The 72,089-nt window shown below is 39.3% G+C and overlaps 3 protein-coding genes across 3 annotated transcripts; all 3 read left to right on the top strand.

The window, feature by feature from the left end:
* Window positions 1–20,214: 20,214 nt before the first annotated feature.
* On the top strand, window positions 20,215–25,701 carry LOC306871260 (arrestin domain-containing protein 3-like). The gene is made up of 8 exons (XM_079419059.1): window positions 20,215–20,499; window positions 20,633–20,981; window positions 21,083–21,124; window positions 21,310–21,370; window positions 21,716–21,863; window positions 22,824–22,920; window positions 23,414–23,670; window positions 23,769–25,701. Exons 2-8 carry the CDS (start codon window positions 20,720–20,722, stop codon window positions 24,111–24,113), a joined length of 1,212 nt encoding a protein of 403 aa, XP_079275185.1. The 5' UTR covers window positions 20,215–20,499; window positions 20,633–20,719; the 3' UTR covers window positions 24,114–25,701.
* Window positions 25,702–34,970: 9,269 nt separating this feature from the next.
* LOC306870737 (arrestin domain-containing protein 3-like) lies at window positions 34,971–43,903 on the top strand (the record flags this gene model as incomplete). The annotated part of the gene is made up of 7 exons (XM_079418163.1): window positions 34,971–35,232; window positions 35,491–35,532; window positions 35,706–35,766; window positions 41,623–41,770; window positions 42,334–42,430; window positions 43,002–43,258; window positions 43,559–43,903. 7 exons carry the CDS (start codon window positions 34,971–34,973, stop codon window positions 43,901–43,903), a joined length of 1,212 nt encoding a protein of 403 aa, XP_079274289.1.
* A 2,823-nt stretch (window positions 43,904–46,726) lies between these two features.
* Window positions 46,727–53,964, top strand: LOC306871733 (arrestin domain-containing protein 3-like). Its single transcript, XM_079419856.1, has 8 exons — window positions 46,727–47,246; window positions 49,541–49,622; window positions 49,719–49,866; window positions 49,984–50,086; window positions 50,738–50,994; window positions 52,265–52,427; window positions 52,664–52,806; window positions 52,908–53,964. Exons 1-8 carry the CDS (start codon window positions 46,967–46,969, stop codon window positions 52,974–52,976), a joined length of 1,245 nt encoding a protein of 414 aa, XP_079275982.1. The 5' UTR covers window positions 46,727–46,966; the 3' UTR covers window positions 52,977–53,964.
* Window positions 53,965–72,089: the final 18,125 nt, after the last annotated feature.

The following is a 72,089-nucleotide window of genomic DNA, read 5'->3' on the forward strand; positions in this document are numbered from 1 at the left end:
TGCTTTTACTGTATTTTTGATCAAATAAATGCAGCCTTGGAAGACATTAGATTTATTTAAAAAACTTTTAGAAACCTTACCAAGCCCAGAATGGTAGTGTGTATCTCTCTCTCTCTCTCTCTCTCTCTCTCTCTCGCTCTAAATAAATAATTTTGTCTAAATAATTCTGGACTGGTGAGCAAGAGCTGCACTAGAAAAAAAATACTATACAATACAATAAAAAATAGAAAAAAATATATATTTCCACGGTAAATAAATAAGTCTGTATTCATAAAATGCCACACAAAAATATGAAAACAGTATAATTAAAGCTTAATTTGGCATTAATGTGACTCTGCACAAACCACATAACAAGCACTTTCAGTGAAAGAAAACAAATCAAGTGAGTGTGGGTGAAACTGAGACAATGGAATTAATGTGCGCCCTTATCACAGATGAGCCATTACGTACAGCCTCTCTATTCTGAACACACATCCACATCAATAGCCCAAACAATAAATAATCAGACCAATAGAATACACTCCCTCAACTTCCACTGGAAATCTCCCTATCATTATCAGAGGGTGGGAACTGAAAACAATTAATAATCCCACAATCAGCCTTTCAGACTGCATCTTATTTTTCATTAGGCTCCCCCTCTCCCTCTTTCATTCTCACTCTCTCTCCCTCTCATGTGGAATTGAAATCCTAACTTTGCATCTGATCAGTAGTCTTCTCTGCAGCTTCTTGGTTTTAAAGGCCTATAACAAGCAACTGTTTTCTGGCACTACATTTACGTTTCATTTGGCAGATTCTTTTTACAGTGCATTCATGGTGTAGGTTTTATCAGTGTGGAGGGAATCAATCCCACAGTCTTCAAGTTACAGGTGGAGGCTCTTCCTCCATTAAAAAGTCTGGTTCATATTTGTATTTTTGTGTTATGACGTTTATAACGCAAACTAGCATTGCCATTCTCTGGGCATCAAAGTTAAGGATGGCCCAAAATCTCATGATTTGTCATCCAGAGAAAAAAGTAAAATCCTACCAACATAAAAATCTTATCCCACTTTCTGTGATAACATGTGGTTCAGAGTTTCCACACCTGGCTTTAGAGCAATGAATTTCAATGACTTTTCATGTCATTTTTGTTTATGGGTCAGGGTTTATGGGTTTTATTTGAAAACATATTTTATAGAGGTTTCACTCATGGAGATTAAAAATCTCTATACTGTACATTTTCATGACATTTTCAGGCCTAAAACTAATTTCTTTCAAGATACAGGTGTGCCATGACCATCAGATCCCAGGAGGTTTCCCTGTAAGGATAGAGAACTATTGTGATTGCAGAGATGTGTTCTTTACATATTAAATGAGCAAAATATAATAAGATCTAATGATTCAAGTGTACTAGTACATAATTGATCTTGAGTGTGAATAAAGATGCCTTTTCTTTACACACGCCATAGTGTATCAGTCTCGTGTCAGAATGAATGCTGATGGCTGTTAAGGCTTCTTACATGTTTTTTATCTCTTGCAAATACACATATTCATAACACAGTATTGCATTTTAAAGGTATGCTGTAAGTTTTTTTGTTGATTAAAAAGTTTTACCTATGAAGAAATCAGTAGCACTTCTAAAAGAAATATGTTTAAAATGATGCACACTCACATGATAGTGAGCAAAAGCTGTTTTATTTTACATGGAGCAGGTCGTGGGTTAAGACATGTTGGGATCACATGACCAGTCGAAACCTATCAAACACTGTGAATTGTGAAACCTATCAAACACTGTGACTGCGAATGCTACATTTGTACAATTCCATTCGTAAGATTAAATCTTAAATGCATGACGTTACATCCATGCCACTAGGTGTTAGTATAAATCCAAGTGCACTTTTAAGATTCAGTTTTACAAATGAGGGAAATGAAAAACCTGTAACTGTTGTTCTCATTCTTTTTAATGAAAGTCAAAGGGGTCAATTGTTGTTTTAAAAGTTTGTATTTGACAAAAACTTTGGAAACATTCTTCAAAATACCTTCTTTTGTGTTCCACAGAAGAACTGAAGTTCTTCTTCAACAAGAAGGTGAATAAACAGTGACAGAATTGTCCTTTTTGGGTGAACTATCCCTTTAAGACTCCATTTCATCTAGCAGATTGATTAAAAGAGATTTTCAAGACTGGACCATCCAATAAACACAACCTTTATGAGAAACCAGCACACCACTGTCCGACCACTGAGGTTCAAATCCACAAAACCAGATTTAACGAGATCACATACATTACCCTGGTCATGAGCTAGTTTAAGCTGGTCATGTGCTGGTCGTAAGCTGGTCCTGAGCAGGAGCTAGTTGCTTAGGACCAGCAAAGGACCAGCTTAAACCAGCTCATGACCAGCTAAGGACCATCTTAAACCAGCAGCCATGCTTCAAATCATACCTAACCAGCATATGCTGTTTATTTCAACAGGGTAAACAGCATTAATATCCTAGCCAAGCACTTAATGGATCAACTCTTTCTGTTTGCATAGAGCTGAGTGAAAGGAGGAACAGAAGAGGAGCAGGAATGAAAGCGAGAGAGGATGCTCTCCAGTTGTAAAGCGAATGTACATGACAGTACGCTTGTCCATCATGTGCAAAAATACCCATTCTTGTGTGCTCACTAACGTACACACTAACATCGGTTGCCTCCACCCCCTTCTGATCTCTGCCTTTAGAAGCGTCTCATTCAGACCTGGCACAGGCTTCTCATTCGGCCCGGCTCCCGCACTATTAAATTAAAGCACTGGAGCCCATTTAATAAGCGCTGTAGCGGATCATTTGAATAAGGACAGTATTAGTATTCCAGCGGAGCTGCAGCTAAAAGCTGCTGACCTTTTCCTCCACACAGGAGATCCTTGAACACATCCCGTCAAATCACAGCGCCTGGTAATAAGCCATCAATGCCAAAGAGTGTTAGCGCATAGGGGATTTTCTTTTTTTCACGCCACCAAACAGAACAGCAAGGCCGGCGTATTGCGATCTATCAGCGGGCCGGGATCTAAGAGGTGGAGGAGGGGGCAGAAAATGGCGAGTACGGGATTTATCACGTCACCCTGCTCTCGTCTTGTACAGTGGGAGGGCTTTTCTTGATACAGCATTGATTTATGTGCGTGTCAAGGGGTGTGGAATTGATCAGCGCGCATCAGAATTCCCCACGAGTGCTCTCATAACAAATCATAGCCTGACCTTTGCTAAGACATATTTAGCCCTTGTTGTACACTCGAGGAAAATGCTGTTAGGTGCCACCGCAGCAAGTGCATGTATTTGTTTGTTTTGTTGTCATGCTTGACTAACATCCAAATATTCAAATTACAGAAGATGTCATGTAGATGTAAGACTGCAACCTGAGAACAGCATTTTACAAAACAAATATGCTTTCAATTTTAGCTCAGAGACATGCAGTGATCATAATAGCCTATTCCCAGCTCTGATACGAAATACAGTTGATTAATCTACAAATTCATCATGAGAAATACATATGGAGGATGACGAGATGGCTTTGTCTGTTCTATCCCACATTGCTGGTGATTTTTTATTGACTTGAAATCGTTTCATGACACAAATTTCTGCTATGGGCTCGTCGATTAATAGACTTTTTATTAATAGACAGGGGAAGTCGTGGCCTAATGGTTAGAGAGTCGGACTCGTAATCCAAAGGTTGTGGGTTCGAGTCTCGGGCCGGCAGGGATTGGGGGAGTGAATCTCCAGCGCTCTCTCCACCCTCAATACCACGACTGAGGTGCCCTTGAGCAAGGCACCGAACCCCCAACTGCTCCCTGGGCGCCGCAGCATAAATGGCTGCCCACTGCTCCGGGTGTGTGTTCACGGTGTGTGTGTGTTCACTGCTGTGTGTGTGTGCACGTTGGATGGGTTAAATGCAGAGCATGAATTCCGAGTATGGGTCACCATACTTGGCAGTATGTCACTTTACTCACTCACTCACTTTTAGGCCTTGTTACCAGGATCAGTTAACGTAATGGGATGTTTGATCGAATGCCATGAATCTGTGTTTTCTATGTTTTATAAAACCTCAGAAATAAAGATGGAGAGGGAGAGGGGGAGCACATGAGTAAAATGCGTTTTTCAAGGGTTGGTAAACATAAAAAAAGTAAATAAATGAAATAATAATAAAATCAGAATGGAACATTTAATGCCTCAAAAATGCAAAGGCTGCATTAGTTTTAACTGTAATCATTAACAAATTAGGAAATCAAACTAAATACATTTGATAGCATTAAAATGAATAAGAAATTAAGCTGAACTAAACTTTTTTGTGTTTGGCCCTCAAAAAGGTCCAATCGATGATGCAACGATTATTTTATTTCCCAAGGGTTCAGTTTAGTTATATAATTTAGACCACAGACTACAAATTGATCCTTAAACAACATAAATTGCTTCACAAAACACAACTGCAACATTCAAGCCCACAATGGCAGTTTACCATAATCCCGTAGCCCTTAAAACTGTGCATTTGTGAAACTATGCAATGAAACAAATAGTTAAAAAGAGCCAAACAGATGTTCTGCCTCACAATAACAGGGTTCAAGTGGAGCAGGGTGCCCCTAACCGGCTAATAAACGGCCCCAAATGAGCCTGCAATTAAATTTATACACTTGATTGCACTGCTGTCATGTCCACTACAGGCTTATCGAACACCTGGGATCCATTTCCTAATAAAACCTCGGAAAAAAGAAGGAGAGGGAGAGGAGGGAACAGAGCACATGAGTAAAATGCGCTTTTCAAGAGTTTGTACTCTTGATTGGTTCATCTTATGAATCAGATGAGGAATACATTTTTAACAAAAACAGATGGTACAGTATCAGATATAATTTGATTACGAAAATATAACTTTTTTTCTAGATGAATCGTTTCATGTCAAAATGGAAGAAAACAAATCATTAAAATTCATTAAAATACATTTCTTTCTGACATACGTTCACTCTTTGTTAAATGTTAGCTTATTTTATCCATAATGCAAGCATTTAAAAAAGGATAAAAATGGTTGTGGTACTGGGGGAAAAAAAAAAAACAGATGACTGACAAAGACAACATTTAAAGACACTGCTAGCAGACACAGTACAAATAATAACTGAACATTTTTTTTTACAGTATGAAGATGCATATGCAAGCACACAAGGAAAACTGTGCAGACTGACATTACAAAGATGTTATTTGAACATATTTCTATCTCCCTCTTTCTCTCTGTTCTTAGTTTCTTCTCTCTTTCCTTCCCTAATGAGGACTTCAGCTAAGAGGACAGTCTCTCTCGCTCAAAAATAGCCACTTATAGATAGTGCTCTTTGAAAAGCTGTCAGACTGATCCACTGTAAATATAGCTTTCTCTTATCAAGTCCCCTTAAGTTATAAAAACACTTTTAACCTCCCAAAAGCTTCAGACTCCATTACAGCTAAGATGATGTGTGTTGTGATGGGCCATGCTAACTGAGTGTTTACTTGTGGAAACAATTAGCAGAGTTAGCCGCTCAAAAAGGCAACAAAATCAAGTTTATTTCAATTTGTCAGTAAAGTAAACACTGTATTAGTGAAAATCCTCTCTCTTGCTCCTTAAAGAAGTTTGTTAATTAAGAAGCTTCATGATATGTTTCATAAAATCAGGTTAGCATGAAGACATGGCTAATTCTACACAGCTAAACTATTGTGGGTTCAGAATATCTCTTGTTCTATCAATATTACACCAAATGAGGTACCTTGTCACAGGCCAGCATAAATTCAGTTTCAAGTTCATTTGTTGTTCAGAAAGGAAACTAAAGCAGTGAATTGACTGGGACAAAATGTAGACTTCCGGGCTAAAATGAAAAACATTCTTCGTGCACATTATTGTGTGTGATATTCTATAAAGATTTGAGAAAATCTCTTAAAAAAAAAAAAAAGAAAAAAGTGAATTAAGGTACTTCTTCGTATTTCTTACATGAAACATGACTGAAAACCAACAGCATGTAAACACCTGCATCAGAGGAGATGGCATAAATTACAAATGTCACTTCACTTATTTGATTATGTTTGCAAATTTTGTGACCGTGTCCAACAATTACCTGGCAATATTACCTTTTTCTTGAGTTACCTGGTTCACTGAGTAAGTAATGGCAATTTAACTTGGTTAAATTAAGTATTTTTCTCAAGTAGCTGACAACCAATTGATTCAATATGTGGCCAAGTAGAAACAGTGAAACAGAAGAAACTACAAACATAGTAGTAGAAAAATGAAACAAAACACTATATAACCCCACCTGATCCAGTTATTTGATCACAGAAAAATGGTGAAAACTGCAACAAGATTTTATTTGGTCTATATTCATTCGCTTCAACAAATTTTCTTCAAAATTTTTATCCTTTTTTTTTCTTCTCTCGAATGACTAACAATCATCATTACTGCCAAATAGGTTACCTGTGAGTGTGGCCATAAATCTTATTAACAAACTAAAAATGTCTCTCTGCTTTTTTCCTCTCTGAAGCAACCTGTCTCGAGTGCAGGCCATCTGTACATAGTTATCGCTGTGCTCACACAGATGGCCGCCAAACGCTTTCAAAGTTGCTCCGTCCGCACATCTAACCTTACAAAGCAAACTAATTAGCAGTAAACGCATTGCGAGGAAGAAGTCGTTTGAACGTGTTTTTTCTCTTTTTTGTTTGACTGGGGTCTAATGAGGAAAGAGAGCGTGCGGGTGCTCTGGGTGCCGGAGGTTGTTCCTGGAGCTCAAGGTTTACAGTCTTCTTTAAGATTCAAATAAAAAGTAGAGGCTACCTTGAGCCACAGCTTCTGTCCCTGCACATAAGCTTTTTATGAGCAGTTTTGGAGGGCACAAGGTGGAGTGGGTAAGATCCTAAAGTGGGAGTGTTAAGAGCGTGCAGGGGGGAGGTTAAAGGCCTGAATGCTGTTTTAGCAACTGCTAGGTCAATGAGAATCCTAAAATATAAGCAGAAGCTGATGACGACTGGCTTATACAGTCTTCTTTTAACATTATTAACAGGGAATATTCTCACAATTTTGGCTAATATTCTTCCAGTAACGTTAATAGAATGTTCAATGAAAGTTATCAGGTCTTGTCTCCTCAAAATGTTAATAAAACTTTTATATATGCATCTTTGATGGATTTTTTTTCTGAAGCTTTTGACATGAACACGAGCTGAACACGAGTGACGTTCTTATAATGTTTTCACAATGGCAAAATGCAATGTTTCCTTAGCTTGAATTTTTATGGATGTTTCAAACATTTAGAAAACATTCAGTAATGTTCTCATAACTTAATGGGAACTTTAGCAAAACATTCTTAGAACATTCTGTGATGAGTTATTCTTAAGAAATACAACATTTTCAGTAGCCTTTTCTGAGACTTGTGCACGTCTTCAAGTATTTCTTTTGTGTTTCATGATGTTTTTTGTCGTTCATCAGAAAACAGCTTTTGGAGAGCCTCTTTCACTCAGGAACTCAATTTAGAGAAAGGAGGACAACTCCTTAGAAAGCTAATTAGCTGGCGCGGTACGTGGGATAAGAGAAAATGTGAAACAAGCCTGCTTCCAAGCGTAATATTATTTTCATTATTTTGTTCATTATTTATTTATGGATGTGTTCAGACAGAATTAATGCTAGGAAACCTGGTGCAAGACGCTGGCAGCTCTGGCGGGTCCGGTGGCGCTGTTAGTTAGCATGCACACACGCACAGTTTCCCGACACCAAATAAAATTACAGTGTGTGTTTCCTGTCCAGTTCAATTCAGCTCCATCTTTATAGTTTCAGGGGTAAACAAACCTGTCTACAGCTATTGTGGTTCAAAGAAGTGCAGTCGCCACCCTTTGTGTTAGCATATGACGTATACAGTAGCAAACAAAACACTTGACGTTAATGCTAATACTGGTTCCTAAATGATGTAGCATCATGTTACAGAATACTGCAGACAAGATTCTCTTGTCTAGCCCAACATGTGGCCATTTTAACAGCTAGCAAAAATCACCCCAGGTTTTAGTGGAGACACATTACAAAAACATATTTCTTTTCCCATTTTCAGCCAGACATTTCTGATAAAAGTATCTCAGAGGCTACAAGGAGTACTGGTTATTCTCTTGACATATTATTTTTCAGTTATTATATGTATTTCCCCCCTTTCACCACATTGAGAAAATTGAGAACGTATGGTGTTCAACTTTGTTCCTTGTTCTTTGAGGATCCATTTTGGGAGAGGGGGTGAAGGGTTGGGCGCTGTAGCTGGATAGATAAACACAGAAATGGTCTCAGCATGTCAGTGTGGTGTTTTTACATTGACCATAAGTGAGGCGTTCCTTCCTGCTCACATCTTAAAGAGCGAGCCCTGCAGCCATGTGTAGGCAATCATGACAGATATGTTCTCTTGCCACATTTCCCTTGTCGCGCTGTGCAGGGCTACGGTGAGGGGCGCGGTAAATGCTAACACGTTGCAGAGTTGGAAATCCTCATGAGCTTGTCTCATTAGCGGCTAATTGGAACGACTTTCCTCTGTCTTTTGTTCAACGTCACATTTGTCTTTCTTCTTTTTTTCCTTCACTGAACAGGGGGCAGATGGGGGTGGAGGATGCATATTTCTGAGCCTACAAGATTTAGCAGGGGAGTTGGGCCTGTATTACTGCAACATAAACACTGCTGTCCCACGATTAACCTTAGAAAGCGACTGAGTGCAAAATTAAGCACTCAAACAGCACAACCAAATTAGCTCTAGAGATGGAAGAGAGGACCTCTCCACTCTGCCATTGACTTTTCCCAACTGGGTAATACTAAAGAAAACAATAACATAGCCAAATGGTGAACCACTATTACAGTTTCCATTTGAGCTTGACTGCAGGCTGCAATGGCCCATTGAATCTGTTGCATAAATTGGCTTGGTTACCACTCAAAGCAGCCTTAGGAGACATTTCAAAATGGGTAAACCTTGAATAAAGTCTCGGCATGGGATCAGAATCAAAAATAAGAACGTTCATGTGTTGTGGTAAGTCTAGTATGTTCATCTTATAATCTGAAATTTATATTTTGCCTTCAAAACAAATTTGATTATCCCAAAATTTTCATGGTTACATTTAAACTGAAAAAAAAATCTTTGTAATATTTGGCTATTCTCTGTTTTCAAAGTTACACAGATCTTGAATTCTGATGGATATTTTGATGATATTTAAAAACAACAATAAAAATAATAGGGTAATTTGTTATTCCAATAGAACTCTTAAAAAGATCTTATTGGCATGGATTGTTACAAGAAGAAATCCATGGAAATGGGAAACCATGGTTCTTCTGTTGCATCATTGTGAAAATCCCATTTCTTACCTTTATTTCTAACAGCGTATAAATGTATGGAAAGTTCGTCACACCTTGTGCTGTTCTTGCCTGTGTGTAGCACCTATAGCTCTGCACAGCAAAGAAGATGTTTTAAAAGGAAGCTGTAAAGTGTAAAGATTTGAATTTAATCAAATGACAATGGTCATGAAAAACTTAAATCAGGCTGTACAAAATTTGACTATAAGTGGACCTCAAAACAAAATCAACATATGCCTGTTAATACAAATAATTGTAGAAGAACTAAAACATCTAATTCATTTTAATCAGCAGCTGAATTCCAACGTAGACTTAAATCATGTTTTGCATGGGTGCTATACAAATGAATTGAGCAGATTTTAACGATAACAGCAGGGCAATTATTTTTGAGCTGAAGCCTGAAAACAAGGAACCATGGTTATAATTACCTGCATGCCGTGAAAACTGAGGTCAGGAACTTTAACTTTGTGGTCTTTACTGATTTCCAACATTAGAAAAAAGAGAAAACTTAAGCCTCAGGATGAAGAAAAAGAAATAAAAACCAAAGAAAAAAATTAAGCCAAAGGACAAAAAATAAGCCCTGTTGCCCTCTTCAATTAAAAAGGACAAGCTGTGACCAGAACCATATTTATGACACATCCATATGCTTTTTAAGCTCTGGAGAGGGAGCGAGGTGAACTGGAGGGACTCTTAGTGATGATGGGAATGTGGAAGTTGCACATGTCTAAATCTCTGCCCCTCTACATCACAGGTTTTTGCTAAAGTGGTACTGACATTGACCTTTCTAAGACCCAGCCATCGCAAAAGCCCTAACAAGGTATTAACATGGTAATGCTTCCCTCAAAGGAGGTGCAGCTGCAAAAGGCAGCTCAAAGACCTGTCTACATTGACTATAAGGCCACAAACCATGAACATATTTACACATGTAGTGTTTACTACAGAATCAAGCTCAAAGCATAGCTGATCGTAAATTGCCTCGCCACTTACGTGGGCCATATGGAAGCATAAATGATCATAATGTGAAGTATATTAATAAAGTTTGCCTCAGGCTCCAGACATGCATTTGCGCTGTGCATCTTTACTCTATTAATGCAAAGCTACACAACAAATCATACCGTACCTTGAGGCACCACATGCTTTCTTCAAACAGTTCATCTGTGGCTACACCAATGAAGAACAGGATAAATCATCACAGGTTGCACTGATAGTAGTGTTTTGTAGAAATGGCATATATCCATCTAGATAAAACAATAAATATGTCTATATTATCACTACATCATGATTTTACATATCCTCCACTCCTTTTTACGTCTCACATCCTTTTTACCCACATTCATATGGCTCAAGCACCCCACCACACTGTTTCCATTATATATTCATTTAGTAGAGGAGTGCTAATATAGTAATACAAAGCTTCGTATATATATATATATATATATATATATATATATATATATATATATATATATATATATATATATATATATATACACACATATACATATACATACATACATATACTGGAAAGTCTATTTGCAATAACAGATTTTTTTTTTTTTTTTTTAATCAGGTTTTTTATTATCTTATTATGTTTGTATTGTGTTCTATTGTGTTAGTTAGTTTGTTAGTTTATTTTTTTACCTAATTAAAATAACCTGACTGTAGTTTGATTGAGATTAATTGGAATGCACAATGAAAGAACATGATTTTTGAAAATTATCAGTTTTTGCAAATGAACTCTTCGTATATCATAATTATATATATATATATATATATATATATATATAGTATTATCACTAAAATAGAGATACTTTAGTGATAGAAATAGAAATCATGGAGACATTCTCTCAGAGAAAGACCTTTTTAACCTCAAATTTGTCTATGAAAACCAGAATGGGTTTATATCTAAATATATAATAACTTAATTCAAAGCTCAACAAATATGACATATCACCAGGTGAACCAAGTAACACAAACTACACTTTAAAAAAGAAAATGAAAGTCACTGATAAAATAAAATAATTTGTTATTATAATATTTTGACATAATAATAGCCCTATTATAATATTAATGAATGTCAAAACAAAATGAAATCTTTCCAAAGATTTGAAAACTCCTGGTTGGGAACCACTGGTTTACACAATTGTGTTTTAGTCAACTTTGTTGATGAAGGCAGAATATTCAGTGTAGAGTTTAGGAGAAGCGTAGGGTGTGTGTGTGTGGGTGGGTGGGAGTGTTTGTGCTGATTGTGTTGAGCTTGCACGGTGCCCATGAGGAAGCTCATCTGTTACGGCGCGTCTGCATGGCTTGTGCCACTGAGGGCGGATGACAGGGTGTCACAGCAGCAGACAATGATGGATGCACCACATTCAGTAGGCAACTTGGGCAATTGGACACATTAACAAGAGGCACCTGCTTTTCTCTCAGTACAAATCTATTAAAAGATAACAGCAATGGCAGATCCCACTCAACTAGTAAATGATAACTCTGTCTGCACTGCGAGGAGAGAGAGGAGTTCCTCGAAAAACACTGGCCTAAACCATAGCATTGCTGGTCAAACAGTGCCATCTAGTGTTTACAGTGAAAAAATGTTGTTGCATGACATAAGAGACCGACATTCTACATTGGCTAGTGTGACTAGTTGGCACTTTTTAGTCTACTGAATATTTTACTGATTAAACTACTAATTATTTTTTCAAAGTATACTTGTGCATGGCGACATATACAGCATACACTGTAAATAAAAAAATAAATAAAGAGAGAGGTAAATAAAGAGAGAGAGAGATAATCTTTTTAAATAAATAAAGATTATTGAAGTACATTTTACAAGAAAATACTATTTTAGTATTTCTACTTGACAGTTTCAAATTCAATTGAATGTGTTGCTTGCTTTTTCTTTGTAACTAATTGTGAAATTTACTAGCAATTTCTGAGTGAAAATTGTTTCTACTATTTAGTTCAGTGGTTGATTTTTTTAATCATTGCAAAAATGTAAACTATATTAGCTCTAATCTGTTTAATGTGACTATAAGACATTAAGATATTCTAAACATTAACATCATGATTTTCTGTAAACCTGTTTGGAAACATTATGTATTGTGAAAAGCACTTTAATTTAACTCAAAAACTGATCATTTCCACCGTTATTTTAAAAGGTAGAGTTAATTTAACGTACACTGACCTTTTATACCAATAGTCGTGAGTGTGATCCATTTTACAAATTTTAATAAAGTCATACATACATCAATCAAAATTGCTGATTATACAGATTCAGGACTACACACACACACACTTTTATGTGTAAAGCGTATGACTGTGGTTTAGTGGGTAAACAATAATGTGTCAAGCAAGACTCAACATGCCTCAAGAGACAAGTGTGCGACAAAAGCCCTCAGGCAAATTTTAATGATGGATTGAGAATCATTATCCTTCTGATGGTGATGTGAGTGGCAAAAGACATTTCTTGTGGACATGTGTGGTCTGTGCTTGATGATTGGCTTGATTTTTTTTCCACTATGAATCTGAGAAACTAGGCTAATGGGTTTTCTGTAAGTGTACTCAATCCTCTGTGCTCCTGTGAATATGGGGATTTGCTTGCTACACAATCAGACGCAGTTGTTGCTCGCACTCAATCAAAAGAATGAATAAGAATCAAAGAATGATAACAAAAGCTGTGCTACAATACAGCAATGGTGGTTTCATCTGTGAAATATTTAGTAATTTCATAAATAAATGAAGTAAAGTAATAATATTGAATTAATTATGAAACTGCAGAAGCTTAAGTAAATAATAATCATAATAATAAAATAAGATTAAAGTAAAAATATACACACCACATTGTTACAATATTGAATAGCTAAACAGATTCAAATTTAAGTTAATTATCCATTGACAAAATATACTACATGCATATGTTTGCTAGCAAAGGTGACTGGCATTCAACAATATTTTAAACACAATATTAATTCGGTGTATTCAGTGCAATAATAATAATAATAATTATTATTATTACAGCTTGAGTGCCTTGCTAAACTATTATCAAATGTAAAATAAAATTGAAAAAACATACAATAACAAATAAAAATATAACATACGCAAGTTTTCATTTTCATTCCATGACCTGAAGTTTTTTATTATTTTAGCAGTCTTGATCAATAGGGAGGATTTGATTTGGCCGCTGCTGGTTGTGGATCACTCTTTATTTTGGTGGTAATAAACAGAAGATAAAGTCAATGTATTCCATATTAACATATGGAAAAATCTAGTGCATCTTTTAACTGCGCAGAGCATAAACATTTAAGTGACCGTGTCAGACATGAGGGCCTGAGCTAACTAGCATGGTACCTTTACGATTGGCAGTTTGTCAAGCTGCTTAAGTATCCCCTTAACAGAATTTACAGTCATTTGAAAAGTGACAATGCACAAAAACGACTACTTTTCTCTCGGTACTCCTTCACAGCCCACTAAAGCCCTGTCATAAATCTAGCCTCATATCCAGGCAGATGGCTTGTGTTGTCAGATATCACACGCCAACAACGCTTTTTACCATCATTGTCTTGACAGAAATATGACGCGGAAACTGCAGTGTCACATCACTTAGCGTGGTTTAGCTGAAGTCGCCTGGTGCCATTTTAATCAATCAAATTTGTCACTTTTTTCCTATGATGATCTTATGGTAGGGACCCAGCATTAAGAGGATGTGGAGAGACTTATCTGTTGCTTGATTTACGACAATCCGTAGATTTTGTACTGGGGACTCAGTCTTCCAGAGGAACAGCATTTCATCAAATGGACCAGTAAGTTATGGAGTAATTCCTTTAGGCCAAATGGAAATGTCATTCCTTACCTCCATCTCAGACTCAGGCCTAGTTGTCTGAATAAAAGTAGTTTTTATTTTTTTTCTCATTTGGAAAATCCTTCTGAAAACAAACTGTCAGGTATAAACATGAGTCACTAACAAATAAAAGGAAAAATCTTTCAGCAAAAATTTTAAAACACATGAACCAAGTTCGTAGAATCTATAGAATTATAGAAAGACATTTTCAGTTTAATGAATCTAAAAATATCATGGGATGTAACCATCAAAGACAAAATAAATAACATATTTATGTATGCATTTATTTATTTTTAAGATGTGTTACGAGTCTGTCTGTCCTTCCCTCTCTCCTATCACAATGCACGCCCTCACCTGGAATCACCTGTGTATTAATTAAAGCCTCCTGCACCTAATCAGCCCAGCACTACTTAAGCACACACCCCACTCCAGTCAGTTGTCGGATCTCACTTACACAAGACTCTCCTAGCTCTTCGCGGCTTCTTACCAAAGACTTACCTGAAAGACTACTTCCCTTTTACTCCTCTCCATCGTTGGTTCTCTGTGTCTCCATCGTCTGTCTTCCTCCATCCGTCATTGTCCTTCGTCTCCACCGTCATCCTGGGGTGTGTGCTGCTTCCACAAGTTCCTGGCAAGATACAACATCTCTCAGTATATCCTTTCTGCATTTCATTCAAGTCTCAACTCACCTTCATCTGCCTTCTTTACTCTGCTAATTCAATAAACATCCTGCATTGTTCACTAATCCTCTGTGTCCCGACTACTACCGTAACAAGATGATGATAAAGATTTTGCCCAAAAATATTGAATTTGGTTTTCTTTTTGAGGAATTAGTTCTTTAAACCTGACAGTTTTAACAATGCAGCACCAAAAACAATCAAAATGTTGTTAAATTTGAGCATTTAAATTATGCTTATTGTAGAAAGTGTATCCAGGTCATTGTATGTTATTTTTTTTATGCATTTCCTAATCAACTAAGATCCAGACAAAAAAAAAAAAAATGGTTACATTGACTCAATCAGTCAATCTCTGAAATGTTGTGACAACTATAAGTTTGTATATATGTGTATGTCATATATTCCTACAGTTAAATGTCACAATCTGTACTTTATTAAATCTCATTACAATATATTTTTGACTTCTACATCACAGACACGGGAGAGAAAATGTTGAGTTTTACAAGCGAGAATCCAATGTAGATCATATTCATGGAAAAGCCAATACAGAAGTACCATTCCCTCACAGCTCTTAATGAACTTTGCTTCTGATGCCAAGTTCATCATTATTTTTTAGCACCCTGTTTATTTCCAGTTTGACCTTTATACTAATTAGAGTTTGACCCTGAAAAGCCGACTCACTTCTGCCTTCACACTCTCAGTCAAGGCTAGACAAAGTTATTATGCCTTTATTCCCAGGGAGAGGAATATTGGGATTTTCTAAAAGAGCAAACCCATAGGTAACCTATTACAAAACTATACACAATCAATAGCTAATTTCTTCGCATTGATTACTGCTTGGACATTTAACGCGCACCCTCTAGCAAATCATAGTGTGTGTGTGTGTGTGTGTGTGTGTGTGTCTGTTTGCTCCCCATTGGCTCAGTGAGTATTACATTCATTGATTCCATGAAGAGGACTAAAAATGCCAAACTGTTCATTAATCTTAATAAAGACTGCTCAGAACCAGAGCTGTCTCTCTTTGCTTTGGGCAAGGATGCAATTCATGTAGAAGTCACTTTTAACAAACGTTATACACAACAGTTTCCTGGGATCCAGGAGCAAAACTATTATGACCTGTAGCTTGGTCATAGAATATAAGAATATCTGATCAGATATACAGTAAAAAAAAAAAAAAAAGTATATATATATATATATATATATATATATATATATATATATCAAAAATATAATAATATTGTGAATCATTATTGTTTGTTATTATTATTTCAAGAGTCATTACTTCCAGTGTCACATGGTATAAAGAACATTGTAATATTTGGTTTGGTCTGATTTGTTGCTCAAGAATGGGTGTCTACTGTTACAGTTAACATGAAATTTCAAAATTAGTTAGGGAAAATATATATTGTGTCATATATTGTTACTTTTTATATTCTTCAACTTTAAGCACAACTGAAAACCACACAAACTCCATGTTTCGATGTCAACAGATGACATAAACATTGATAAGCATGCATGTCCGTAAATGGAGACCTCTGGTGACAAAAAGCAGAAATTACTCTCAAATGCAATCAGCAACAGCATAACAAGGCTTGAACTCTGATGGCAAATGTTCTAGTAGACCTCAAATCATCAGACCCAAATTCATATGCTCAAGATGTTATAAATTTTTATGACAAAATCAATTAAAATAGTATGCTAAGGAAAAAAATTACACTGGACTAAATTAAACAAAGTAATGTCCAAAAAAGCACAAATGGCGCCATCTAGTGGCTGCTAGTTCAAGCTCAATTTTTCCTACAACCGCAGCTCATAAGACTCTTCTTGGTTGCATTGAAAGAATGCAACCGGAGGCCCAACTGCACGAACGGCACACTCAGACCTGCACGCTCAGACCAGCACTCCCAGAACTATCGTTTTTTTTTAGACAGTGCCTGCTGCTGTTTGGATGAACATTTGTTTTGTAGCGGTGTGTACCGTAATCATTTCCAAAATTATAAAACTGCTAGCAAGTAGCAACATCAGACACGTGAGTAAGGTTATTAATTTTATTAAAGCAATTCCTGAAAATACCAGGTTTTATGGCATAAATCAATGTGAAGTGACATTCAGCCAAGTATGGTGACCCATACTCGGAATTCATGCTCTGCATTTAACCCATCCAACGTGCACACACACAGCAGTGAACACACACACACCGTGAACATACACCCGGAGCAGTGGGCAGCCATATATGCTGCAGCGCCCGGGGAGCAGTTGGGGGTTCGGTGCCTTGCTCAAGGGCACCTCAGTCGTGGTATTGAGGGTGGAGCGAGCGCTGGACATTCACTCCCCCCACCTACAATTCCTGCCGGCCGGGGACTCGAACCCACAACCTTTGGATTACAAGTCCGACTCTCTAACCATTAGGCCACGACTTCCCCGATGTGACATCTTATTACACCAACAAACGAATAGCCTATTTTAGTATTAAATGTAGTATTTTTTTTTCCCCAGTTATTTTCAAACTCGTAACCTATTATTGCTAGCTTAGTCAGTGTTTGATTTTATAAAAATTAGTGTCGAAAGATAGCATTATTTTATAATATTTACAGCTTGTTTTATTTTCTGTGTTATTGTACCATTCTGGGATACTTAATATGTTTTCTAACAAAATAAAAAACGTTAAAGTAAAAATGTTAAAATAAAATGTATAATAAAATGATTATTTGTAACATATTTTAGTACTATGTAGGTCTACTGTACGTATTACTGTATTAACTACTATTTCATACTATTAGTAGTAGTAATATGTGTAAGAAAAATAATATTGCACATTCTTTTTATTGTACTTTACAAATCTCAAGTGCTACCACAGACAATAATAGTAACACATTAACAGTATAACAATTAGAAATAAGTTCTGTAATAATTACAAATAAGATCTTTGGAATAAAATGCGGCCTTGAGTTTATTTTCATCAAAATATCAAGTAATCTGCATAGAATTGACAGTATGAGCTCTGTTGGGTTGTCTAAATAATTTGCGTGTGACTTGTGTATTTTTTCCCAGATGGTTTATTTGTACAGGCCATCATTCATGGCCTTTGCGAGCTGTGGGGCTTGTCTTCTGGCTGAAGAGGTGTTCCTCCAGGGCCCCATTTATTACTGAAGGTATGTTTTCAATTTTTGTTTGTACAAAAACTGTTGCATTTTTGTGTTACACAACATTTCTGACAACAGCATTTATATTTTATTTTAGTGAAGTTGAGGAATTTGACAGAAGAATTGCTCGAGAAATGAAAAATCTCCCCAACAAGAATGTAAAGCGTGTATTTTATTTGATGTTGTTTATTTTTATTTTAACCTGTGGTGATCAGCTGGCCCCCATCTTCACACAGATCTTTAACAGATCACTGGAGCTGTCCGAAGTCCCCTCATGCTTCAAACGCTCCACCATCATCCCCATCCCAAAGAAACCAAAAATTACTGGACTTAATGACTACAGACCTGTGGCTCTAACGTCTGTGGTCATGAAATCATTTGAAAGACTGGTTTTGGCTCATCTGAAGGACATCACTGGACCCTTACTGGACTCCCTGCAGTTTGCCTACAGAGCAAACAGGTCTGTGGATGATGCAGTCAACATGGGACTGCACTTCATCCTGCAGCATCTGGACAGACCAAGGACTTATGTGAGGATCCTGTTTGTGGACTTCAGCTCCGCTTTTAACACCATCATCACGGACACCCTTCAGAATAAACTAACTCAGCTCTTCGTCCCCACCTCTGTCTGTCAGTGGATCACCAGCTTCCTGACAGACAGGCAGCAGTTAGTAAAGCTTGGTAAATCCACATCCAGCACCCATACGATCAGCACTGGAGCTCCTCAGGGCTACGTTCTCTCCCCACTGCTCTTCTCCCTCTACACCAACGACTGCACATCTAAAGACCCCTCTGTCAAGCTCCTGAAGTTTGCAGACGACACCACACTGATCGGCCTCATTCAGGACGGTGACAAGTCTGCTTACAGACAGGAGGTGAAGGAGCTGGCTGTATGGTGCAGTCTTAACAACCTGGAGCTGAACATGCTCAAAACTGTGGAGATGATAGTGGACTTCAGGAGAAACCCCCCTGCTCTCCCCCCACTCACCATCAAGAACAGCACTGTGACTGCAGTGGAGTCATTCAGATTCCTGGGCACCACCATCTCTCAGGGCCTGAAGTAGGACAATCACATTGACTCTATTGTGAAAAAAGCCCAGCAGAGGTTGTAGTTTCTTTGCCAGCTGAGGAAGTTCAACCTGCCACAGGACTTGCTGAAACGGTTCTACTCTGCCATCATTGAATCCATCCTCTGCACTTCAATAACTGTCTGGTTCAGCTCAGCTACCAAATCTGACCTCAGAAGACTACGGAGGGTAGTCCGGACTGCTGAGCGAATCATTGGTACAACCCTCCCCACTCTCCAAGAACTGCACTCATCCAGAGTGAGCAAAAGGGCCGGTAAAATCACTCTGGACCCCTCACATCCAGCACACTCCCTCTTTGAACTGTTATCGTCTGGTCGACGCTACAGAGCTCTGAGAACCAGAACGACCAGACACAGAAACAGTTTCTTCCCTCAGGCAATCCATCTCATGAACATTTGACAATAAAGCGCGGAACACACAACTAAATTATTACTTTTTTAATCTAATTTTTTCATTTCAAAATTGCACATATCAGACCTGTACACAGACGCTGTTTTGTACATTTCCTATGGATATTTGTATTATTCTTTTATTATCTGTGTCCTGTGCTGTTGCTGTCTTTCTGTTGCACTGTGGAGCTTCTGTCACTACAACAAATTCCTCGTACTTGTAAACATACTTGGCCAATAAAGCTCATTCTGATTCTGATGTTATTTAATATGTAATATATACATTATTAACCCAATTATTTTTTTCACCATTTTTCTCTGCATTGTTTACAAGTCAATGACTTGTAGGACCTCATGAAAAAGAATACAAAAATAAAGTTTGGTGTGAGGAAATAACTATGACTGAGCACTATCATTTATTGTATGTAAATATAGAATGAATGTTCATCCCATAACTCAATACTAAAGAATGTGATAAATCCTTAATAATTAGGAAAATAATAAATGACTGAAGATATTTAAGTAACTGAACAATTTCTATTTACAAATACAATTAATAAAAATAAACCAGACTTTATTTGCATTAAATCATAACCTAGTATGTGTAATATTTTATATAATAATGCATTCAGTCATAGAGTAATATTTCATAGTAGAAAAAAGTTATTCAGGTTAGGTAATCTTATCTAATCAGGTTAGATAATCTTCCAAACAGCAGGAGGCACTGTCTGAAAAAAAAGATAGTTCTGGGAGTGCTGGTCTGAGCGTGCAGGTCTTGCGCAGTCTTCTGCAGCTTCATAATGTTGACAGTGTTTGATAATTGAATACATAGCACAGACACATTTTTTTATAACTGTTATTAATTATTATAATTAATTGTATTGTTCTTCTTTTTAATAATAATGATAATAAGAAAAACAACAACGTGTAAACATAATTAGAACAGTGCAGAGCGAATGTGTTAACCGTGCATTCACTTGTTGGTTTTCTTTTTTATTTATGAAAGAAAGAAAGAAACCCGGAAGTGATGTCGCAATGCACGACCGAGGGCAACGGTATTAGAGTTTTTAAAATTATATTATATGTATATATAAACTTTCGAACAGCTGATGTTAAGCAATGTCCAGAGATTGCTAACCAGGCAAGTTAGGAAGCGTCACGCCCTTCAACCCGTGTTTTGTTTGACAGCAAGGACAACCCTGCTTTAGCCAGATCAACGAGAGGAGCCTCCCAGCTGCCCTGGATTTGAATCTCAGGAATACAGACGTAAAAACGATGTCAAAATCCATCAAAGAGCTCAGTCTTCACTACGACCCGATTAATGAAAGCAACACTTTTACTAGCGGGGATACTGTGGAGGGACGAGTTGTTTTGGAGGTAACCAAAGAAATAAAGGTGGACAGTTTTTTTGTGAAGCTGACTGGGGACGCACATGTGAGCTGGACTGAAGGATCAGGTGATGACGAAAGCACCTATAGCGACCATGAGAGATATTTCAAACAAAAGCAATACTTCATTCAAGAGAGCTCGAAGAAAGGTGAGGTTGCACATTAGAAAACTACAAATATATAAGACTGTCACATTTTTATTCCATATTGTGTAACTTATTACTTGTATTCCTTGCTGTGGCGTCTATAGGAGAAAGTGAAAAGAATACAACTCTTGTAGATGGAGAGACTTGTAAGTAAATGGGTTTCATAATATACCTTGCACTAAAATTGCAAAAAAAAACAATAAAAAAAAAAAAACCTTTTTTTCATAATTTACATGAAACATAAACTGATTGTTTGCTGATAGTAAACTAAATGCTTGTTGAAAAACTAATGTTATATAGGCTAACCCGTATTAACTTTATTGTCCATCAGATGGGCCGGTGATTAGGCCAGGAAGTCATGTTTTTCCATTCAGATTTCAGCTGCCTCAACAGTGAGTAATACTATTGATGTGCCTTTCAAAATACATCTTCAATTGTTGTTCTTCCTTATTGTGTAAATATCTGCACAGTGAAATAATATCCAACAGGCCCATGAACACAATATACAGAGCAAATGAGTGAATCAGCAAGAGCATAAGAGTGTGCCGCATTTTACTTCCTTCCAGTTCTGTTACAATATTAACACACAAATTATCATCCTCTAAAAAACACAATCATATTAATATATAAATAATTTTTGCTAACGCATAATGCACATTTATGCACAAGACAAGATATACATTATGCACTGTAATGCTTGTCAGAAACTAAAGAGGTTTATTTTTCCCTAATTTCAGAAATATGCCTCCATCTTTTAAAGGAGTTCATGGCTGGGTTAAGTATGTCTTGACGGTAAAGCTGAGCAGGCCTTGGAAGTCAACAACATCTGCATATACGGAATTAAACTTTGTGCTGAGAAATGATGGGACTAATGATCATTTTCTGGTATGAATTATAATATCATATTTCGCTTTTTAGCACTCATCTATCAATTCAATTCACATAGAGAGATGATGTAACCTCTTATTGAAGCATTAAGCCCCAAGAAGCGATGCATTTACAGTGCATTTAGAACAGCTAATGGGTGTTGTTAATGTTTATTTTATTCCTAATCTAAACCAGCAGCAATTATTATAACAAAGTCCCTTTTAAGGAAAGTCTGTTCACTCGGCCACCATATTTGCAACGCCTCCGGGGAGCTTAAACAAGACCAAGTCCTATCTAAATGAAGGGGGGAATCCTGAAATCTCAAAAACTGTTCGCTGAACTTGCGATTAAATTACATATTTCAAATCAGCAACAAAATCTGAAATGAACAGCTTATGAATGTTGTTTCTTATACTCAAATAGTGATTAAAAAGCTTATTTTTCAGGCTAGACCAGCCAATGCGTATGCGTAGCTCCAACATGCTTATGACTGCGTACGCGCATCGCTTCGAACGGCCACTGCAGTGACACCATGACTTTACCAATCAACGATTGGCTCTTTCATTTAGAAGGTGGGACTATCCCACCATATTGCGTCTTGCAGTTTCTCCCATTCATAAGTACAGGAGTGAATCATATTTGTATTTCTACAGTCTTTGACACATAGTAAATATTGTTCATCATCCTCCAAGTAATGTAATTCTGATAGTAGAATGTTTTCCAAGCAACGCATAGACACGGTGGCGTAGTAATACTGATTTAATGAGGTGACCGGTATGTGTTTCTAGAGTAATTTACAATGGCTTTGAACACAGCTCAGCTAATCATTATCAAATAATGGAACTATCCATTTTATAAACCGTCATCAGAACTCCAGTAATGTGATTTTAAACCAATTGTTTGGGATTTAGAGCTTAGATGAAATGTACTGTGATTTTAGTTCACTCGATTTAGAATGTTGTATTTGTTTTCATACAGCAACCACAATCTGGCACACAAGACAAGAAGATGAAACTTTTTGGCTCAGGAAAAATGTCAATGACTGTAACAGCTGAAAAAACTGGCTATATGCAAGGTGATCATGTCACAGCTCTCAAGCATCTCTGTCAAAGCTGCCTAAACTGAAGACACTAGCCTGCAATGTCAATTGTCGGGTTTCCATCTACATATTTTTATGCACTTTGTAAGGTATCGCATAAAAATTCAGAACATGTGAATAAAATTTCCCAAATTCACATAAAAGAACATATGCGCTCACTTGAGGTAAATACATTTGCTGAGTAGACTGATTAATCTGCATTTGAAAAAGTCTTAGGACTAAATTTGCTTAGAGAAGAAAATAGCAACAGAGCTTCGTATAACATCTCAAGTCAAAACATCAAAATTATTTCACTTCAATTTCTCCACATAACTACATGTGTCCTAAACACACTGAATGGAAATGCTGCTTTATCTGTAAATAGTTTTTATACAAATTAAATTTGCAACTTGGATGGAAATCCGGATATAGTCAGTTTGTTTCTGTAGTTAATGATGCATTTTGTCTCTAATTCTTATATTTTTTGCAGGTGAAACAATCAGAGTTTTTGTTGACATTGACAACTCTTCATCTCGTGACATCAAGCTAAAGTACAGCCTCAAGCAGCAACAGACATTCATCGCTGGCAGCAGCACTAATAGATCATATAAGGATATAGTCAAAGAGACTAGAGATCACATCCCTTCTGGAGAAAAGTCAAAATTCATAGTGGACATGACCCTTCCACGTGACCTCACTGTCACCATTGAAAACTGCAGAATTCTAAAAGTGCAATATGAACTCAAGGTGCTATTTTGTCTTCTGTAGTATTGCCATATTTAAAGCAATAGTTCAGCTTAAGACTTTCTATCGAAGAGTAAAGCAAAAACATATTTGTCTTTCAGGTGTACCTGGATGTGTCTTTTGCATCAGATCCAGAAGTCAAATTTCCTGTGGTTATTCTTCCACCTGATCAACAGTGTCCTCCCTGGCAAGGCCCACCTGGAGGATTCCAGCCATATCCACCACCTCAGCCTAACCTTGTGCCTTATCCTGGTGAACTACCTCCTCCACCTGCAGGACTTTACCCCAGTCTATACGACCCTACAGTGCTGCCCTATCCAGGAGCTGCTTCAGGGGTCTTTCCAAATCCACATGCCATCCAGCCTGGTTTCCATCCGGCTACTTCTGCACCAGTTTATGATCCAAATCAAATCACTAAAGAATCATCTCCTAATGTGCCTTATTAGTCTCCTTCACCAGCCAAACAACTTTGTCTGCATGCCTTCTATCTGCAAGCTCAGTGCCTATTATTGTGCCTTTTAAGCTTAGCACTTTTTTCAGTATACAGGAAATGTACAAACCTTATGTAGCCCCGCCCCTTTTTAGTACTTCACTCATTGTCTTTTGTCTTCAGTTTTTATTTATGTAACACGAAGGTAAGATGTTACGGATTTTTGTATGAACCACTCATTTTAAAATCTTCCCGGTCTACTTACATTTCGTTTTAACATCCATTTCAAAGATTTTAGTGCTCATGATAACTTTTGTTAACTCTACAGTAAGCAAACTTCCACTTCACCTGCTAAAACTCTTTAGCCCTATTCACATGGGATTAGTATTATCTGGGACCATGTTTGATTTTGAAATTACTCCCCCACATCTGAATTTCGTGTGGTGCATTCGCTCGGGATAAGCGAAGCCTGTGATTTTACTCGAAATTACTGACTTATCTCTCGGATACCCAGATGTCAAGGCTTTGAGAGTCCTGTTCTATGGTCCAATTAGATGGATTAAAAAAAAAAAAATTAAGTAATATAGTTTTGTGCCTCGTGTCATTTACATTTCACCAGGTTAAAATAATATCTCAAGCTTTATGCTTGATTTATTTGTAACATTAAACCTATTCAGCTTTCTCTTTCTGCAAATTGTATGGTGTAACGATATGACAGCACCCAAAATACTATCAAACACGCCAACGTAGCTCCATTCTTTGCGAAAGATGGATAAAAAGGCGCACAGGAAACAAAAACCTTGAAAAATGATATAGGACTCGCCAAATCACAGAGATGCCGATTCGCACGGGACTAATATTATCACAGGACCTCGGTGTTCGGTGCGAATAGGGCTTTTGACAGCAATGCTATAGAAATATATAGCGGTACTGCAAAATGGAAGTTCAAAACAACATTCTAAAGATGGCTGCTTGCTTGTTTCTCAGGAGCATAAATTCTAAAAGCAGCAGTTCTTCATAGTAAAAAAAAATAAAAATAACTATCTCTAACCACTCCTAGTGAAATATATTTTTGCTGATAGTGCTGCAGTTGTATTGATACTGTACTGCATTTGCACTTTTGACCTCCATCCATGATGAAATGATCTATAGACCGTTATCTTTTACTGCAAAAATGTTTACATGCTTGTACGAGTTATGATTATTTCATAACATGTTGGTTAGTCGAGAATCAAATGTGACAAAATAACAACATACCCTATGAAATTATGCTAAATTAATTGTGGTGACATGAAGAATTAAAACATCTCAGTCTTGCTTTCAGGCTTGATTATTTTACAAAATATTGTTTTTTATTAAAGCTACAAAAGTAATTTATTGAAGATGGTTGTCAGGTTCATTGTGTTGGGTGACTATAGAATGATGAGTTATTTTGGATGAAAACAATGTGGTTGGGGTTTGTTTATTGTGGATTTGTTAATTTGGGAGGAATATATAAAAATAATATAGGGATTGATGTAATATTAAAAGATATACTGGAACATTATGGAATTGTATAGGGGTGGTAAAAATAATAAGCTTTTGCTTCATCCCACTCCTTTTCGGACACGTTATGTATAACGTCTTTGGGACGTGTTTTTTTTTTTTTTAAATTTGGTAATAATTTGTTGTTATATGGATATATGTGCATGTATGTGTGTGTGTGTATACAATGTATATATATATATATATATATATATATTTTTTTTTTTTTATTATATATATTGTGTTTTGTTCGAAATAAATATAAAAAATAAATAAAGATCAATGAGTGATAATCTCTTTCTTTTGATTGATTAATATTAGGCAGCTGCAACTTTAGGTCTTAATGTATAGATCCAGTATATTAACACGCATACTATTTCTTTCCAAATGTTTAAATTCACTTGTTTATGAAAATAATCATGATTGGTAGACAACGGCTGGGTCTGAGCAGCCGTTGTGGGGGTTTCCTGGTATGTTTGTGGTTATTTAGGCCATCAAAAATGGTGTTATGCTCTGATGAGTGTTCTGGGAAACCCTGGGTCCTGGCATTCATGTGGATTCTACTTTGACACGTGCCACCTACCTACAGATTGCTGCAGACTGTACACCCCCAAAAATATAGAAGTCAGGAATATTTAAATCATGAAGACATCCTTATTGGTTATATATGAAAAAACTTAAGCATACAGATAAAAATTGGTGTGATGTTCAGTTGTCCAGGATGACATACTTAATGCTGCACTTCATGGTGATATAGTGTATCTGTAAACACTTTGTTTGAATGTATGATTTTACTTTTTTGTATAAATCTTTTGCTCATCTCATGCTTCTGCATTAAAGAGTCATCTTCTGTTGTGGTAAGCGAGCAGGTCCCCGGCCAATCGGGACTCCATCTATCACAGTGAACTCTGAACTGAAAGATCAGTGCTGACCAGGCAGGTGTAAGAAGTGCCATGCCCTCAAAAAAAAAAAGTTTTTGTTTGTTTTCTCCAAAGGCATGAACCTTTGTCCCTCCTGCTTCGCCCACAAGAACAGGAAGAACCAGCATGCAGTTGCCTTTGAATATGTAGTATAGTGTACATAAAAAAAATAAAATAAAAATTCAGGGTCCATCAAAGAGTTCAGTTTTTTTATGACCGGATTAATAAAAGCAATACTTTAGTGGTGATATTGTGAAGGGGTGAGTTGTTTTGGAAGTAACCAAAGAAATACAGGTGGATGTTTTTTTTTTTTAAATGGTTTAAAAGCAGCACGATTTTAGATTTTTTTTCTAAACTAAATTTAAACAGTTATATTTGTATATTAAATTGTATTTCTATATAATATAAATTATGTAAATATAAATATATACATGAAGAGTTCAGATGCAAAAGCCTCAAAGTGCCATCTGAAATTTTCTTCTAAAATTAGTATTTTTGTTAGGCTCCTATATTTATGGTCAATTATCTCACATTAATTGCATAGAAAAGGACCTATACATTGCCATTATAGTGAAATGACCAAACTTAAACATAAGAGCCTGATAAAAATGCTTATTTTAGATGAAAATTTCAGACGGCACAAAGGCTTTTGCATCTGAACTCTTCACATGCAAATACATGTAAATATTTTCAAAATATATACTGTATGTATTTATATATACATAATAAATATACACAGTACACACATATTGTAGGAGCCAAAATCCTGTATGTTTATGCAAATATAATTTTTTTTTTGTAAATATTTATGTAAATGCTTTATGTTAAGCTTAAAACATTTAGTAGCCAAAATACTGTATGTTTATGCAAAGATAATTTTTTTTTATTTTTTTTTTTTTTTTTTATTTGTTTAATGTGTTATTTAAGTTGACCTCGTCTAGTGGCTCAGGTGGAGATGCAAGGCCTCTGAGATAAAAGACCTGTGATGTCACCTGAGGGTGTGGCTAAACAGGAAGTGATAGTCTTTGACCTCGCTGTCTGACTCCATGAGTTGACTCAAGCTCCAATCGACTTTATATCTTTGCAGTCCTTTACTATGAGGTTTTGTTTCTCATTTTTATTTTTTAATTGCAATAAATGTTTCAAGATTTTACCTGTCAACTATGTGGACAATGGATTTGTTAAGACTTTGAGTGTCAAACCTTATTTTTTTGTTCAGCCACCAAAGTGGATGCCTAGCCGCTACACAAGTCAAAGACTCCTTTCTACGAGCTGAAGATCACAAAGGAAATGCGCTTGTAACTGAAGAAGATGGATATCAATGAGCACATGGCATGGACTGTTTGTTTGTACTGCATTGTATGTACGGCTTCATGTACAGTATCGCTCAAACTGAGCCATCAAAATTCTAGAAGAGGAAATCTGCTAATGTATGAGTATAGATTGTGAATTCATGCAAGTTGTTCAAGTCTACTATAGGAAGAGTAGATTATTGGATGATCGTCACATCAGTCTGTCTGTGTTAATTGCCTTTCCATGTGCTGTATTAGAAAGCAAATATGGATGATACTGCTAAAGAGTTTGATGATAGTGAAGAGAAAGTCAAGCATGGCCTCTCAAGCACTGTTATGGATCTAGATGAGAATGGCCATGTATCTAAGTTGAAAAATGTACTTTCCTGTAGCTCAAATAGTAGAGCTAGCAACGCCAAGGTCATGGGTTCGATTCCCGGAGAAAGCAAGAGCTCATAAAATGTAAAAACTGTAACTTGAATGCAATGTAAGTCGCTTTGGATAAATGCGTCTGCTAAATGCATAAATGAAAAATTAAAATGAAATGCAAGAAAAGGAAAGCTTGCCCACTTAACCAAAAGAAAAAACACAATGATGCAACTTATGGAAGATGCTATATGTGTGCAAGAAGTGAAAGCAAATTTGTGTATCTCCTGGATGATTTTAAATCCCTACATGAAACTTATCAGGAATTGTTGTTTGAAGAGGAAGGTATTCAATGTGAGGCTGAATGCTTTAAACCCAAAATGGCTGACGTTTCACACTTTTCTCTCTTTTGTTTCTCAATGGTTATCTGGAGTATCTAAAGCTATGAACCTCAGGAGATTGAAGTGGCCCCTAAAGACAGAATATACCAGGTCTCCATTTGTGAGTCCAAAACAAGATAATTTTGAGTTGCATCTGCAAACCTAAAGGTGGAAGCGGAAAAAGCAGCCATTTTAGCACAGGTGGCTGCACTCAAAGAAAAACATCAATTGGACGATAGAGAAGATGAGTTGAATAGAGCGAAACAAACACTTAAGAAAGAGTGTGAAGTTCTGGAGCTGAAAGCACAGCTAGAAGTCTCATCAGCCAAGCTGGAAGTTTTGATGTTTGCTGGTTAACAACAAGGAGCAGCAGCAACAGCTAAGCCTTTCTTACCAAGTGACGGTCAAGACGACTTGAATGCCTATCTTGCTGAAATGTCAAAACGTTATGCTTCGGAGTGTGAATTCCTTTCATTAGACAAGGTCTCTAAAGCTCTTTCTGTGGTACAAACCCCAAGTGTTCGTCCCAAGGATGGTGTTCAACCAAATCCTGTCTTACTGCTATCAAATGGCCAAAATGTGGTCAGCAAGAAAACTGAAGCAGTTCAAGCCACTTGTCCACTTAATGTACATATTCAGACAAATTCATCCAAGATATCAAGTGTGTCTGAGCAATCTTCTGATCAGTGCTCCCAGACCAGTAACACGAGTACAAGCACTGATATACACCATGGCAATTTTGTCAACATCCTTCAACACCAAAGAGGTAACATCTCTTTTAGTGAAGCAACATCAGCTTTCAAGTCTCCCTCCGAGAGATATCCCAATCTTTGAAGGTGATATTCTGAACTACAGACCATTCATAAAAGCTTTTGAGTATGGCATCGAGTTAAAAACAGACAGCAACGGCTGTACTTTCTTGATCAGTTTGAGAAGTGGCTTCGCCAGAGATCTGCGCAGGAATTGTCTTCATATGACTCCAGATAAAGGTTATAAAACGGCAAGAGATTTGCTACAAAAGCACTTTGTAGATGACTTCACTATGTCTTCTGCTTATATGAAGAAAGTATTGGAATGGCCTGAAGTTAAACCTGAAGACACTAAATCACCACAAGCTTTTGCAATATTTTTGAGGAGTTGTTGTAATGCAATGGAGGACATGAAATACTCGCATGAAATTAACTTGTCATCCAACCTGAAAATCTGCCAAAAAAACACGATGCACTGAGCTGGGGGTGAAAACTTTTTGAATTTGAAGATCAAGGTAAATTGTACTTCATTTGTCTTCCAGGAAACATGCAAGTTGCTTCTGTTGCTTTGGAAGGGCAGAACTAAATGGAAAAAAATATATATTTCTACAAAATAAGACAAATTTGGACATCTTCATTCTGTTCAAACGTTTTCACCCCCGGCTCTTAATGCATCGTGTTTCCTTCTGGAGCATCAGTGAATGTTTGAACCTTTTTTAATTGTTGTGTTTGAGTCCCTCAATTATCCTCAGTGTGAAAAGGTGGATCTCAAAATCATACAGTTACTGCTGGAAAGGGTTAAAATATGCAAAAGATGCTGGAAAACTGAGGAATCTGCAGGACATGGAGGATTTCTCTGAAGAACAGTGCTCAGTTTAACTGTTCAGAACAAACAAGGGACTCAAACACAACCATCACAAAACAAAAACACAGTCGTAGATCATCCAGGTAACCACACACAGTATTAAGAAAACTTTTGAAGGGGGTTATTTTAATAATTTCAGCTGTTTGTTTATCTTGTGGACTATATGTAAACATCTTTTATGGAAAATATCTTACTCAGGACAATACTAAATAAAAAATAACATGCACTTTGTATGATCTCTCTTATTTTGTTAAAATTATTCACATTTCCACAGATTCTGCAAGGGGTTCCCAAACTTTCGCATGCCACTGTATATATATATATATATATATATATATATATATATATATATATATATATATATATACATAATAATATGCGAAGATGCAGCAGATTATACATAAGCTGGATACGCAAATGGCATGGATGTGCATTGGATGGTATCCAGTGGTAGCAGATATATTTTTGTATTAGTGAAGTGTGTACTGGTAGCAGTGGTGGAAAGAGTACAGAAAAAATATACTCAAGTAAAAGTACCATTACCTTCCAAAAAATGTAGTTTGAGTAGAGTAAAAGTGCTTGTCCAAAAAACTACTTGAGTGAGAGTAAAAGAGTAGCCTATTTAAAAGTACTCATGAGTATTGAGTAGTGAGTACTGAGCTGTGGATACTACCCCGTCATAATAACCGCTCTACACTGCAATTTATACATTTGTGACCCTGGACCATAAAACCAGTCTTAAGTCGCTGGGGTATATTTGTAGCAACAGCCAAAAATATACACTGTATGGGACAAAATTATGTATTTTTATTTTATGTCAAAAATCATTAGGACATTAAGTAAAGATCATGTTCCATTAAGATATTTTGTAAATTTCCTACCGCAAATATATCAAAACTTTATTTAATTTTTGATTAGTAACATGCATTGCTAAGAACTTCATTTGGACAACTTTATAGATGATTTTCTCAATATTTAGATTTTTTTGCACCCTCAGATTCCAGATTTTCAAATAGTTGTATCTCGGCCTAATATTGTCCTATCATAACAAACCATACATCAATGGAAAGCTTATTTATTCAGCTTTATTCAGCTTTCAGATGAGGTATAGATCTCAATTGACACTTATGACTGGTTTTGTGGTCCACGGTCACATTTAAAAAAACGTTGTACATTCTGTAATTCACATTATCTTGTTTGTCATAAAGAATGAACAATATCTATCATACAACAGTTTTAATTCTTGACAGCCAACTCTTTAAAACACATCAAAACAGCATGGAAACAGTATTAAGTTATTCTCAGAACAATTATCACCATTTAAATCGTAAAGTTTGAAAAATAGATTTAAAATCATGTGTAAGGCCACTGAGACAACATGCTGTTGTTGCACATAAAATATTAATGTTTAGAACAGTGCAAATACAAACACCATTAGAAACTCATAGTTCAGCATCACACACCATGATATGGGTTCAAATGAGAGCCAATTTCTCTCCAAAACGGAGCCAGTTTTAGCGTTTTGCAATAAACAAATAAGAATAAATAAACTTGATAATTCATGTTACAATTTTAGCATAACTGCACATTGTTCTAGAAGGATGGCATCATGCCATACCTTTTACACATTTACTCGAATTGTTATATTGAAAAAACTATTTGTAACTTTTTCAAAAGAAAACACAAACACTCGTCTCTTTGCTGAGCCGCGGCGGTCTCGGTGATCAGCAACTGAATGGAACAAAAAGTGTTGACCTTGAAAATGGTTTATGCGCGAGTGCACTTGCTAAATGAAGGCGGATTGTATAAAATGGATCAAAATAAAAAAATAATAAAAAAAAAGTTTATTAATGAGCTGCTGTTTTATTACATCACGAGCTGACACAGATGCAGTGTATTAACGTCCGGGTCATCAATAAGGTGCAGATTGGTTGAGTACATTATTTCAAATCGTTTTACAGTGTTTCCATCACACTTATTCACAGCACGCATCACGCGTTCAAACTCATCAAAAGTAAACACGTTCAACAAGCAACAACGACTTATCCAAGTGACTGCAGCAGAACGCACGCGAGAGAGAGACGCGGCAGCGCAGTGAGTGGGAATTTACCGAACGTGGCACTTGCGGGAGTTAACACTGTACGCAAAACCCGAAACCTCACACCAAATTTCAGGTCGTGTTGATAGGCAAGCATATATACAAATCATTTAGCAAGCAGAAATCCGAAATTTACCTGAACATATTAGAGGAAGATGTGACTGAATTGATGCTTGAAGAATGCACTTCCAGTAGCCATGATAAACAGCAGTTGGCTGTTAATGTTTTCTATGCACAATTTGATTTGACGAAAGTCACGAGACCGATTACTATCTCTCTATCCAATCACATTAATGGATAAAAAATGAAATTAAAATAAGCATGTAACGACCACAAACGGAGGAAAATAGAGGAGTAAAAGTACTGATACATCACTTAAAATAGGCTACTCAAGTAAAAGTACACAATTTTTAAACTACTCAAAAAAAGTACAATTACTGATAAAAAACAACTTAATTAACGTGAGTATTTGTAATTCATTACTTCACTGACTCCAGTTTGAACTGTATTGGCATTAAAGTGCAGTGTGTGGCATACTGTAAGGTGGGAGTATGCTGTAGGGTGTATTAGTTCTGACTGTTCATTAGCCTGAGGAAAAAAGCTATCCCTCAGTCGGCTAGTGACGTCTTCCTGAGGGCAGCAGAGAGAGCAGTCTGTGGGACGAGTGGCTGGAGTCATTGATGATCCTCCGGGCTTTCCTTATACACCACCTGGTGTAGATGTCCTGGAGGGAGAGAAACTCACCTCCAACAATGTGACAATGTGAATGTTCGCACGACCCTTTGCAGAGATTTGCGGTTGCCAGCAGTGCTGTTTCCAAACCAGGCGGTGATGCAGCTGGTCAGGATACTCTCCAAGGTGCAGGTGTAGAATGTTCTGAGGATGCTGGGGCTCATTCCAAACTTCAAAACTTCCTCAGCCATCTCAGGAAGAAGAGGCATTGATGTGTCTTCTTCAGCACTGCATCTGTGTGAGCGGACCATGTGAGATCCTGCAGTGATGTGAACGCCAAGGAACTTAAAGCGGTTTACCCACTCCACAAGTGTCATGTCGATTGTGATGGGTGTGTGTTCTCTGCTCTGTCTGAAATCCACCACCAGCTCCTTGGTCTTGTCGATGTTGATTGAGAGGTGGTTCTCTTGACACCATTTAGTCAGGGTTCTCACCTCCTCTCTGTAGGCTGTCTCATCGTTGTCAGTGATCAGGCCTATCACTGTTGTGTCGTCAGCAAATTTGACGATGACATTGGAGCTGTGTGTGGCTGTACAGTCATGTGTGTACAGGGAGTACAGGAGTGGGCTGAGGACACAGCCCTGAGGAGCACCAGTCTTGAGGGTCAGCGGGGATGAAGTGTTGTTGGGAGAGGAGGTCAGAGGGTACAGCGTCTGAGTCTGACAAGGATGCCAGCTCTCTTCCCCCTTTTCCGGCGGCGTTTCCTCGGTCGCGATCGTTACCCAGACAAAGAGCTCTGATGTGGTGTCTGTAAACAAGGTGCTGACGTTCAAGTCCGGTTTGCTTTGCGCGACGAAGGAACCAATGTTTAAAAGCGTGTGTCTATTGTAGACAGTTATACTAACAACATCCAACGCGTAAAACAACAAAATAACAAATAAAACATAAGAAAAACTGCAGAGTTTTCTCAAAGCTCGCAACACGGCTGCCATGCTCGGCGCCATCTTGGAGGCATCATCTGATCCCTTCGACCTGGAGGCTCTTACCCCTAATCACATTCTCTTGAATAACTCTTAACCTGTTTTACCTCCTGGTGAGTTTTCCAGGTATGACTCAAGCTCCAATCTACTTTATATTTTTGCAATCCTTTACTCTATTGAGGTTTTGTTTTTCATTTTGTTTTATTTTTTTAATTGCAATAAATGCTTCATCAAGTTTTGACCTATCAACAATGTGGACAATGGATTTGTTAAGACTGTGAGTGTCAAGCCTTTTTTTTTTTTTTCAGCCACCACACATATATTACATAAACAACAACTTTTATTTTGGATGCAATTAATTACAATTAATCATTTGATAGCACTAATATAAATAAATGTATGTATGTGTCACGTTACGTCGGAGGAAGAGAACGAGGAGACAAGGAGTTCTTCACCAAAGCATATCTTTTAATGACCAACTTCAGGAAACGTGGAGCACAGGTAAGACAAACACTGAATGACAATTAGACTGGACACAGAGGCAGGGAAACACAGGGCTTATAAAGGACAGACTACACTAGATAATAAACAACACACCTGGAACTAATGAACTGATAAATACATGGAACGAGGACAGGAACAGGAAGACCAAATATGGGCACGGGAGGAGGGGAAACACGAGATAAAGAGAGACAAAGTCTGACAGTATGTATGTTTGTATGTGTGTGTGTGTGTATATGACTATTATTTCACTATTATTGTTATTACTAATGATAGGCCTACTGCTGCTGCTACTACTACTACTAATACTAACACCAACAACACAATTTAAATGTGTTAACGGTACATTAACTTTTTTTTTTTATTATTATTAACTCGGAAGTTGGCACACCATGCAACAGACAAATATAGGAAGCATCACACCCTCAACCCATCTTTTATTTCACAGAAATGTCAATTGCTTTAGCCAGGCACACGAGAGGAGCCTCCCAGCTGCACTGAATTTGAATGTCTAGTAGAAACTAAAATGTCAAAATCTATCAAAGAACTCAGTCTTCAATACGACTCGATTGATGAAAGCAATACTTTTACTAGCGGGGATATTGTGGAGGGACGAGTTGTTTTGGAGGTAACCAAAGAAATAAAAGTGGCCAGTTTTTTTGTGAAGCTGACTGGGGACGCACATGTGAGCTGGACTGAAGGATCAGGTGATGACGAAACAACCTATAGCGACCATGAGAGATATTTCAAACAAAAGCAATACTTCATTCAAGAGAGCTCGAAGAAAGGTGAGGTTGCACATTAGAAAACTTCAAATATATAAAAGTATTATATTACTATTAGTAGTATTACATTTCTATATAAATAAAATAATACACCCGTATATGCACATATATATTGATGTGTACATTCATAAACAGGACAGATGCAAAATAAATGCTCAGTGAATGTATAACCTCAAAAAAGAGAAGTTGATTTGCAATAAAGAAACTGTGGAATAAAAATGAGAAGTACTGACTACTTGTGTCTTGCTGTAACATCTACAGGAAAAAGTGAAATAAATACAACTCTTTTATATGGAGAGACTTGTAAGTAAATGAGTTTCATATTTAACTGCATAAAATAAAATGAAAAATTACATACAATTTTCTCGTAAGGTACATGAAACTTGAAATGATTGTTTGCTGATAGTAAACTAAACATGCTTTTTTTTTTTTTTACTCAATTGTAGCCCATATTAACATGCCTTTTTATTCATCAGATGGACCGGTGATTAGGCCAGGAAGTCATGTTTTTCCATTTAGATTTCAGCTGCCTCATCAGTGAGTGATACAACTTATGTGCTTTTCAAAATTCATCTTCAATTGTTTTTGTTCCTTATTGTGTAAATATGCGTACAGTGAAATAATATTCAGCAAGTGTCATTCACAGCCCATGAACACAATATACAGAACAAATTCCTTCCAGTTCCCTATCTGTTATAACATTAAAGCAAAACTGACCCACACATTATTACCATCCTCTGAAAAGCAAATGTCAGTCATATTAATTGCTTATTTTTCTACAACCCCAGTTCCAGAAAAGTTGGGACATTTTGTAAAATGCAATAACATCAAGAATATTGTTAATTCCCTTTAATTCTCTTATTTAATTGACAGAAGTACAAAGAATTGATATCCAATGTTTCACTGACCAACTTTTAAATGTATTTTGTAAATTAAAAAAAAAACAAGATGGCTACAACACTACAAAAATGTTGGCACAGAGGCATAATAAAAGTGAGAAGATTATACAATATCCATGTTAAACTGTTTTAAAATAGTCCACAATAAGCTGGTGAATTAGTAATATGTGAGGGGATCATGACTGGGTATAAAAGAGGTATCTCAGTCTTTACCAGCAAGGCTGGATCATGGCTCAAAACATCACAAAGTGTTGTGCCAAATTTCAAGAGAGAATTGTCAGACAAATCAAAAATCCTATTTCTCAATGCAAAATTACAAAGATTTGAGGCATTTCAACATCTACTGGGCATAATATTGTGAAAAGATTCAGGGAATCCAGAGAAATCTCAGTTTGCATAGGGCAAGGCAGGACACCTCAGTTGAATGTGTGTGACCTTCGAGACCTGAGATGGCATTGCATGAAAAACAGTCATGCTGCAATATTAAATATAACCGCATGAGCTCAGGGGTACCACTGTCACTTAACACATTCGGTCGCTGCATCAAGAAATGCAACTTAAATCTCTATTTACAAAAATAGAAATCTACACATCAATTTGATTAGTGAGTTCTCAAGGTCCAAATTAATCTCAGATAGTCAAAAAGACAGTGGAAATGTGTGCAGTGCCCAAATGAGTCCACATTTCAGCTTGTTTCTGGGGGAAAACAAACATCAAATTGTCAATGGCAAGGACATGAATTGGGGGTGGATCGGTGCAAATGGCATGGGTAAATTGCATATTTATGAAGGTACCATTGAGGTGGAGCCATATATTGGGATTGTACAGAGACATACTGCCATCGAGATGTCGTCTTTCATGGGAAGTCCATGGTTAATAGATCAAGACAATGCCAGGTCTCATTCTGCATATGCTACAACAGGTTTCATAGACACATGAGGATGTGACTGACTTGCCAGTAGATCTGTCTCCAATTGAAAATGTATGACCAGTCATGAAAAGAAGAGTCAGGCAACGATGATACGGACTGATGAGCACCTGAAGTCTTGTATCAGGTGATATTGGCATTTCCCAAATGATTAAACATTGTAATTAAAAGGAAAGTTGATATGACATAGTGGTAAACCCCCCTCTGTTCCAACTCCATCATTCCTTTAAGAAATGAAGGTCAGTCAATCTGAAAAATCCAACCAGGCTCATGAAAATACACCGTAATTATGTACCTTACTGCATGTTTCGCAGCAGTTTCAAAGTGAAATTTCCAGAGAGTGGTGCTAAAACACACGTTCAATACATGACCGTGGCACGTTTTTTTTACATTGGTACAGGCACATATTGCTGTGTTTTTATTAGGTTACTTGAGGTATGTATTGCAGCTGTTCAGAATTCAAATATCCAGGGAATATCGCTAAAGGTTAATGCTCAGGTTAATGTTAATAATCATGTTGGAAATATCCCCTACACCAAACCCAACCCTAAACCTACCCGATAGTGTTAACAAATGTAAAAGTGATATAAAAATGCATTTGTTGATGCAGCCATGCTATTTTTACTTCCTTATGTGGATCTGAGCTCTTTTGTCAAACCGTAGTTTCACGAGGTTCATACCAGAGCTCTTCATCACTCAAGTGCAACGCCGTATCACGTGATCTATAGAGTACACCTACTGAATTAGAAAACTCATGCATATGAAGCTGTACAGGTGCTGGTCATAAAATTAGAATATCATGAAAAAGTTGATTTATTTCAGTAATACCATTCAAAAAGTGAAACTTGTATATTAGATTCATTCATTACACACAGACTGATATATTTCAAATGTTTATTTCCTTTAATTTTGATGATTATAACTGACAACAAATGAAAGTCCCAAATTCAGTATCTCAGAAAATTAGAATATCAATTAAGACCAATGCAAAAAAAATGATTTTTAGAAATGTTGGCCAACTGAAAAGTATGAAGATGAAAAGTATGAGCATGTACAGCACTCTATATTTAGTTGGGGCTCCTTTGGCCTGGATTACTGCAGCAATGCGGCATGGCATGGAGTCGATCAGTCTGTGGCACTGCTCAGGTGTTATGAGAGTCCATGTTGCTCTGATAGTGGCCTTCAGCTCTTCTGAATTGTTGGGTCTGGCGTATTGCATCTTCCTCTTCACAATACCCCATAGGTTTTCTATGGGGTTAAGGTCAGGCGAGTTTGCTGGCCAATCAAGAACAGGGATACCATGGTCCTTAAACCAGGTACTGGTAGCTTTGGCAGTGTGTGCAGGTACCAAGTCCTGTTGGAAAATTAAATCTGCATCTCCATAAAGTTGGTCAGCAGCAGGAAGCATGAAGTGCTCTAAAACGTCCTGGTAGACGGCTGCGTTGACCTTGGACCTCAGAAAACACAATGGACCAACACCAGCAGATGACATGGCACCCCAAACCATCAACGACTGTGGAAACTTTACACTGGACCTCAAGCAACGTGGATTATGTGCCTCTCCTCTCTTCCTCCAGACTCTGGGACCTTGATTTCCAAAGGAAATGCTAAATTTACTTTCATCAGAGAACATAACTTTGGACCACTCAGCAGCAGTCCAGTCCTTTTTGTCTTTAGCCCAGGCAAGACGCTTCTGACGCTGTCTCTTGTTCAAGAGTGGCTTGACACAAGGAAAGCGACAGCTGAAACCCATGTCTTGCATACGTCTGTGCGTGGTGGTTCTTGAAGCACTGACTCCAGCTGCAGTCCACTCTTTGTGAATCTCCCCCACATTTTTGAATGTGTGCGGTTATCCCTATTGCTTGTACACTTTTTTCTACCACATCTTGTTCTTCTCTTCGCCTCTCTATTAATGTGCTTGGACACAGAGCTCTGTGAACCGCCAGCCTCTTTAGCAATGACCTTTTGTGTCTTGCCCTCCTTGTGCAATGTGTCAATGGTCGTCTTTTGGACAACTGTCAAGTCAGCAGTCTTCCCCATGATTGTGTAGCCTACAGAACTAGACTGAGAGACCATTTAAAGGCTTTTGCAGGTGTTTTGAGTTAATTAGCTGATTAGAGTGTGGCACCAGGTGTCTTCAATATTGAACATTTTCACAATATTCTAATTTTCTGAGATACTGAATTTGGGACTTTCATTAGTTGTCAGTTATAATCATCAAAATTAAAGGAAATAAACTTTGAAATATATCAGTCTGTGTGTAATGAATGAATCTAATATAGAAGTTTCACTTTTTGAATGGTATTACTAAAATAAATAAACTTTTTCATGATATTCTAATTTTATGACCAGCACCTGTATATGTGACGACAATGTTCAAAAGTATCAGTTTTCAAAGTGTGCAGGATGTTAAAATAGTTTTGAAGTCGTAACATAATATTCTGGAAGTAATTGTGTATTAATTAGCCTTTATTAATCAAAACTCTGTAAATCATACTTTGTGTGAAAAGGAATCAAATTTGTTGGATATTTACTGCCTCTAGTGTTCATTTCAACTGGAAACTGCAGCGATTTGTACATATAGGTATGTAATTACGGTGTTGCAGAAATGTAGGCCCGTATAGAGGCATGTATTTCCAGTGAGCCTAGGTTGGAAAAATCTCATGAACTTTGAATATATCCCCAAGTGCAGTTGACAAAACCATCAAACGCTATGATGAAGAAAGGAAGACCTCAAGCTACCTCTGCTGAGGAGGATAGGTTTATTAGAATTACCAGCCTCAGAATCAGCCTATTGACAGCACCTCAGATTACAAATGCTTCTCAAAGTTCAAGTCGCAGACATATTTCAACATCCACTGTTCAGAGGAGACTGTGTGAGCCAGGCCTTCATGGTCAAAGAAACCACTACTTCAGAAGAACAAAAAGGAGAAGAGAGTTGCATGGGCCAAGAAACACAAAAATGGACATTTAATCAGTGGAAAACTGTCCTTTGGTCTGATGAGTGGAAATTTGAGATTTTTAGTTATAATCCAAAAAGACGGTGAACGGTGAACAGATTTTTGGTTCTAACTGCTGTAAAGAGGGTGATCAAAAGTTTCCTGAATGTGTGGATCCCACTGTGAAGCGTGGAGGAGGAGGTGTGATGGGGTGGGGGTACTTTGCTAGTGACACTTATAGGGTTACTCTACCCCAAAATGAAAATGTTGTCATTAATCACTTACCCCCATGTCGCTCTAAACCCATAAAAGCTTTGTTTGTCTTCAGAACACAATTTAAGATATTTTGGATGAAAACCGGGAGGCTTGTGACTGTCCCATTGACTGCCAAACAATCTGCACTGTCAAGGCCCAGAAAAGTATGAAAGACATTGTCAGAATAGTCAAACTGCCATCAGTGGTTCAACCGTAACATTATGAAGCTACAAGAATACTTTTTGTATGCAAAAAAACTACTTTATTCAACAATTAGTTTCCTCTTTGTCAGCGTAGCGCCATTTTGGAGAATATCCGCTGGACGCAAGCAGCATATGCTGTACTGTGTCAGCCACATACCGGATATGCTGTTTTCATTCAAATCAAAGCGTAAACAAACGTATAAAACGTATCCGTGCGGTGCGGCTGACACAGTAGTGTGTCCAGCAGATATTCTCCAAAATGGCGCTACACTGATGCAGAGGAGACAAATTACTGAAAAGTCTTTATTTGGGGGGGGGGGGGGGGGGTTGCATACAAAAAGTCTTCTCGTTGCTTCATAACATTGCGGTGGAACCATACTTTTCTGGGCCTTGACAGTGCAGATTGTTTGGCAGTCAATGGGACAGTCACAAGCCAAATTGTCTTCCAAAATATCTTAAATTGTGTTCCGAAGATGAACGAAGCTTTTACGGGTTTGGAACGACATCGGGGTAAGTGATTAATGACAAAATTTTAATTTTGGGGTGGAGTAACCCTTTAACCGGCATGAACACCATCTTATCTCGTTTGCATTTAATGGGGCCATCATCATTTTTCAACACGACAGTGACCCAAACACACCTCTAGGATATGTAAGAGCTATTTGTCCAAGATGGAGAGTGATGGTGTGCTACATTAGTTGACCTGGCATCCACAATCACCCAATCTATATGGTTTGGGATGAGTTGGACAGGAGAGTGAAGGAAAAGCAGCCATCAAGTCCTCAACACCTCTGGGAACTCCTTCAAGATTGTTGGAAAACCATTCCAGGTGACTTCCTTAAGAGGCTGACTGAGAGAATGCCAAGAGTGTGCAAAGCTGTCATCAAAGCAAAAGGTGGCTACTTTGAAGAATCAAAAATAGAAAATATTCTGGGTTGTTTAACATGTTTGTTAACTACAAAATTCCATATTTGTTCTGTCAATTTCAATGTATTCAGTATTAATATACAATGTTGAAAACAACAATAAAAAAAAACTGAATAAGGTGTGTCCAAACTTTTGACTGAAAGTGTGTGTGTATGTATTTACACTTTTTGCTGTTTATATGACATATTAAACACTGTAATGATTGTCAGAAACTAAAGAGTTTTATGTTTCCATAATTTCAGAAATATGCCTCCATCTTTTAAAGGAGTTCATGGCTGGATTAAGTATGTCTTGACAGTAAAGTTGAGCAGGCCTTGGAAGTCAACATCTGCTAGACATACAGAATTAAACTTTGTGCTGAGAAATTATGGGACCACTTATCACCTACTGGTATGAATTACAATACCATGTTTGTCACATCTATTGATTCACATAAATAAAGAGATGATGTAACTGCTTATTAAAGCAATTAGTCCCAAGAAGCTGTAGTGAATTAAGCATGGCTAAGGGACATAGCTAATGAGTGGCTAATTGCTTTTATAAAATGTTTGTTCCATCACGTATTTATTTTGTTCATAAAATAAACACAGCATTATTATTATCAACTTATTATTATCATTATCATTATTATCCATTTCAAAATATAATAAATCTTATTAGTCCACCAAGCAATGTAATTCTGATAGCAGAATGTTTGCTAAGCAACACATAGATTGGCTCAGTAATGCTGATATAAAGAGGTCACAGGTATGTGTTTCCAGAGTAATTTACAATGGCCTTGAACATGGCTCAACCCATCATAATCAAGGACTGGATCTAACTGGTTTATAAACTGTCATCAGAACTCCAGTAATGTAATTTCAACCATTTGTTTGTGATTTAGAGTTTGGAGGAAATTTAATGTAATTTTAGTTCAATCGATTCAATATGTTGTTGTTTTTGTTTTCATACAGCAACCACAATCTGGTACAAAAGACAAGAAGCTGAAACTTTTTGGCTCAGGAAAAATGTCACTGGCTGTAACAACTGAAAAAACTGGGTATATGCAAGGTGATCATGTCACATGTACAGCTCTCAAGCATCTCTGTCAAAGCTACTTAAGCTCAAGACACTAGCCTGCAATGTCAATTGTTGGGTTTCCATTAACATTTTGAGATATTGCATAAAAATTCTGAGAGTTACCAAGGAACATGCAAATAAAATTTTCCAAATTTGTATAAAAAATGTGTACTCTCACTTAAAGTGCATACATTTTTTATTAGATATGAAGATATGGGCATAAACTACAATAGAAAAACATTTGCTGAGAAGACTGATTAATCTGCATTTAAAAAGTCATGGGACTAATAATTTTCTCAGGGACGAAAATAGCAGAGCAATATCTTCGTATAGCATCTCAAACTCTAGTCATTCTCAAGTGAAAGTAGTTGAAAATTAGTTGACATCACTTTCCATTGATATTCAGCTACTGTGTTCTTCTAAACACACTGATTATCTGTGTGTCATCTGTAAATCATTTTTTACATAATTTAAATTTGCAACTTGTATAGAATCTGACTAGTCTTTTCTCTTTTTGTTCATTGTTGTTGTATGTTGTCTCTATTTGTAATAATTTCTGCAGGTGAAACAATCAGAGTTTTTGTTGACATTGACAACTCTTCATCTCGTGACGTCAAGCTAAAGTACAGCCTCAAGCAGCAACAGACGTTCATCGCTGGCAGCAGCACTAATAGAGGATTCAAGTATATAATCAAAGAGACTAGAGATCGCATCCCTTCTGGAGAAAAGTCAAAATTCATAGTGGACATGACCCTTCCACGTGACCTCACTGTCAACATTGAAAACTGCAGAATTCTAAAAGTGCAATATGAACTCAAGGTGCTATTTTGCCATATTTAAAGTGATAGTTCATCCCAAAATTAAAATTTGCCCTCATGTCATTTAAAGCCTGTATGACATTCATTCTTCTGCAGAATGTAATAGAACATATTTTTAAAAATGACTCAGTGTAAGGACAAAAACAGCTGAAACTTTTGTGTTCTGCGAAAGAAACAAGCAGTGTGTTATTGATTTTTTAAATAAAATATAATAATTTATGGTAGTCTAAAACAACGTTAGTTTTACAGCTTAACAAGACTTTCTATCGAAGAGTAAAGCAAAAATATTATTGTCTTTCAGGTGTATCTGGATGTGTCTTTTGCATCAGATCCAGAAGTCAAATTTCCTGTGGTCATTCTTCCAGCTGATCAACAGTGTCCTCCCTGGCAAGGCCCATCTGGAGGATTCCAGCCATATCCACCACCTCAGCCTAACCTTGTGCCTTATCCTGGTGAACTACCTCCTCCACCTGCAGGACTTCACCCCAATCTGTATGACCCTACAGTGCTGCCCTATCCAGGAGCTGCTTCAGGGGTCTTTCCAAATCCACATGCCATCCAGCCTGGTTTCCATCCGGCTACTTCTGCACCAGTTTATGATCCAAATCAAATCACTAAAGAATCATCTCCTAATGTGCCTTATTAGTCTCCTTCACCAGCCAAACAACTTTGTCTGCATGCCTTCTATCTGCAAGCTCAGTGCCTATTATTGTGCCTTTTAAGCTTAGCACATTTTTCATTTCACATAAGTGAGTAACAGGTTGCTGGAGGGGAGTGATTGAAACTCGTTTGGTCTTTGGATAACTTTATTACCCAACCTTCACTCCAGTGCACACGTCATCAGAAAAGATATGAGGTGTGGGAATGTTCATATTTTTTGATTAAAGATTATGAGGGCACGTAAATAAATAAATAAAATGTAAAATGATGTGCATGGATAAATCATTTGTAATAAATACTTCAACATTCCATTAAAAAAATAATAATAAGAATTGCTCATTCTTATTTCATGGTGATTTTAAAATACTTTAAAAATTATTTGCAACAGTCGATTGAATAGAATAAAGAAATGCTGTATACGCATACCTACACTCAAAATTCAGTCAGGAATCAGGAATATCTGAATCATGAAGACATCCTTGCTATGAAAAATTTAAGCATACTGATAAAAATTGGTGTGATGCTCAGTTGTCCAGGATGACATACTTAATGCTGCACTTCAAGCTGACCAGTGAACCTGTAAACACTTTTGTGTATATACATGATTTTACTGTATAAATGTTTTGCTTATCTCATGCTTCTGCCTTATTAAAGATAAAATTCATCCTCTGTTGTGGTAAGCAAGCAGGTCCCCTGGCCAGTCAGGGCTCCATCTATCACAGTGAACTCTGAACTGAAAGATCAGTGCTGACCAGGCAGGTGTAAGAAGTGCCACTCCCTCAAGAACATTTTTTTTTTTTTTGCAAAGGCATGGCCTTTGTCACTCCTGCTTCACTCATGAGAACAAGAAGAACCTGCACGTAGTTGTCTTTGAATATTTAGTCTACTGTACATACGTACCGTAAGAATCTATAGTCTGCCCCGACCCAGATTCCACTCCATAATACATGCTCATTTCCCAAAATGGCTTAATTATTATAGAGAAGAAGAAAGTCAACAGTTATGTTGTTTCTGCACTATTTAGGAAGATCACATCCTGAGCAAATGGTCATCCATTGTAGAATGGGAATGGGTGTGGGACACCAAGAACTATTTCAGACAAAGGGGTTTCAGAACTTCATTAACATACAGACCACAGCTGTTACAACAGGAGCAACTTCACTTACATAAAAGGGTTGAGCTTAGGATGTTCAGGGTTCATTCCGACTCTGTTGAACCCAAGGTACTACATGTACTTTGTCACTGCTATGCTGCAATAAACATCCTCATCAAGATCTTCAACTTCCTCATCATTTTTTCTTACAGTACATACAAAAACCAAGTCAGGCTCCATCAAAGATCTCAGTCTTCGTTATGACCTACTTAATGAAAGCAATACCTTTACTAGTGGGGATACTGTAGAGGGGCGAGTTGTTTTGGAAGTAACCAAAGAAATAAAGGTGGACAGTTTTTTGTGAAACTGACGGGGGATACACATGTGAGCTGGACTAAAAAATCAAGATATTACCGTGACCGTGAGAGATACTTCAAACTAATCAAATCAAATTTCCTGTGGTCATTCTTCCAACTGATCAACAGTGTCCTCCCTGGCAAGGCCCATCTGGAGGATTCCAGCCATATCCACCACCTCAGCCTAACCTTGTGCCTTATCCTGGTGAACTACCTCCTCCACCTGCAGGACTTTATGACCCTACAGTGCTGCCCAGGGTCTATCCAAATCCACATACCATCCAGCCTGGTTTCCATCTGCACCGGTTTATGATCCAAAGCACTAAAGAATCCTCTCCTAAAGTGCCTTATTAGTCTCCTTTACCAGCCAAACTTGTGCTGTGTCAATGAGTGATGTGTCTGTTTCACTTTAGGTACATTCAAATAAGAATTTGAACAAATATCTCCACCTTCAACTCCACTGCACACAAAGGAAAGTTTTAAATTACTGTGTGTTCTCCAACAAACCCCTAGAGGGCAGCAGAAACCAGCGAAACTCGTTTACACGCGCGCGACTAAAGAAGAGTTTGTGCAGCCGCTGGGTGGCGCATTAGTTTTCATAACTGAACCAGTACTGTAGAGTAGATCCAGATAAATGTGCAAGTAAAATGACAAAAATCCTCTATAGCCTAATACTGATCCTTGTGCCATCAAAGGTGCTACTGAAGCGGCATATACTATGGAAAATATAATTTACATAACGTTTAACACAAACCCATTTAAACAGTAATTATGAAATATAGAAACTAAGAATATAGAAATGCAAAAATGTGGGGGGAGGATACTGAGTGAGTTGGTATAATATCTGGGGAGAAAAAATACTGAAAAGAAGGTTCCTACAAATACTCAGTGCAAGTGACATAGCCCATGTTATGATATAAAAACTGGTACCAATTGGCATCAAATCACCATCTTAATCAAAATGTAATATGGCAGCATGCCATGAGCAATGATGCATTCAGATGCAAACGGTAAAACAATAGTTTGACTAAAATCAATTGTATTGTTTGAGAGCTGATATGTTAGCAATAAAGCTATATTTTGATCCTGTTGTGCATAATAGGTATATAGCCTACCCACTGAGTAAGCAGAGCCCAAATTCACTTAACAATCTATAACATGTTACTGTATAACCAAACTGTTCAAATATTAATGTGGGGCTCGACGTAAACGTGTGAAAAAAATGTCTAGACTTCCACGTATTCTTTTAATACACTGCTCAGCTGTTCTCTGTTATTTCTCTCCTGAGTCCCGGTCAAAGAACTGCACAAAAAGCGGAAGAAGGGGGCCGGGTAGCAGCCGCGCGCATGCGCACTAACTTGTTTTTCACAAGAGCAGCGCTTAAAGTGAGCTGGTGGCGAAATTTCGCTGTCTTTCATTGCAGACCATCAAGCCTTCGCCGAGACGCGATAACAGCATCTCTTGCTGTTATTCAGCTCTCGCATCTCAATGACACTACACAGTGCTAACTCTCGCTTTTTTCATAAGAGATTATTTTCATAGACTGCCTTGTGATTTTGTTTTGTCTACAGAACTTTGTACATTTTATTTTCTTGTCACCATGGTGCTAGGAAAGGTGAAGAGCTTCATCGTAAGCTACGACTGTCTGAATGACAGCAATGTCCCTGTTTTCTCCAGCGGGGACTCCGTCTCAGGAAGAGTTATTATTGAAGTCACCGGGGAGATTCGCGTGAAGTCACTTAAAATACATGCAAAAGGATTCGCAAAAGTCCGTTGGACAGAATCACGAAATGCTGGATCCAACACTGCCTACACTCAAAATTACACAGAAGAAGTGGAATATCTGAATCATAGAGACATCCTTATTGGCCATGAAAGAGGTAAGCATACAGATCAAACATGCTCTCAGTGTAGATTTGTTGAGAAAAGGGCAGTTGAATGTACTGGTGGGATGCTCAGTGGTCCAGGATGACATGACATACTTTGGATGCTGCACAGTACTTGTTGACCAATGGACCTGTGGATCTTTCTTTTAATTTTTGTTCAATTGTATTGATGTACTAATTTGTTCAAATCGATTGGCTTAATCAAACCCACAAATACACCATACACAAGGAGCATTACATGACCGACTCATCATTCATTAGAAATAATGAATTGGCAATAAACATGGATGCCGCATTTTCACTACCACGTTTAAATCACCTAAATGCGTGATATTTGGCACATTTTTTCTATTCTGACTATACTTCAGGATTCTTTCAGGTGTCAGTGAAGTAGCTTGAATGAAGGTGACCACACAGTTTGCTCATCTCATGCTACAGCCTTATTAAAATCAAGATTCGTTTCGGTGTTCAATCTGTATATTTATTTCGGAAAAACTACATCCATGAATTATATATAAGATCACGTATTAAAAGCAGTAATGACAGATCTTTCGGCATAATGTCTTAAGTTTCCACCCATTGTTCGAAGCGGTTCAATCCTGTTTTGATGCAGTGTCTAGCCGTTCTTGTCTCTGATTGGTGGAGGGGTCAATGTGTCTTCTATGACATCATGCTTTTGCGGAAAGTCAGAAAAACAGCTGCAACTTTGCATCATGGCTGTAATATGCAACCTATGCACATATTTCAGCTGAATTTAAATGCATTCAATATTAAGTTGTTGAGGCTGACTGACAACCTCTTTGTTTTTGTTTTGTTTGTTTGTTTTTTTGCATAGACTATTGGACTCTTCACACTTGAAATTGTTAAGTCACGGCCTTTCTAAAATTCTGAGTAAATATATTCGTGGGTTATCTCGTTTCGCACTGTACATTTATAAACTCTCTTTTGCATATTTATGGTGAAAACTTCTCAAGAGCTGTTTTGATAACTGCTGGTCCTTCCATAGAAGTTTATATAATTGGTTTGTCCGCTCTGACAGTTTAAGTCACTTTTTAACGCAAAAAAACAACTGTACATTTTCAGTCCAGTTAACGCAGTTAGTTTGACATTTTTAATTTTCTCGAGCAGCGAGTTCCACAGTTTCTGCAACTGCACGGAGCTCATGAATATTTAATGAGCAAAGCAACCGAGGCAGTTCATTGGTCGTCTGTTGCCAAACAACTGCTGTAAAGTTATACCACCGCATCGTTAGCGTTAAAAAAGGGTTAAAATTTTCAAGTGTGAAAGGTTGCTTAACCCAGTGTTAAACGTGACATTAATACATCCAAATTGTATAACTTTTACATATTCGCTTTTTTTTTTTTTTTTTTTTTGGGAGAAGTTTTTGGCTTCTAGTACAGGCAATCTAGTCAATATTTGCCTAATGTTGAAACTCTTTGTATACAAATCAAATCAAATAGTGCATGTTATGACCTTGTTAGTTGCATGTGTGTTGTAATTTCAAAGAAATTCATTCTCATGTAAAAATCTAATCCATGTCATATCTAATCGTCTTTGCTGCTTCTGTATGAGTGATTGTTACAATAAAAGTCGATTTGTTATTGAAACTGGTCGGTTTTCTGTCGTTTTATTTTCTGGTGTGTGTTTTTTGGCATATTTCTCTCACGTGTTTTGCTGAATGGGAGAATACTCTTGAGGTCCACGCGTAGATTGACTAGATTCAATGGGAGGCTGCAGCACACTGAATAGGTAACGAGCGCGCCGGCACTGGGAAGCAGCCTGCTCCGGTTTAGGCCGGTCTTCTCTCGCTGGAGTCTGCCCTTGATTGACAGCTCCGTGCTTGTTTACCATGGCTCCGCTAAGCTGAGTGCTTAGCTGGCAAAACGAAAGCCGCCGGTGTTTTTTAGTGTTACACAAACAAATTATTTAACATTGGAATTTCGTTTCACATTTACCTTGGGTTTCATGTGAACTGCAGTGGATCTTACGAGTAGTTCTCTCTCTCATTCAGAATGAATACTGAAACTGAATACACCTGTGCATAAAGTGCAATCATTATACTTGTGATGAAACACTCATAATTCATGGGTACAACATAATATCGATGCATATCATAATTTGCTGGGGTGTATGAGAATCAATCAACTGTTGTTTTATCAAAATGTTTACATTTATGAATTTAGCAGAAGTGTATGTGTTTGAATAAATTAGATAATGTAATAAACAAGAAGATGATCAATGCTTTGGCAGGTAAGGTATATTTGGAATATTATTCTCTTCTGTTTCAGATGATGATAACTCTGAGGAGGCACTCACCACTATTCATTCAGGAAGACATGAGTATGCATTCAGCTTTGAGCTTCCACAAACGTGAGTGTCGGTCAGATATGGCCCCAAATAAAATTATTCACTTGAAATGTATATTGTAATTCTTATTCAGTTGTTCTCTGTGTCACGGACATGCAGACCTCTGGCTACCTCGTTCGAAGGAAAGCATGGCAGTGTGCGCTATTGGGTGAAGGCTGAGCTGCACAGGCCATGGCTTCTGCCCATGAAGACCAAGAAAGAGTTCACTGTCTTTGAACACATTGACATCAACACTCCTCTCCTGCTGGTGAGTGTTTGCATCATTCGTATCCCTTGATTTATCACTGATTCATCAATGCAGTGTTGAAAAATGACCAGTCACGGTTTCTTGCATTTTAAAGTGTTGTTATTCTACTTTGCACAGTCTCCTCAGGCAGGAACTAAAGAAAAGACATTATGCTGCTGGTTTTGCACCTCAGGTCCAATCTCATTAAGTGCCAAAATTGAACGGAAGGGTTATACTCCAGGTAAATCTTCTGTCAGCTAGCATTTTCATTATACATTTGGACCCTACTGTACTTTTGCGTTATACTAGGGCTGCAACTAATGATTGTTTTGATAATCGATGAATCTGTTGATTTTTTTTTATTTTATTTTCTTTCTTTTTTTTGATTAATCAGATGGAAAAAAAGTTTGACAGGGAAAGCCACATTAAACTATAAACTTGATTGAAGCTCTTAAGAGCATAGTTCACCCAGAAATGAAAATTCTGTCATCATTTACTCACCCTCAACTTGTTCCAAACCTACATGAGTTTCTTTCTTCTGTTGAACAAATTATCTTCTTTTGTGTTTAACAGAAGAAATAAATTCATACAGGTTTGAAACAACACGAAAGTGAATAAACTGAGAAAAAAATCCCTTTAAAATTATGCATTCTCATTTTTTGGACAGCTTGGGTTGTACACTTTTCCACTTTTCTGTTTTCCAGATGTGTTTTGCTCATAGAAATGCATTTTTCTCTACTGTAAAGTGCCGTGACTGGCGATAATCAAATATAGTTCAGATTTGGTTTAATTATCTATTATTATCATTTTAATCAAGTTAGTTGTTGCAGCCCTACATAATACCCCTTGATACTATTTTGTACCATTAACAATATATAATGTCTTCACACAGGGGAGTCCATTCAAATCTTTGCTGAAATTGAAAACTGCTCCTCGCGTATGGTTGTGCCAAAGGCCGCCATTTACCAAACACAGACCTTCTTTGCCAAAGGAAAGATGAAGGAGATCAAGCAGTTGGTGGCCAACATCCGAGGGGAATCGCTTTCTTCTGGCAAGACGGAGACATGGAATGGAAAGATGCTGAAGATTCCCCCTGTATCACCCTCCATCCTTGACTGCAGTATCATTAGAGTGGAATACTCACTCATGGTAAGTCATGTGCTTTTATAGTTTGTATTGATTTTTGAAGTCTTATGGGGTGCACATAAGCTTACCGATCATCTCTACAAGTGCTGGTCATCTCAGTAGCTTAAAAATGCAAATAATTCAGTTATTTGAGTGTTTTCAATGTTGATTTCAAGCAGCTGAAGGATCATTTCCTTGACAGCCCCTCTTGTACTTCCACACATGCAGCACTATGAATGATAATAAGATTATGTCTCTCCAGCACATACTGATAAGAAGATCAGCCTAAAATATCTGATGAAATTCAGGCCATTGAGTGTTAATGGCTTATTATTGATCTGGGAGAAGTCGTGGCCTGGCGGGTTCGAGTCCCCAGCCGGCAGGGATTGTAGGTGGGGGGAGTGAATGTACAGCGCTCTCTCCACCCTCAATACCACGACTGAGGTGCCCTTGAGCAAGGCACCGAACCCCCAACTGCTCCCCGGGCGCTGCAGCATGGCTGCCCACTGCTCCGGGTGTGTGTTCACGGTGTGTGTGTGTGTGTGTGTGTGTGCATTTGTTCACTACTCACTGCTGTGTGTGTGCACTTGGATGGGTTAAACGCAGAGCACCAATTTCGAGTAAGGGTCACCATACTTGACAATACGTCACGACTTTACTTTTTTACTTTTATTATCCCCTCAAACTAATCTGTTACTGTGTAATAGTCAGGACCCAGGATCTAAGTTTACTATTTGAATTGACTTAGCTCTAAGGAAACGTTGTTGATATGCTGTGAGTGTGATTACATAAATAATGTTATTTTATTGCCTTTTTGTGTGATTGAAAATATTCACAGTGGCACAGTGAATGGGTTATCCCTACTTGTTTCAAGCAGGCTCCTTGTATTCTCAAATAAATGAATCCACTTAATAAATTGTGACCTATTAAATACTGTTTCATGGTCCAAATCTCTACTCTGTTATAAGTGATAATACTATTTCAATAGCTGTTTATAAGCACTATTCATGTCTAGCACTCTGAAAATCAGAGTATACACTACAGTCTTTAAGCTTGCAGCATCCTGGACACAAATATTTTAATGGTTAAGAACAGATTAATTACTACCTGGCCAACTGAGATTTTGGCATTGAGGTAAAGGTTAGGACGGCACACTGTGGACACATATTAGAACCGTTTGTTTGCTTTGGGGATCTGAACGAGCATTTGGGTCTGGAAATGCTGTAATGTTTTTTACAAAGGTGCACTGTTTGTGAAATGATTAATTTTATATCCCAATATTTTTTATTATCAGGTGTATGTAGACATCCCAGGAGCCATGAACCTGTCTTTAAACCTGCCCCTGGTGATTGGCACCATCCCTCTCCATCCCTTCGGTAGCCGTACATCTTCTGTGAGCAGCCAATGCAGCATGACCATGAGCTGGTTAGGCTTGGCCCTCCCTGAGAGGCCTGAAGGTAAGGAACGTGTCCTAGGTTGTCAATTAGTACCACTTGTTTTAAGGGATGTTTGCAATATATGAAGAAGGAGGTCATGTGATTTGAATCTGACTTTTTTAGATTACACATACTTGTTGCTTGACATTTCTTTGAATAAGACACCAAAAGAGGACATGTAGATCACATTGTGTGCAAAGATGAAATCATGTGTTTGGCATGGTAACGGTATTAACATTTGCTTTCGCTGTATGCAGCTCCTCCAGCCTATGCAGAGGTGGTCACAGAAGAACAGAGGCAGAGCTGTCTGGAAGTGCCATCAGGGCGGGAGAACTTTGATGGCCCGCTATTCGCTTATATCCAGGAGTTCCGCTTCCGACCCCCTCCACCCTACTCCGAGGTAAGCATTTGATTTAGTTTTGGTGGAAGGTGTGAAGCTTTAAGCCATGTTTAAATGCATTCCACTCACGGCAGCTGTTTCTCTCTTCCCCTCTCCATCAGATTGATCCACATCCAGATCAAGCCACATCAACTGCGGAGCACAGACTCGACACCTGCCCGTCACGCTGAGAAATGCATGGCATGAGTCCAAAGCGATTGGGCTTTGGGAGCTTTCACTTTTGTTTATCTCCAGATGACAGCCATTGGTCACTTTGCCGTCACCACCGAGAGAAAACAACCCTCTATGGGAAAAGCAGAAGTAAGGGCGCAGGAGTCACTGGCAAATTACCTGACCCAGATATTTGGCCCCTGTGATGGGACATGCCCGTCGGACTTAGCCTGCAGAGCTTTGTCAAAGTAGTCATTTTTCTCATGATTTTCGGTAAAGGTTGACAAAGAACACGAAGACCTTGCCCGAGCTCTGAAGAGAAATGCAAGAAAACACTACGACCACAGCCATTCGCAGTACAGCTGAGAGAAATGCGATTTTTGATTTAGATTTTTTTGCACAAGTTCGTTTTTCTTGCTTGCGTTTTAAAATCAATGATTGCTTTATTTCAGTTTTTAGCCGTTTAGACTAAGCGATTGCAGGCTCTTGCATGAGCCACAAACAATGCGGAGAAGATTCTGAGGATTAACAGACTGAACGGACTGGCTTAATGCACAGATCTTGTTCAAGTTTTTTAAGGTCTGTCGTGTTCATTGATTGTGTTTCCTCGGTCGATAATCTGCTCTTGGTAACATGCTGTCTTGATGCTCTTGCGACGTTGCCTCGCCAACTTGTAACCCAAGTGTGGCTTCTGTTTTATTTTCTCCTGTTCACATGGACTTAATTTTCAGTTCTAAATGTAAAATGCCTTTAAGCCTAACGTGGTTTCCTTGGTGTTAAATGTGTTGCACATGTTGTTAGATCAAGGAGCAACAGTCCAGCTCTTGCCGCTCATGTGCATGATGGGAGCTGAGAGATAAAACAGGGTGGGGTCCAGGCAGGCAGCCTGAAGAGTTTGTTGCCTTTCTGTTTGTAGTGTGTAGCAGTGCAGTCTTTAAGATTGCACTGCTTGAAAAAAACACACAGTCTCAGGTGATCTTCTCACTTGCCAAATGATGAAAACAAAAATGGTGTAGATTATGATTGCACTGTTTCAATTCAAGGTAGGAGACTATAGAAGGATTTTCAGATTACATTTTGAAAAACAAATTCAATAAAGAGAGGAGATATGCACAAAGATGCAAGGCAGCTTTCAAAGACCTTCATTGACATTCCCTTTTTGTCCTGCTGCACCAGCAGCCACAATGTTTCTTCAGATCGGTGAAGCCAGATGTGACCCAAAGGATGACACAAATGCTTGAAAAGCCAAGCTGGGAAGCAAAACAAGGAGTCCGGATCCTATCCGGAGACATCCAAATCCAGTTGAAATGAGTTGTACATTTGTTTTTAAAACTCATTCAACTACAGAAGTAGTTTAGGCTCTGATCATGCTTGGCCTCCATTAAGCAATTTTTTTTACTGAAATAAAACTGCTCATGTCTGGTTGAGGTCTGGAGAAGCAATTTAAACAATTACCAATGTAGATAGTTAAAAGTAGTCTTTGAATTTATAGAATTACTCATGTCTGCATACACAGTGTGCTTGTTATATGTAATGGGAGGGGTTTATGATTTGGCAGCAAACACAGTGGCCTTGATGAACTGATCTTAACATGTTTTATCATTTATGTTATCCATAATAATCATCATCCTGTTTTCTTTCAAACCTAGAGATTACTGTTTATTTTAAGAGGACAAAAAGGGAAAACCAAAAAGTCCTAAAGAGCGTGCGTTGATCATGCCACTTTTGAGTTGAATGGGTTTTGAATTTGTTTTTTCAGTTATGAGTTCTGATTATTACTGTTGGGCATTCAGTGTTTGTTTTTCAGACAAACAACCATACAGATCCTCTTGTCTCGATTATTATGGGATCAATAGCTGTAGCACACCTCAGAGAAATGGATGAACCATTTCAGGCCTGAAGAGATGATTATAAGAAGAAGAGAATGATCTGCTTCTCTGTTGTGTTTTATAGTTTAAAATTGAACCAAAATTGGCCACTAATGAAAGAATAAGCTTAAACACAAAGAGAAAAGTGCTTCTTTTTGTGGTTGGTCAACACTATAGTCTAACGCTTGGCCTTCCATGTAGTCCAGTGTTAAAGATAAACTCTTGACTTTGTCAAAAGACACCTTTAGTGGAAATATGGTATGTTTTAGAAATTAAGTGCAATATTTCTTGAGTTTATTTCGTCTCAGTGGTATATTTTGTCTTATTTCATTGTGATTTCGTTTCAGAGATCATTATGAACATTAGATAATGAATAAAATGTATGTTCATAATGGTTTTAACTTTTGTCTTAGTTCTTCCTTGGAAATAAATAAACCTCCAAAAACCATACCTTCTGTTGCACTTCTGCATTATTTATAACAAAGCAACACTATAATGATTCCATCAGTCTTTACTATGCTGATATAAAGTGCGTCAAAGCAAACAGGCTGCTGCTCAGAATTGGAAAAGTCAGCAAGACCTGAAATATGGACACATTCAAAACAACTTCAATACTGGTCCCTCACAAACAACAGCGCCCCCACAGGCCGCTCTAGCAGTTACACAAATGGAGTCAATGAAAACAATTTTAAGTGAAACTTCTCCATATGCATATACTAAACACGTTAATTTAGTGTGCACATACAAATCTAATTTAGACCATCCTCTAGAAGAATCTTTCTTTTTTCGTTTTCACATTTAGTACTTAGCATCCTTGTTGCTTTAAGATGCAGATCATTTCTAGATAAGGTTGAGACCTCAAGGTGTTCGACTTCAAGACGCCAGCTTGGTTTAGAGGAGCTAACCTTCTGACCTCAGCTTATCGGGTAGCACTAAAGTCAAGAAGTGACCTTGGGGTCAAGTGAGGTAATAAACTTTGCCCAGCAGGGTTGCTTAAAAAACGAACACATAAACTGAGGTTCATGTTAAAACTGGCCAAAACATATTAAAAAATTGGGGAACTGTACGCCATGCATGCTACAAAAATAAATGAATAAATAAATCAAATAAAGAAATACAGTAAAATAAACATAATAAAATAAAACTATTCAGCGTATTATATATTATTAATCCATGGCCATTTTTAAATAGGTATTTGCATTGCTTTCATTGCATTATTCTTTTTGATCACAAACTGATTATTGATTTGCAACTCAGCTGTGACATATAATCATTAGCAGTTGCGTCATTCTTGTGTTATGTTTATTGATTGGGTTTTTGGATGTAGACTCACACGCACAGGACAGAGCCCGAGGGGTCTCTCCACCTCTCTCTATGTTTCTCTTGATCTACATTTATCAAAAGAAACTCAAGTTTTTAATGTGGAATTTTTGTTGCTTTAAAGCCCACAGGTCTGGTTTTATTTGCTATATGTAAGTGTGGGGGAAAAGGGAAATAAGATGTATTATTAACCTAAATTTCTATAAATACATTCAAATTAACTATAGTGAATACTAATTAAATTAGCTGTGTAAAATAATGCATATTACTGTACTTAATTTCAATTTATTTTTAAATAAGTATTATTAACTCATTATAGGATATAATTGAATTATTATATTTCTAACCTTACACACATTTAGACGTAAGTTGTTCAGAGAGTTTCAAGTTTAAATTTGGATTCAGGTCAGTGATTAGGCTTCTCAAGAACATTCATATTCCTCCCTGTCAGCCACTGTATAGTTGATTTGCTTGTGTGCTTTGGGTTATCATGCTAAAAGATCTTATCTTATTTTTTAACCTGAGGGTTGCTGTTTCGCCAACTGAAAATGAGGACAAGATAACATGAGGCACTGAAATGTGAAATGCCTGAGTAAATCCTCACAGCTAGCGGGTGTATTACATAACTCTACAATAGTATTGTCTTCTCTGCAGGCAGTCGAGGGCTGCTTCCAGGATCTATGATGAGTCAGCTTTGACCCAGCACTTTATTCTGTCCTGCTAGGCCCCTACTCCATTGACTGTTGCAGGTCAGGCCCTTTGTACTGTGCTGACCCTGGCCCCCAACAAAAAGAGAGGTGGGATTACTAGCAATGGCAGCTGCTGATTTAGTCCATGCTGATGCTACACAGGTCTCAGATTTTTCCAATAACTGGCAAATCCTACTGTCATGCTTCCTTACCAGAAGTCTCACGTTCAAAGAGGAATATTCAGATGAAGCTTCTAGAAGGATATGGTCGTGTGCTTGTAACTTTAATATAATGTTTTTAGGATGTTTAATATCTTGCGGGTTTTATATACAGTATATATGCACTGCATAATATCAGATATGTGGCTCTGATTATCCATTTGGTCTTTTATTTAAACAGTTATGACACCGGTTTGTGAAAAAGGCCCCGGCGGAATTTCCTCATATCTTCTGTTTATTCTTTATTAATCCTCACTGTATCTAGTTTCAATCTCTGCAGCTGTTTTCTATCTGTTTTACTTTTCCTATGCCATCCCTGATGTTCTGTAAGAACAGATTTTTCATAATTAAGTGCTAGAGAGATGACTGAACATCTCACATTGTTCTCATCAAGAGCAGAAAAACATTCGCTTGACTAGAGCAGACTAGATTTCCTGTGTTTTCTTACTTTGTCTACCAAAATATATTGTACACTTGTATATTGTGTGTGTATGTATGAATATATAAATATACAATATATAACATACAATTGCTATTTATAATAATACAAATAGTACAAAATAGGGCAAACTGATTTTCTCTAGCAATGCATATTAACTGAAAATACAAATTTAATAGATGAACTCAAAAGATGGCAGCAAACAAGATGGGAAGAATGTTTTAGATATTTATTTGTTTATATGTAAATAGTGCTAAAATGTGCAAAAATGCACAGCTAAATCTGAGACAATTTATACAAAACTACTCAGTTTTCAATCTAAATGTGTCCATCATTATATAAGTCTACCCTAAAAACCCAAACATTCACACCCATCTACAACCATGGCAACAAAGCAAACACAACCAGTGAAAGGAACAGCTGCGAGAGCTCTCTGAGCTATTGAAAAGCAGAGGCCAGTTGCTTCATCTTGTTTTGCAACATGGTTGTGGATAAGAAGGCGGGAACCTGATAGTATGAGATTTCTCAAGCTAGATGAGGTCCCTGAGTTTACGACTCCCAGGATAGACTGCATAACTTTGGGCTTGTCTACACTTCAACTATAGGGGGGCAAAGGTTCAAGTTCCTGACTGTTAAGTGCAGTGTCATTACTTGAATTAGTGTCAGGATATGCAGCATTATTTTCTCTATCATTTCAGTGAAGGCACACATGCAAGCAGATTATGTGTTTAATGCCTCTTTTCACAGATTCAGAAGTGCAGGAAATTAAAATGTAACATTAATTAATTTACAGACAGCATCAAGTTTGTCATTTTAAAAAAAAATCCACTACCTACAGTTTCCATTCTTACTTTCCCTTTCGAGGGAACTTCGAACTGCGTCCTCTAGGGGTCGCTATGGGGAACGCCGTCAGCGTGACCCGTGTCTGAAGCATACATACAAAAACAGCACATGTTGGCCGGTGACAGCCTATGACGTCACTACCGGCGCGACCACAGTATAAAGGGAAAATACGTCATTCTCTTCTTCGTCTTCAGTGACTGTTTTGTTTGAAGCATGCATTCCACTGGTAAGAACGATTTTCTACTCTACTATGGCGAGCACTAGCAAGGCGTTTAAGAAATGTGTGCATCCGTGTCCTCGTTATTTGACACCTGATGACATGCGCGATCTTTGCGTCTTTTGTTTGGGTGAGGAGCATACACGCGATGTCCTCAAGGGGGTAATCTGCGTGCACTGTGAGCTTTTTTCTATGAGAAAGCTCCGCTCTCGTCTGTCTCTCTTTTTGAGGAAGGAGGGACAGCCGTCTGCTTCCCGTGGTTCAAGACCCACTGATGCCGAGGCACGGAGGAGAATGAACTCGTGGGGTTCGCAGGCGGATCTGGCTGATGAGTTAGAGAGGGGGCTTTCCTTCTCGTGCTCGTCGCCCACGAGTGAGGGCGAGCCACAGGATGATGATGACACAATCTCGCTAACATCATCTGATCCAGTGGCTAGGCTAGTGCTCTGATGGGTTATGCCCAGGAAGAGCAGGAGATGTCTGAGGGTGAAGAAGTTGAGACTGAGCCCTATCAATCCTCCTGCCCTGCGTATGACGAACTGTTGGAGGTTATGGAACGCACCACGGCAAGGCTTGACTTGCCGTGGAAGCTGGCCAAGATGGTGGCGCCGCAGGGTCGTCTTGATGAGCGTTATCTTTCTGGCCATAACCCCCCAGCTCGAGTGAGCCTCCCATTTCTTCCTGATCTTCACGCGGAGGTTGAGAGGGAATGGAAGAGGCCGTTTTTCTCTCGCATTCATAGGTTTCAGCATACCAGTTATGCAAACATTGAGGGGATGCGTGAAAACGGCTATGAGAGGATGGCCCCTGTGGAAGAGACGCTAGCCAGCTGTCTCTCTGAGGGTGAGACATCCTCTTGCAAGGCTCCCTCCTTGCCATCTAAGCCCCTTCAGGAAACATCTCGCTTAAATGGCAGGGCATACGCAGAAGCAGGTCAGGCTCTCGCTTCGTTGCACACGATGGCGGTGCTTCAGGTATACCAGGCTGATCTGCTGAAAGACCTGGATATGGGTCAGGGCTTGTCACCTGACGAAATAGCTGAGCTGCGCCGCACCACGGATGCCTGTCATCTGCCCTCATCTTCTCCTCTCTAATTCCCCTGCAACCACCGTTAATACCACCTGACCGAGGTTAGGTGGGAGCCTAGGAATCTGTGTTTATAAACATTGCAGTCTATGTGCTGAACTTATGATGTTTTGGTTAAGTTCTATGTTCCATAGAAACTACCTTACTGATGATCCGGACTCGACTCTTTAGACTTCGCCTCCGGGACTGATCTCATGCGCAGGAACCATGGATGGGTGAGTACGATCCAGTTTTAGAGTTCACTGGTATTGTTAGCCATTCTTTGCAGTTTCTGGGACCTGTCGTTTTGTGTGTTTCACCTCTTGCCTTCGACGCAGTGCAGTGATGACCTCACTGGTCGATACTAGATCCAGCCTAGGATGAGAGCAGTGTTTCCGGCCTCATACCCCTGGATCGTGTGGCCCAGTCGTAGGTTTCTGTGGGAGCCTCCTTGGTCATCAGGTCTCCAGCACTACAATGCCTGGACATGTGGGTCTTTTAACATCAGTTTTTGGCATAGGGACGCCTCCTTTGAGAAAGGTGCATGGCTATCTGAGGATATCAATATGATATCTATGTGAAGGGGACTACTCCCCTTCCGGGGGTTTTTAAGTAGCAATCTCCCTGAGCCCCTGTGCTAGGGTGTAAGTAGATTCTGAGAGTCCGAGTTCCCTCTCAGGCTGAGAGATAAGTTCTCCACTCTCCAGAGTCTGTCATGGTAGAGCTAGCATTGCTCCCCTCACTATCGAGGGTCACCTATGAGCATGCTGCTCCCTTCCTGCACCCTATGCTCTCCTGGCTGGTCGAGCTGGCATTGCTCCCCTCACCTTAGAGGGTCACCTATGAGCATGCCGCTCCCTTCTGGGCGTCTGATGTGCTCTCCTTGTTGGTCGAGATAGCATTGCTCTCCTCACTATAGAGGGTCGCCTATGAGCATGCTGCTCCCTTCTGAGCGACTGAGTTCCCTCTCATGCTGAGAATTAAGTTCTCCGCTCTCCAGAGCTCTGCCTTCGGTAGAGCTAGCATTGCTCCCCTCACTATAAAGGGTCGCCTATGAGCATGCTGCTGCCTTCCGAGCTCTCCTTGTTGGTCGAGCTGGCATTGCTCCCATCACCTTAGAGGGTCACCTACAGTATGAGCATGCCACTCCCTTCTGGGCATCTGATGTGCTCTCCTTGTTGGTCGAGCTAGCATTGCTCCCCTCACTATAGAGGGTCGCCTATGAGCATTTCTGCTCCCTTCCGATGCTCTCCTTGTTGGTCGAGCTGGCGTTGCTCCCCTCACCTTAGAGGGTCACCTATGAGCATGCCGCTCCCTTCTGAATGTCTGAGTTCCCGCTCATGCTGTGAGTTAAGTTCTCCGCTCTCCAGAGCTCTGCAATGGTAGAGCTAGCTTTGCTCCCTTCGGCATAGAGGGTCAGCTATGAGCATGCTGCTCCCTCCCGAGCATCTGAAAAGACGGTGTTTACAAATCCATCTTATGGTAAGTGTGCACGCTAGTCTCTGTGCACTTTCTGAAATCCACGTTGTGGTAAGATCGCACACCTAGTGTTTTGCAGTCTTTCTAAAATCCTGTACAGTATGGGTTACGTGCTGCGGCTTCGTGCCCATTCTTTGAGTCGGTCAGGCCCCGGTTTCATCTTGGGCCCCACTCTACCTATGTATCCCCAGTGATACTACTTGAACAGGGTTTTGCTACCAAGGATCTGTTGGGACAGTTCCTTCAGCGAGGTCTTGCAGAGCAAGCAGTAGCCCCTGGGTGACAGGCCAAGACTTAGTTACTATCCTAGGCGCTTGATCGTATCCCCTTAAAAGGAATCTCCTCTTCTGATTCCAAGCCCTTGAGCTCTACCCTGGGTCCAGGAGGCCCGGTCCCTAACAGGTAAGTTCTGGGGTATGCAGCTGAGGTCTTTGGCCGAAGGGGATAATGTCACTGACAGACGTCGTACCGTCCCAGGGGCAACTCCCTTGCCCGGGTAGAGTTGGTACTTAGTGCTCGCATTTTGTGCTTGGCTTGCACTCCCCTCAGCATGGTGGCGTGGGTATTCTGTTCCCCATAGCGACCCCTAGAGGACGCAGTTCGAAGTTCCCTCGAAATGGAACGTCTCAGGTTATATATGTAACCATGGTTCCCTGAGAATAGGGAACGAGACACTGCGTCCTCTAGTTTCGGTGCCATGCTTCGGACGCAAGCTTCAGATGAAGAAGTGAATGACATATTTTCCCGGCGCCCCTTTATACTGTGGTTGCACCGGTAGTGATGTCATAGGCAGTCGCCTGCCAACACGTGGTGTTTTTGTATGTATGCTTCAGACACTGGTCACGCTGACGGCGTTCCCCATAGCGACCCCTAGAGGACGCAGTGTCTCGTTCCCCTATTCTCAGGGAATCGTGGTTACATATGTAACCTGAGACATTCTTCCTCAGACATGCTTTGAACTCTACAGATTATGAGTATCGAAAACTCAGGGTCGGTGATGTGTCATGCATTTTTCATGATACACAGACTGAACCTATGCTGTGCTAAAGGCTGACAATTCACACTGTGGCACATATACAGCTGTTATGTCAGTGGATGATTAATAGGACACTAAATAGAGAATGCGACTGCAGAGGTTTGTGGATGGAGTGGTGGAAGAAGAACAGTGCAGTTTAGTGGCCAGCAACATTGATAGGCCTGTAGATATAAATCTGGCAGAGTTTACTGTATAAGCTTTCAAAGTGTTGTACAACAATTAATACAATATTAGGTCACATTTTATTATCCAATTCTCCTAATTTGCTAAATAGCAAGGTGTTAAGTTTAGGTATTGGGGTGTAGAACATTTTCATGCAGAATATGTGCTTTATAAGTACTTATAAACAGCCAATATGTTAATAATAGTCATGCTAATAAGCAACTAGTTAATATTGAGAACTGGTCCCTATACTAAAGTGTTACCTAATATTATATTAATTGTATTAACAGAATAATTAAACATATCAATATTTAATTATATAAAATGATTTTGTATATTGCATTATTATTATTAAAGTGATGTCACACAAGAGTATATTATGGCCGTATATCAGTGTGATCCCACTATTATCACAAAATCAGAACTGTTACAACACACAGTAGTTTCACTCTTGAACGATTTAGTGTTTTTGAACAAACAGAATGAGTGAATGAATCAGTAATTAACTTATAAATCAATTAACCCTTCACAAAAGCCCACCCCCTCCCCCCTTAGTTATTGTTGCTATATCCGACAAGTACAGAGCAAATAAGACACTAACAATGCGCCAACAAACAAGACAGTGCAGGTCACTTCTGATGAATCAGTCTCAGCTTTTACATTTTGTAATTTTTTTAAAGAAATTCAAACAATAAACAATAAAGTGTCTTGACAGAGCACTGTAGCACCTCAGTTCAAGCGGCATGTGAACTGATTATCTTTTCATATTTACTTAAAGCACAAAATAAACATGCATGAACATCAGAAGGTATTTTATTTCAACCGCAGAAAGACGTTGTCATGGTGCACACACGAGGGAGGACACAGGAACACGCAGACGAGGATGTAAACTCAAATAATAGTCCTTTACTGGAGACATCAAGGCAGGGCAAGGCAGGGCAAGACACAGACATCCAACACCGGGGAGTAACGAGTAGACCAGACGAAGTCAAACTGAACAGACAGGACTATAAATAAACAGGTAAATCATAGATAATGAGACGAACACGGCTGGACAAGATTTAACTTATAACATTTAACAAGGACAGGAAACAAACCAAATAAGGAAACATGAGGCGGGAACACATGACAGAAACCACAGAATCCTGACAGACGTCAATACACACATATTTTTTCAAGTTCAAGTCCACCAAAAAAAAAAAGAAATCAGACAGGACAGCAGATTTTGGACAAAAATGGGGGATTCTGCGTTATGATTGGTCAGATCATCTGTCAGTCAAGATTACTGTAAAGGGTCAAGTCATCACAATCACTTGCTGGATGAACCAGCATTTGTGAACAAACTGGTTGAATGAATGAACTGATGACTCACTCATAAAGATTGTCAGTTGAGCACCGCCCACTGGTCCGACGATTTAACAAAAAAAAAAACATTACCAAATATATCTACTTTGGATATCATTGTGAACCACACTACATAGTCTATTACGTGATCTTATGTTTAAGGTGATGTCATTTTTTTTTATCCCCACTCAGTAATATATGTTTACATTGATTTCTACTGTAAAGTATAAACTCTGTGTCTCTGCAACTATAGTTCAATGGCTCAAGCAATAGCATGAGTTTTGGGGCAGGCAAATGGCAGACAGGAGAAATGTTCGGGAAAATTGTTTGGAAACAGTCGTTATTTTTGCAGTTTTGTCACTTAGTGGTAAATAAATCATAAAATGACCTAACAGAGTAACAGGTCATCATGCCACTGAATTCATGTTTTAAATTATAGCAGGAATCTGCTGTGTGTTATGTAACATTTTAATTAATCTCTAAAAATACATCACACCAAATAGGGCCTGGGCTGATCTTTTATAAGGGGAAGTGAGTCCCCTCTCCCTCTGCAGATGGAGGGAATGATATTTTCACCCTTCTCCTTCCAGAAACTTATGCCAGTTTCCTTTTTTAGGTACCAGGCTGACTCACATACCCTCCGTTTCTCCTCTGTTCCTGAGTCATTATGAGCATTGGCCCCTCCTGCAAAACAGCAGGTGCAGCAGGAGCCGACAGCTCTGAGAAATCCCCCCACTACCATCTCAACACAAGCACGTACAAACACTCACATTTTAACGACTGAGACTCCGCTTACATGTCCATTAAACTGCTTTTGCAGGCTGGAGGTAAAAGTTACAAATCTGCAGTATGTTGTATTCTGAATGCATGTGCTAAAAGTGCTGATTTTTTACCTGCAGTGTAGAAAAGGCGAGAGTGAGGTCATTGCTGCCAGGGTAAAATGACTCACGTGAACCACTAACCCAGTTCCTTTTGTCCAACCCACTGGATATTTCTGTCCTAGTGAAAGGTAGGCTATCACATGCCATCATTTGCTGCTGTGCTTAGCATTTAACAACTCTTAGGTCTATATGAGTTTAGGGGGTCTTTCTGTTCATCAGTGGCAGATTAGAGAAGTGTCCTGGAGAAAATAGTAATTTGTAAATAGTCATTATTTGCTTCTTTAATGTAGTAACATAAAGGTTTATATTCTACATTCCAAAGTTTGAGTTCTGTTTTGCGTAGATTCATCAACTCTCTTAGTTTAAATTACATCATGACCAAGTTTATATTAATTCTCAGAGGCACAGTTCTAATAAACATATTACAATGTATGGTTTTTATTAAAGAAAGTATTCAGTGTGAAATGTGTTATTTTTGCAATTCCGTTTGGTGCTGATAGTGGCACAGAAAATACTCTCCACACCTTTAATAATTCCCTTGTGCTCTTTTCTTTTTTCACCCAAGCACTTGTGGAAATGGAGCAATTGATGGGAATGGGATGTTTTTCAAAGAATTATGCTTTCTGTACAGCTTTACTGTTGAATCTTAATCAATTCACTTTTTAAGCCCTCTAAATACTGCACTAATACCTTGTATACTCTACACATTATTGAAGATGAACTAAGATTGGGAGATTCATATAACCTATATCATGCAATGTAAATATTACATCATAGGAGAAGCACAACCTGAAACAAAATCAAAATACTTTTTTTTGTTTGTTTAGTTTTATTTCAGTTAAGGACAATTATTTTTGTAAAAATTGTTTTAGTTATAACATCACTGCATTGATGTTCTAAATAAAGAAAGTATAAAATGCAAGAAAGTAAAAAAAAAAAATCCCCAATTATTCCCGATTATTCTGGTGCAACCAAACACATTAATATTTTTGTTTTTGAACTTCATGGCACCTATACACGCTCAAGTATCCATTTCCTGTTTTGATGAAATGATGAACACATTTTCACTTGATTAATTTTCCACAACATCTGATACCCTGAGTAAGCATCTACTTACACAAGGAGTTCTTGGGTCCAACAAACATCTCTACCCAACAACCTCAAATGACCCCTGATATGACATAAAACTGAAAATTATCCCAGTAACTCATACTCTCATTGGTGGATATTAGCTGCTTAGCTGCCTGGGTTTAGCTTGCAAAGGTATTACCCCATCATATTAAATGCTGATGAAGATACACTTGACTAATGGGACGATCTGGGGCGATTCATATCATAACAATTAGCAGTTATGTAATGGGGGTGGGGGGGCATTTGTGCTCCAGAGCTGCATTCGTCCACCTCCTCCTCCCTTGGTTAAGCTATAACTGTGGACAGCTCAATAAATCACCTCAACTTCCCATAAATAGACGTTCTATAGACAGATCTTTTTTTTTTTTTTTTTTTGCCCCAGAGAGGACCACCCACTGAGACTAGCATTTCCTAATCCCAGTTAATGTGACAATTTATTTTATATTAAGGGGCTATATGCCATAAAGGTTAAAGTATATACACATTTTTTATATTTATTTATATACTTTGTTATTTGCACTTCTGGTTAGATGCTAACTGCATTTCATTGGCTCTGTACTTGTACTCTGCACAGTGACAATAAAGATGAATCTAATCTAATATCATACATTTTCTTAATTTTTTATAATAATAATAGTAAAGATTTATATAATTAGTCATTTATAACAATGTTCATGATTAATAATAATAAATATAATTAAGATTTATTTATAGTAATTTATTTCAATATATAATATTGAAATAATTTTAATAATTTTTTATTATACATTTTTTAATTTAATTTATTATTATTATTATCGATAATAATTTAAAGACAATTTACACTTTTTCACTGATCGTTAAAATTAAACAATGTGATTTTTGCAGTTGCCCAGTGTAAACAACCTCATATTAACCAGACAATTGTAAAATGAGCTGTTGCAGCTTAGTTTTAATAAACTGTTTTTGTTTTTGTTTTCCCACTGGTAAGGTTGTTTTGAATTTTATACGTTACAGTATATTTTTTTGGCACAAGGATCTAAAAAAAATCAAGGTAAATTTGATTCATCATCCAACCCCCTTTAAATCATCAGTTAAATGTGCAAATTTAGTAGTCGCCATGCTGCCAACATATCCCCCACAATCCTCCAGGGCTCTAATGATATAATAGCTGTACAGGTGCCAGATAGTAACAGCAAAGTCAATATCTACATCACGAATTCTGAAATGAAGCCCTGCAAGTGTGAAAATAGTGGAATGTCTCTGTGTAACATCCCTGCATTGCATGCATAACATCCCGGTATACATTTGCACCTATTCTAAACTTAACATGTGCTCTGAAAATATAGCAAAGCATTGTTTTGACTCCAGAACTTTTAAGTTAATGTAATTACTGTATGTAGCTTATAAACATGCTGTCACGGTTCACCCATCCGCGGTCTCTCTTTGTCCCGTGGTTTGTCATGTGTGTACGTGTGGGGGCGTGGCCGAGCCATCATCCGCTCACTTCCCTCAGCTGTGCCTCGTCAAACGCGCCAGCTGTTGCTCATTTCCCGTGGCCTTAAATACTCACCTCTTTCTCCTCTCCACTGTCAGATCGTTCCTGGATGTCTCCCTGTTACAGTGTCTCCGTCTCCACTTCTTCTTCTCGTCGCCGTCGCTGGATCTGTTTGGTGTTGTGGATCGGAGTTCGTGTTGGTGTCGTCGTGTCTTCATCCCGTGTCTGGAGGTTTGCTGTCACTATCGGTTCCTGTCTTCACCACCACTCCACTTCACCGTGTGCCCATCCAGTACTGTGTCACTCCATTCCTCAATCCTGTCGGTGTCTCACTTCATCTGTACAATAAACTCTGTTTCACTTGCATACTGTTTCCTCATCTCTTCAGCCGACCATGACAGAACGATCTGACCAAGCTATGGAAGCAGCGAGTGTCCCAGTTTCAACTCTGGAGGATTTCATCGCCCAGAGCATCGACAGGATGAACAGCCAGGAGGCGAGCCTGAATAACACGAGTTGTGTTATTCAGGCTCTAGTGACACAGGTGTCCGAGCTCACCCAACAGTTTCAACAGCTACGAGCTCCCACCGCGCCACCCACGCCGCCAACCTCACCCACGCCATCGGGACCCCTCTCCCAGGTGGAACCCCGCTTGCCTGTTCCCGAGTCATACGCCGGTGAGCCAAATTTTTGCAGACCCTTCCTTACTAGATGCTCTATGCATTTTGCGCTCCAACCCCGAACATTCCAGAACGAACAAGGCAAGGTGGCGTTCGTTCTCACCCTGCTCACTGGGAGAGCGGCACTTTGGGGAACGGCGGTGTGGGAGAATCAAGACCCATGCTGTGCCTCGTTCCAAGCGCTCTCAGAGGAGATGAAACGGGTATTCGACCACGCAGCCGCCGGAAGAGAGGCGGCCAGAATACTCGCGGATCTCCGTCAGGGTGCGAGGTCAGTCTCTGACTACTCCATCGAATTCCGCACCCTGGCGGTGGAGTGTCGCTGGAACGAGGAGGCGCAGTGGGACATGTTCCTGCATGGGCTGGCTGACCGCATCCACAAGGAGATCTACGTCATGGACCTCCCCACCACACTCGACAAGCTTATTGACTTGGCCATCCGGGTGGACGCACGGCTCACTAGAGTGGAGCTACGCGTCCCGGCCAATCGAGTCCCTGGTGGGTTTGAGAGTCGCCATACCAACGACAGGGACGCGGTCAGCACCAACTACGATCCCGAGCCCATGCAGGTAGGGCGGGCTCGGCTCTCCCGGGAGGAGAAGGAGAGGCGGAGATCCCTGGGGCTTTGCCTGTATTGTGGAGAAGCAGGACACCGTCGGGATAGATGCCCAGTAAAAGACCAAGCCCGACAGTAAGTATGAGGCTACTGTCGGGTGGGATCTCTGCCAGGAAGACCTCATCCACATCATCTACTCTCCTTCCGGTGAGACTGAGATGGCACACACACACTCACCACTGTCAGGCCTTACTGGACTCAGGAGCTGAGGGTAATTTTCTAGACTTTGCACTTGCCAAGAGACTTCACATTCCCACAAGACCCCTCACTCACAAGATCGCCGTTCATGCCCTCAATGGCCAAGAACTACCCACCATTTCATTGATCACAGAACCCGTCACACTCGTCACCTCTGGCAACCATTCTGAAACCATCCCCTTCTTTATCATGGACTCTCCCCTGACACCCGTAGTGCTCGGCCACCCCTGGCTCATGTCCCATAACCCCAAGATTGACTGGCATCATAGAACTATCACTGCCTGGAGTGACCGTTGTCATAAGTCCTGTCTTGTGTCTGCTTGTCCGTTAGTCTCTGCTTCTATGTTTCAGGAGGAGGCTGTGGATCTGTCTAACGTGCCCGCGGAGTCCCAGGACCTGAGAGAGGTGTTCAGTAAGTCTCGAGCAGCTTCTCTTCCTCCGCATCGTCCTTACGACTGTGCAATAGATTTACTACCAGGTATGTCTCCGCCTAAGGGCAAATTATATTCGCTTTCTGTCCCAGAAAGGGAGGCTATGGAGAAATATATTTCTGATTCTCTAGCTTCTGGGTTCATTCGCCCTTCCTCTTCTCCAGCGGGGGCGGGGTTCTTTTTTGTGGGGAAGAAGGACGGATCCCTGCGGCCTTGCATTGATTACCGAGGGCTGAACAACATCACGGTAAAGAATACCTATCCGTTGCCATTGATGTCTTCAGCCTTCGAGAGGTTGCAGGGAGCGTCCATCTTCACGAAATTGGACTTACGTAATGCCTATCATTTGGTCCGCATCAGGAAGGGGGATGAGTGGAAGACTGCCTTTAACACCCCTAGGGGGCACTTTGAATACTTGGTCATGCCCTTCGGGCTGTCCAACTCCCCAGCAGTCTTCCAGGCACTCGTCAACGACGTGCTGCGAGATATGGTCGATCAGTTCATATATGTTTACCTGGATGACATATTGATTTTTTCTTCATCTTTCCAGGAACATGTGCAGCACGTCCGACGAGTGCTTCAGAGGTTGCTAGAGAATGGGCTTTTTGTCAAGGCGGAGAAATGCGCGTTTCATACACAGTCTGTACCATTTTTGGGGTACATTGTGTCGTCCGAGGGAGTGCGCATGGATCCTGACAAAGTCAAGGCTGTGGTGGAGTGGCCAAGCCCAGATTCCCGTAAGGCCCTACAGAGGTTTCTGGGTTTCGCTAATTTCTACCGGCGTTTCATTCGCAATTTCAGCCAACTAGCCGCGCCTCTGACCGCCTTGACCTCCCCCAGAACTACGTTCAGGTGGTCTAACACAGCTGAGGCTGCGTTTACCAAACTCAAAGGCCGCTTTGTTTCGGCTCCCATCCTCATAGCCCCTGAGTCCTCACGTCAGTTTGTGGTGGAGGTCGATGCGTCAGAGGTGGGGGTAGGTGCAGTTCTCTCCCAGCGCTCTTCCGCGGACGACAGGATGCATCCTTGCGCGTTTTTATCCCATCGTTTATCACCAGCCGAACGCAATTATGACATTGGTAACAGGGAGTTGTTGGCCGTCAAGCTAGCGTTGGAAGAATGGCGTCACTGGTTGGAAGGGTCAGGGGTACCCTTTATCGTCTGGACCGACCATAAGAATCTTGAGTATATCAGAACTGCCAAAAGATTGAACTCCAGGCAGGCTCGGTGGGCACTTTTTTTCGGTCGTTTTGATTTTTCTCTCTCGTACCGCCCGGGTTCCAAAAACATCAAACCCGATTCCTTATCTCGTATTTTTGACAGTTCCGAACGCCCGTCCACTCCCGAGTGCATTTTACCCGAGACGCTTTTCGTCTCCTCACTCACATGGGAGGTCGAATCGAGGGTCAAGACGGCCCTAGAAGGGGTAATGCCTCCGCCCGCTTGCCCACCGAATCGATTATTTGTGCCGGAGGAATTAAGGTCTGACGTTATCCAGTGGGGGCATTGTTCCAACGTGGCTTGTCATCCAGGAGTAAATCGCACCAGCTTTCTGGTCAAGCAACGATTCTGGTGGCCGCGCATGGCTCGTGACATTCACAGTTTTGTTTTGGCTTGCTCGGTTTGTGCCACTGGTAAGACTTCCAATCGACCCCCAGATGGGTTACTCCAACCGCTGCCGGTGCCTTCGAGACCCTGGTCCCACATTGCACTAGATTTTGTCACCGCCCTCCCACCCTCTCAGGGCAACACGGTTGTTTTGACCGTGGTGGACCGATTCTCGAAGGCAGCTCATTTCATTCCCTTGCCCAAATTACCGTCAGCCAAGGAGACAGCGGTAACTGTCGTAGACCACGTCTTTCGCTTACATGGCCTCCCGATGGACGTGGTTTCCGACAGGGGTCCCCAGTTTGTGTCCAAATTTTGGCAAGAGTTTTGTAGATTACTGGGAGCGACTGTTAGTCTGTCCTCCGGGTTTCATCCCCAGAGCAATGGCCAAACGGAGAGAGCCAACCAAGATTTGGAGAGAGTGTTGCGATGTTTGGTCTCCAAGAATCCTTCCTCTTGGAGCCAGCAACTCTCAATGGTGGAGTACGCCCACAATGCATTACCAGTGTCATCCACGGGCCTATCTCCGTTTGAATGTAGTTTAGGTTACCAGCCACCCATTTTTCCCAGTATGGAATCCGAAGTCGCGGTCCCCTCTGCTCACGCCTTCGTCCAGAGGTGTCACCGCACTTGGACTAGAGCCCGTGAGACTCTACTCCAAGTGGGGGCGCGCACCAAGGCCAAAGCCGATCGCCACCGGTCTAAGCCTCCCGTTTACGTCGTTGGTCAAAAAGTGTGGCTTTCTACTAGGAACATTCCACTCCGCTCCGTTTCTAATAAACTTGCTCCCAAATTCATTGGCCCGTTCACTGTCACCAAAATCATTAGTCCGGTGGCAGTCCGCCTTATCCTCCCTCCAGTGTACAGGAGGATAAACCCCGTCTTTCATGTTTCCAAAATTAAACCCGTATTTCATTCCCCGATTAACCCGCCAGCCCCGGTTCCCCCCCCCCGCCGCGACTCGTAGACGGGGAACCCACTTATTCGGTCAATCGCATACTGGACTCTAGGCGGAGGGGACGCGGATTTCAATACTTGGTGGACTGGGAGGGTTACGGTCCGGAGGAGAGAAGTTGGGTACCTGCGAGAGACATACTGGATCACTCTCTGATCGATGACTATAATCGACAGGTAGGAGAACCTGGGAACGCCAGGAGGCGTTCTTAGGGGAGGGGTACTGTCACGGTTCACCCATCCGCGGTCTCTCTTTGTCCCGTGGTTTGTCATGTGTGTACGTGTGGGGGCGTGGCCGAGCCATCATCCGCTCACTTCCCTCAGCTGTGCCTCGTCAATCGCGCCAGCTGTTGCTCATTTCCCGTGGCCTTAAATACTCACCTCTTTCTCCTCTCCACTGTCAGATCGTTCCTGGATGTCTCCCTGTTACAGTGTCTCCGTCTCCACTTCTTCTTCTCGTCGTCGTCGTCGTCGTCG

Source organism: Barbus barbus, assembly GCF_936440315.1.
Source record: "Barbus barbus genome assembly, chromosome: 6".
In the NCBI taxonomy this organism is placed as follows: Eukaryota; Metazoa; Chordata; class Actinopteri; order Cypriniformes; family Cyprinidae; genus Barbus; species Barbus barbus.

Bases quoted from the DNA above. Each gene is read 5' to 3' on its own strand.
- LOC306871260 (XM_079419059.1), top strand. From the start codon at position 20,720: ATGTCAAAATCCATCAAAGAGCTCAGTCTTCACTACGACCCGATTAAT. The intron at 20,982-21,082 runs GTGAGGTTGCAC...TGGCGTCTATAG, and splicing joins TCAAGAGAGCTCGAAGAAAG to GAGAAAGTGAAAAGAATACA. The intron at 21,864-22,823 runs GTATGAATTATA...GTTTTCATACAG, and splicing joins GGACTAATGATCATTTTCTG to CAACCACAATCTGGCACACA.
- LOC306871733 (XM_079419856.1), top strand. From the start codon at position 46,967: ATGGTGCTAGGAAAGGTGAAGAGCTTCATCGTAAGCTACGACTGTCTG. The intron at 50,087-50,737 runs GTAAATCTTCTG...GTCTTCACACAG, and splicing joins ACGGAAGGGTTATACTCCAG to GGGAGTCCATTCAAATCTTT. The intron at 52,807-52,907 runs GTAAGCATTTGA...CCTCTCCATCAG, and splicing joins CCCCTCCACCCTACTCCGAG to ATTGATCCACATCCAGATCA.